Consider the following 72,089-nt stretch of genomic DNA (forward strand, 5'->3'; position numbering starts at 1 on the left):
GGAGGCTATGTGGCCTTGATTCAGTTTTGCAATATGTTTCACTGGAGGAGGTCATCATCACTCTGCGTGTTGTCTTTTTTTTTTTTTTTTAACAATATTTTATTGAGTTTTTGGTGAAAGTTTACATAGCAAGCTAAGTTCCCATTTGATAATTTCTGCACAATTTGTTCAGTGACATTAATTACATTTATCACAATGTGTCAACATTCTCTTTGAGTTCGATTTGTTCCCTTTCTAGTACTCTAATCTCCCTGCTCCCTTATTTTCTCATCTTTATTTTTGAGTAATTGTTGACCTTTTGCTTTTTAAGTAGAGCTCCTGATTTTAGGGGTCAATCCCATTGCCATCGAGTTGGTTCTGACTCATAGTGATCCCATAGTTTCCAAGGCTATAAATCTTTACAGAAGCAGATTGCCACATCTTTCTCCTATGGAGCCTCTGGTAGGTTTGAACTGGTGACCTTTTGGTTAGCAGAGAAATGATCTTACAGGTAGTTTCCTTTATTTTGTGTGCTACTTTGCCATTTCTCTAAAAGGTGATCTCAGGGGGTAGTATCAGTTCTAGGTTTAAAAGAGTATCTCAGGGTGATAGTTTCAAGGAGTCCTCTCTTCTCCATTGTTCTGGTTTTTTTTTTTAAGAATTTGAGTTCCGCTCCATATTTTTTTCCCATTCTATCAGGGACCATCTATTGTGACTCTGGTTCGAACAGTCAGTAGTGGTAGCTGTACAATAGAATAAAACACTGGTCCTGCACCATTCTCAAAATTCTTATGTTTGAACCCATTGCTGCAGCTACTGTGTCAATCCATATCCTTGAGGGTCTTCCTCTTTTTTTGCTGACCCTCTGCTTTACAAAGCATGATGTACTTCTCCAGGCACTGGTCCCTCCTGATAACATATCCAAAGTACGTGAGATGAAGTGTCGCCATCCTTGTTTCCAAGGAGCATTCTGGCCATACTTTTTCCAAGACAGGTTTCTTCGTTTTTCTGGCAGTCCACGGTGTATTCAATATTCTTGACCAAAGCCATAATTCAAAGGCATTGATTCTCCTTCTATATTCTTTATTCATTGTCCAGCTTTCGTATGCATATGAGGTAATTGAAAATACCATGGCTTGGGGACAGGCCCGCCTTAGTCCTCAAAGTAACATCTTTACTTTTTGACACTTCCCTTAGGCATGTGTTACTCAAAGTGTGGTCCACTGGCTGGCTTTATAGCCAGTCCTTGACAAGATAAATACAGAGATAGAGTAAGAATTTACAAGTTCCACTGGTAATCTGGCACAGAAATTTTCTGTCTGCTGAATTTCATAATAAATAATTTGGGATTTTATTTTGTCTTTTTTATATTTCATTTTTTAGTAATATAGTTTTATTTTACAAAATAACCAGTTCACAATGGATTAAAAAATTAAAAAACAACCCAAAAACCTAGTGCTTTAATACAGACAGTTTGAGAAGCATTGCACTAGACCAGAATGACCCTGGTAGGACTTTTGACAAGGGAGATATGCTATCAACACTGAAAACATTGTCATTTTATTTTAATGCTGTCTGTGTTGTGCTTTGTGGTTTCAATGTCTTTAACTCATTTGAAATTTCCAATAACAATATTGGCAAATAGTAAGAGCTCTGGAGCCTATTCAGTTTGGCTCAATACTATTTGTGCAATGTTGATCAAATGGCTTAACTCTTCAAGCTTCAGTTTCTTCATCTGTAAAACGGGAATAAAAATACTTACCTCATAAAGGTGTTTTTCTGGTTAAATGAAACAGTGTATGTTAAAGCATTAGGATAGTATCTGGAACATACATTGTAAATGCAGTAAATGATGGATGTTAACAAACTGCAGTAAGCACTATTATAAAATGTAGATTGTACTCATGAGAAAAGTGCAGATCACTATAAGATGGTTATAATTATTCATCACACATTTAAGCAACATCAAGTGCAAGGCCCTTTGATGAATACTAAGATATAATCTTTGTCCTCCAGTAGTTAAGAATCTAGCACAGAGTATTAATGCACAAAAGATATGTGTGGAGTAAGATGAGGGTCATAATAAAAGAGGAAAAAAAATATATCTGACTGAAGGAATCAAGAAAAATGTTAAGGACAGCAGTTTGAGATGAACCTTAAAGGGTGGATGAATTTGCAGAATTTTGGGTCAAATATGACGTTAAAACAACAACAACAAAATCCAAACTCGTTGCCGGCGATTCGATTCTGACTCACAGCAACCCTACAGGGCAGAGTAGAACTGTCTCATAGAGTTTCCATGGAGCAGTTGGTAGATTCGAACTGCTGAACTTTTGGTTAGCAGACGAGCTCTTAACCATTGTGCCATCAGGGCTCCAAATATGTCATAAGGACGTTTCAAATGGTCACGATATGTTGCTCTAATATTAATCAGATATTAAATAAAATGTTCAATTTGACCCCAATATATACAATGTGACTCCCCTAATTTTTAAGTTGAGCCTGTGTGGCGCAAATGATTTGGGATCCGCTGCTAACCTAAAGTTTGGCTCTTCGGACCCGCCCAGCAGCTTCTTGGAAGAATGGCCAGTGAACTGCTTCTGTAAAGATTACAGCCAAGAAAACCCTATGGAGCAGTTCTACACAGTAGCTTGTGGATGGGTCGCCATGAGTTGGGGGCCAACTTGATGGCAGCTAACAACAACCATCATTTTTATTAAAATGTGTATATAGATAAAAGCTTCTTAAAATTATATATATAGATAAAAGTCTAGACGGAGATGTTAAGAAATTATTTCTTGGTGGTGAGATTGTGGGAAACAATTATTTTATCTTCTTTTTTTATTTTTTGATATTTAAAATTATATATGTGTATACATTAAAAGATTAGTTTTATAATTAGACAAAACTTTTTTTTAAGGGACAAACTAAAAGTTGCTGATTTAAGTGTAGATTGGTACAACCTTTTAAATATCATTTTGGAAGTTTCTATCAGTAACTATAAAAGTGTTGATACTCTGTCATCTAGTAATTCCATTTTAAACCCTGGTGGCACAGTGGTTAAGAGCTACAGTTACTAACCAAAAGGTGGGAAGTTCAAATCCACCAAGCGCTCCCCGGAAACCCTATGGGGCAGTTCTACTCTGTCCTTTAGGGTCGCTATGAGTCGGAATTGACTTCACCGCAAGGGGTTTGTTTTTCTTTTGTGTCTGTAAAACCTACAGATGAAGATGTTCTATGATTTCTTTATAATGGCAAAAAGGAGATATGCCCAAGAATATGGAATTGATTCCGTAAATTCCGTATGTCCACTCAATATAATTTTATATTAAAATTATAAAATTAATTTTCAAATTAATTATAAATCATTAAAGTGGTCATGAAGCTTATGTAGAATTACGAAAAACGCTTCTAAAGTGAAAAAATGATATCCACAATTTTGTGCACATTGTGATTACAACGTTGTAAAATAAATATGTATGGGTGGAAAAGTTCTGAAAGAATACACAGCAAAATGCTAAGTGACTGTCTTGGGATGGGAAATTTTTCTTTAGTGTCCTCTTTTTCAATGTGGCTAAAATTTTACCATGAACACAATTAAAAAGGGATGTAAAGGTTCATCATTGGTGTCCTGTTTTGAAGATAAAGTATTAAAAACCTTTTCTATTTTCATGATTAACAATTCCTTAAATTCTACCGACTTTACAGATTGAGGCTGTCAACATTAAAGTTTGTCTACTACCTTCTGTTAGGTATTCCTATCATGATTTGCACAGAAGAGAATGACAAAGTTTTCTCCCAGCTCCTTCAATATACAAAAGGGGACTTTGAAGCCCAGCCTTTCAAGCAGAACCAAGCCTTCCAGGGTGCCTAATATCACTTAGAGTTACAGATCCACCCATGAATATTTATAAACTTGTCATGTTACTGACTGAACGTTGGAGTTGCTACCACTCGGCTAGCCTGAGTTTGGTTCCTTGCCCTACAGGTTTTGCACGAGCTTTCACTCTTCTCCACCACTTGGGGGCCCGCAGCCCCTAGGGCTGCAGATGCTCCACCCTGTTCTCCCTTTTCAAGTCCTCCCTTCTTTCCTCTCCCAGCTCCCAAAGTACCGCAGGATGCCCGGCAGGGGGCGCCGCGACACCCCTGGCTCTGAGGCCCCTCCCCCAGCCAACCGTCGATTGGGCCGGCGCGTGACGTCACGCAGTTTTAGCCAAACAAATGGGTTTCGGGGCGAGCGTTGGGCTCCGCCGCGCCGCGCTGGGCGCACGGTCCGCCTCAGCGGTGGGGAGCGATCCAGGCCTCCCGCCGCCGCCGCCGCCGCCGACGCATCGGGGTGGTGCAGACCCGGGCCAGGACCCGGTCGGGGCAGGAGCGCAGGTGGGTCGGGGCTGGGGTGAGGCGTGGCGCCAGGGAAGCGCGGTCGGGGTCCGGCGGCGGCCACCGTGGCCGCTCCCCGCCCCCTCCCGCCGCCCGCCTGCGCTCCCGGGGCGCGGGTCGGGTGGGGGCAGGGGCGCCGCCCGTCGGTTCCGAGCTCGCGGCGCGCCCGGCGCGTCTTGGCAGGGAGCCGGCGGGTGCGGGCGGCCGGCGTCTCCTCCCGGGTTGGCCCTCCGGCTTGTGCACGGGCGGGCGCTGAGCTGCCCCGCGGGCCACGGAGGGTCAGGCCGGCAGGCGGGAGGGAGCGAGGTCCCCGGTTGGAACTGAAGCTGAGGAGAGCTCGGATAGGCCGTGAGGAGGCACGGGACTGGCTCGCCCACCTCCGGGACCGGCGGCCGGTGAGGAGATCGGGCCCTGCCTGGGGGTCGCCTCGCTCCAGGCGCGTCCGCCCGGGTTCGAGCACCTTGTCCTTCCCTGTCCCGGCGCAGGTGAGCTGGCGCCTGTCCTTAACCTTCCTCGGGTCGGTGCATAGGCAAGGCTCGGATGCTCTCCTCGGCTCGGGGCGGGCGCAGGTCGACCGCAGGTCGGCCCCAGTCCGCGATGAAGTCATAGTGCTGTGGGTCCTCGTGTCTGTGACGTCAGGGGCTTCCAGGAGGTGGGCCGTGATGTCACTGCAGGGCCCGGGTGGGCACCTCGGGAACCTTGGCGTGCGGAAAGGCCAGGAGGATTTGGAGGGGAGAAAAAGGAAGTTTAGTCTTCCATCAGTGCCTGGAATCTCCGCGGATTTGAATCGAAATTTGTTCGAGATCGGCACTTCATAATTGAAATGTAATTAATAGTCAAATTCTTTAACTGAATTTCAAACAAGCATTAATACAGCTCAATATGACATTTGATTTAGAAAAATCTAAATCAGGGTGGGAGTGTTTTTTGGGGGTTTTGGATGTTTAATGTAAACCATTCAGGAAGCTAAACTCATAGTTTGATGATTTGTGATCAGACTTGCTGAAAGAATAGAACCAGTTTGAGTGCTCGTTATTCCGTTTACCTCATTCTTTTTTTCCTAGACTATTTTGAGAACATTTCTCTGCTTGTTAGCGTTTTTGTTAGCAAATGGATCTTAATGAACCTTAAGAGGGAGAGCCGATCTTAAATGAACTTCCTATTGTAAAGCCAAAAAAAAAAAAAAAACCAAAACAAAACAAAAGCCAAACAAACCCACCGGGCAGTCAGTTCCGACTCATAACAATCCTGTAAGACCGAGTAGAGAGTAGAACTGCCCGTAGGCTTTCCAAGGCAGTAAACCTTTCCAGAAGCAGACTGGCACATCTTTCTCCCACGGAGTTGCTGTTGGATGTGAACCGCCGACCTTTTGCTTAGCAGCCCAGTGCTTAACCACTGTGCCATCAGAGCTCCTTCTTATTTTAAAGGGAGGTTGAATTAATCCAACATTCCTCAGAAATAATAATTACCGGAGAATCTAATTTATCCAGGTTGACCCTGTCTCTTCCCATCCTATCATGAATAATTGAAGGTTTCCTTTGGTTATAGCTCAGCGGCAAGCCTTTTTCTTGCTTTCTTACTAAGACTGGGCTGTAACTTAATATAACAACATAGCTCAGGATTGCATGTCTAGACAGGTAACTAAAATTTTGTCTGTAATGCTTTCAAATATGAAACTACAGAATTAAAAAAAAAAGTGCTTTGTCTATATGAGTATTGTTTTTCTTCCAAAGTTTTCAAAAGAGATCAGACTGGAAGAGACACCAGGGGCTTACTGTACTGACCCTCTTCAGGTATTCCAGTATATCAATACTTTTGCTCTTCATTTCTTTTTCTCTATGGAAACATTTAAATGGAATCTAGTTCAAAAGATAGATGGCTTAAAATTGAAGCATAATTACAGTCTAGTGTCTTCAGCAGGAAGCTTGGGTAGAAGTCCTCAATACTTTCTCACTGACCTTGACTTCTAATGATAGGGCTTTTTTTTTAAAGTACACTTCTCCGTTTACTCATTAAAAGTGATCGATAAGATCCTGGACTTTGCATCAACATGCAGTTGGAAGTTAAGCTATGCCCATTAACGCAGAAAATGAAAGCATAATTTTACCTTTGGTAATTGCTGTTAGATTTGACTAGAAGTTCACAAAACAAGGCTTTCCTGTAAATCTCATTTTGAGCCTCACAGCAACCTTGGGAATTTGACAGCATTGTGTGTATTACCTGAAAGTTATTAATTTTTGTTTTTTAAAAAATTAGGATTTGTATGGTGACAGTGTTGAAAGAAAGCTCTAAAGGTAAAATTTGAGCCTTTGGATCCCTAAAGACTGATAGGTCCTGAAATAGCAAAAACTGTTGATGTTGTGGGTGTAGTAGGCAGCCTACTCATTAAGATGAAGGATACCCAGTAAGATGAAGGATAGTGGCAGTATATTAAGTTAAATTGAAATTGAAGGAGGTACAAAAAGGGCGTTTTCATTTACCAAGCAGCCTTTCTGGGGAAGGCTACATGGCCTTATGTGAATTTTCATATTAAATGTGGTAGTGCAAATGGAAAGGGGTAAAAGTCAAACTAAATGTGAGTTGCAAGATAAAAGATGATAATAAAATAGCTCTTTGTAGTGCATTTTTTCCCCTCTGTTTTGATTAGTGGAGCCCTGGTGGCATACTTGTTAAGAGCACAGTTGCTAACCAAATGGTTGGCAGTTCAAATCTACCAGCCGCTCCTTGGAAACCCTATGGGGCAGTTCTCCTCTGTCCTGTAGGGTCATTATGAGTTGGAATCAACTTGAGGACAATGGTTTTTTTTTTTTTTTTTTGTAAATTTTGATTAGCAGTTATAAAGAGTATTTCCCCCCACCCCTGCCCCGTGGAAGAGGAGATACCAGGTGGAGAAAAAATTCGTATTCTGATAATGTGACTGAGGAACAACAATTCAAGTATTAAAAAAAACAACTTTTGTGTATAGTTATATAACTATTTAGCAAGCCATAACTCTTTTGAAACATTTTTACAGTCTGTTTTCTACTTCTGGCAGGATGTTTTTCATCCATGCCTTGTAGTTTTGGGTTTAGGAAGCAGCTTTTACTTCTTAAAAATGGTTTTATGAAATTTGTTTAATTGAGATAGACTTTACTGTTTTTTAAACATTTTGTCATTTTATTCAGATATAAAATTTGAAGGGACTAAATCAACCAGTCATTAGTGGTATGGTACCTTTCTCAAAGACAAAAGCAAATGTCATGAAAAATGAGAATGCTATATTTTAGAAATTCTTTAGGATATGCTTATTGAATCAGTTATTCTATTGACATAGTATACCTAGAATTTAAATTATTGTAAGTTTTTTTTAGTTTAAATTTGTGCTCAGCTGGTTTAATTGGGACGGTTTTTGATATTCTGGTGAACATTAATCTTGTTTTAGTACTTGTTAGGGAAAGAGCATACTTATCTTTAAAGACATCTTTTAGTGTTATCTTCCAAAATTTGCAGCTGTTTAGAACCAGATACTTGGGGAAGCTACTATGGTTATAATGAATGCCTTCCTTGTTAGGTCATGTGTAACAAAGGCAAAATTCAGCAAGTCATAATCTGCAGTACTTTGGAAGCAACAACAACAAAAAAGAACAGATTAACTCCAAACGTATTTAGGTCATCTGGAAGTTGAATTCCTGTCAATTCCTATCTTTGCATAGTTTATCTCCTCCCCTCTAGTTCATGCTTATGATATTTTGAAGCTGATGGACATACTGCATAGGCATTTCTTGGTGTTAAAGGAACCTATCAACCTTTCGTTTCCAACTTCATCTTCTAGTTAGCTCTCTGCAGAACAGTCTTCAGAACTTCCGTTCTGAAACATTAAACTTCAGAACCCCTGTATGTACATTTCCTACCCTCAGCACACCAAACCAAAAAACCCGTTGCCGTCGAGTCGATTCCGACTCATAGCGGCCCTACAGGACAGAGTAGAACTGCCCCATAGGGTTTCCAGGGAGCACCTGGTGGATTTGAACTGCTGACCTTTTGGTTAGCAGCCATAGCACTTAATCACTACACCACCAGGGTTTCCCCCTCAGCACAAGATAGGTGTAAATATGAAACTCGTTAAGCCTTATGGTTGGTGGTGGTGGTTGCCTTTGAGTTGATTCTGACCCATGTATGGAGAGAAGAACTGTGCTCCATATGGTTTTCAAGGCTGGGACCTTTTGGAAGCAGATTGCTAGGCCTGTCCTCTGGGTGCCTTTGGGTGGGTTTGAACTGCCAACCTTTTGGCTAGTAGTCAAGTGCACAACCATTTGTACTATCCAGAGACCCAAGTGCTGTGTAAGTGTGGTTATTACATTATTATCTGGCATGAGTTCCTTGATATAAACTCTTCATTTATTCACCATTCATCCAACAAACATTTTTTGAGTATCTCTGCGCCAGATGGAAACCCTGGTGGTGTAGTGGTTAAGAGCTACGGCAGCTAACAAAAAGGTCGGCAGTTCGAATGCACCAGGTGCTGCTTGGAAACCGTATGGGGCGGTCCTGCTCTGTCCTATAGGGTCACTATGAGTTGGAATTGACTCGAAGGCAGTGGGTTTGGTTTTTTGGTCCCAGATACTCAGCTAGGGACTTTGACACGTGGATGAATTACCCTTCTTGCAAGGACCCTTAAGAGCTCTCGTAGCACAGTGATTAAGTGCTTAGCTGCTAACCGAAAGGTTAGTGGTTCAAACCCACCAGCTGCTCTGTGGGGAAAAAGATATGGCAGCCCACTTCCATAAAGATTACAGCCTTGGAAACCTTATGGGGCAGCTGTACTCTGTGCTAGAGGGTCGCTGTGAGTTAGAATTGATGGCAACCGTCAAGGATCCTTGACTTTTGTTTTAATATTCCCTTGCAATGAAGGGCCTTGGGTCTGAGGGGCCAGAATTGGGCCAAGAGGATGACCCATTTATATTATACCAGATTGGCCAGAGGTCTCATCTAAAGGTTAGCTCAAGGAGGTGTTAGAAACTCGGGTAAAAAGAATGGGGAGTAGATTGTCAGAGCTCCAGACAGATAAAGGGTCTAGAGTCCAGGGGCTTCGATTGTCCTAGAATGAATGGAGCTTAGTGAGCTAATGCTTTCTTTGAGGCAGGACCAAGTGCTCAAGGCCAGAGCTAGTCTGTGTAGGCAGTCTAAAATTAGAGGTAGAGACGAGTGACAGTCTAAACATCTGTCCTCTTCTTTCCACTCTTAGAGGCATGTATGTACCTTCTTTTTCTTCTCTGAAGTCAACCCCTTGTCCTCAGTTAACAATCTGAATCCACTCTCTCCAGGACTCCTCCTGCCTGTTGGCCTTCTCTCCTTCCTAGTCCTTCATCTGCTGCCTGCCTTTTCCTTTCAGGCAGATTTACGTATTTTATGTTTTGAAGGAAGTGTTCCTTTGAATCTTCTGAAATACATGAGCCTTTCACAGCCTTCATTTCTAATCATTGTTTCTTTCTTTCCCTAACATTTTCTTGTGAAAAATTTCAAACATACAGAAAAGTTGAAAGAATTGTACGTTGAATACCTATATATCCATCATCTAGATTCTGTTACTACTTTGCTGTATTTGCTTGGCCTGGGGATCTACTTTTGAAAATAAACCATTGGAAACCCCATGAATCACAATGGTCTGATCCACAACCGATCATGAGGATAGTGCAGGACTGGGCAGCTTTTTGTACTGTTGTGTCTGGGGTCGCCGTGAGTCGGGGGCCAACTCCATGGCAGCTAAGCAACAACATTTGCTTTACCACGTATCTGTGCATCCCTGTGGAAACCCTGGTGGCGTAGCGGTTAAGAGCTTTGCTGCTAACCAAAAAGTTGGTAGTTCGAATCCAGCAGGCACTCCTTGGAAACTGTATGGGGCAGTTCTCCTCTCTCCTGTAGGGTCGCTATGAATCGGAATTGACTCGATGGCAGTGGGCTTGGTTATTATCCATCCCTGTATCCACTCATCAGTTCATCTTATATTTTTGTCTTATTTCAAAGTAAGTTGGAGACATCATTGTACTTTACCCCTATACACTTTGAGCATGCCTGTCATTAACTAGATTTCAGTAATTGTTTACTTTTTTTTTTTAGGTAAAATTTACATGTATAGATCTTATGTATACTATTCCCTTAGCTTAGACAGGTTCATACATCTGTGTAACGTATACCCCCTGTTGAGTTACAGAACATTACTGTCACCACAGAAGGTTCCTTTGTGTACTTTTTAAGTTAGTTTTTTAGTCTCCTCCAATCTTAATTCCACCAGTTTCTTCTGAAACTCCCTGTTCAAAGGGCCTAATTTGTTGGAGCACATTTGTTTAACGTTATACTAGGTATTCAGATTATAAAGAAATGAAGAGCACAGCACCTACCTTCTTTAAGTTTTTAATTTATTTTGGATTATAGCTAGATGTCCAAAGAGAGATTAATAAGTGTTACATGAATTCAGAGGAAACAATTGGTACTGCCAGAGAAAGCCTCCTTGGTGTGGGTGTTGAATTGGGCCTTCAGTAGGATCCAGGTAATTTTTTTGTTGTTTTTAGTCTGTGAGATTAAAAGTTTTGGTGTAAAGGAACAGTGGCAGATACAGATGGTTGCGACCAGATTTTGGAGGGAGTTTGAGTGATATTTTGTTTTTTGAGGAAGGAAGTAATGTGAAAACCAGACCTGCTAGTTAAATCCTTATCCTGTTTGCCATCTTTGGTACTTAGTTATGTAAAATAACTGAGTTTTGTCCTCTTGTGATTCTTTGCCTATCTCTGATTTCTCCTTTTCTTGACTTTATTGGCAATTGTTTATTTTCCAGATCCAAACTATCTAAAGCTCTGTCTTGGCCCTGTTGTTGCTCTCCTCATAATCTGGTCCTCAGCTCTTAGGACTTCTCAGGTGTAATTCTGTCCAGGTCATGCTTAACATCTATCTCTGTAAGCTGTTAACTCCTATTAGGTTTCTAACGGTAGGATGCTAGTATTTGTGTATTCCAGTATACTTCGCACTTATTGGTCAAGAATTTGTAACAAGAGTATTTGCCCTAAGTAGTTGAAGGAAACAGGATTTATTGAAAGAGAAATGAACAGATTAGATTGAATTTCTAGGAAAAAACCCCAGAGCGATACTGCAGAATTTGCATGCTCTTAAGGGGGCTGCTGCCATCACAAGCCCTAGAACCATGTCAAATCAGGAAGCTGCTGCCACCGTGCTTGGCAGAAGTTTGAATCTGCTTGTGCAGAACTATCCTTTCATGTTACTTCTTTCTGCCCTCTACGTCTCAGTGCAGGTATGACTTCTTGGCCAGACTTAGCTCCTGTGAAGCCTTAGCTTTGAAGGAGTCTGGGTATGAGGTTTTTTGTTCTTTAACATCTGTAAAACAGGAAACCTATATATGATGGGATTGGAGTGGGTATTGAGTGAATTAGTCTACAGTATACTCAGTTTGTAAAAAGCTAAACTTTTTCCCAGATTTCCTAAACATGACAAAGTTAAACCTCTTCTAATTTTGATGTTTCTCTGTCGAAAGACATGGGTATTGTTCTAGTTTCCTAAGATGTACCGAAACTACTGAAATCATCTGTATCATTTAGATTATGTTTAACAGAAAACTTAATTCAGATTTCCTGGCTCACAATACTGAAAGCCCTAAAGGTAAGTCTGGGTCCAGTTGTTGTTCTTATGTGACCAGAGCTCATCTTTCTCTTCCTTCCTTTACTTCGTGAACCTGCTTCTGTGGTATTGACCCACTCTTGGGCAGGCCCTCCCTGTGTGGTCACAGCATGGCTGTCAGGCACTCAAACTCTGGGACCTCATGCCATCAAGTCCAGAGGAGGGGAAGGAGAGTGCTTCCACAGAAGCTTCAGGACGGGGCTCTTAACCTCTTGCACTCCATAGATTCCCTTTGGCAGTGTGAAGCCTATGGGACCCTTTTTCTGAGTAATATTTTAAAATAAAATACACAGAACTGCAAAGAAACTAGCTATGTTAAAATAGTTATGAAAATATTTTAGAAACTGTGATTATAAAGATATTAAAGTACCATTATCAAGATGTGAGATAAAAATGTGAGATAGTAGTGTATGCTTCTTTATTGTAATCAGATATAATGTGGGTCTGATAATTTCCAAGTAGTGATGAGCATTATCACTATTTGGAGGTATCGTAACAAAAGACTATGTAATATGTAAGTATCTGTGATTTCTGTTGGGGAAAAAGTGATAGATACTGCTAATGCTATCATAGTGTGTTGCCTAAATTCACAATAGAAGGAAACGCTAAATTTCAGTTGGAGTTTAGTGAAAGTAAAGATGTAAAAAAATTTTTTCCCCGTCCAAGTTTATAGACACCCCAGACTCTATCCATAAACCTCTTGGAGGTCTGTGAACCTCTGATTAGGAACTACTACTAGAGGAGAGTTCGTCTTCCCTGAAACCCAGCAAATGTCTGCTTGTATCTCACTGACTTTGGACTATATTGGTATTTCTGAACCAACTGCTAAACCAAAACCATTCTGGTTGAATGGATTCTGTAGCAACCCTATAGGATAGAGTAAAACTGCCCTACAGGGTTTCCAAGGCTGTAAATCTTTACAGAAGCAGACTGCCATATCTTTCTCCTATGGAGCATCTGGTAAGTTGGAACTGCGGACCTTTTGGTTAGCAGCCGAACTGCGCTTAACTATTGCACCACCAGGGCTCTTTGAGCCAACCACTAAGGCCAGAGAAATAGGATATGCTAATTGGTTCAGCCAGCCTAGGCCTCCAGCTGACCTCATTCCTACGTAAACAGCGTGATGGGAGAGGAATGGATTCCCAAAGGAATTTCAAGGGCTAGTGGATGCTGAGTAGCAAACAGTGTATGTCCGTTATGTCATCTTTAGTCCATCCCTTCTCTTTCACTTCATAGTCAACCAATCAGATTTTAGTGAATCATTGATTTGGATTTGTGTTTTCATGTCCAATCTCTGTGCTGACATCCTGGGCTGAACTAATGGTCTCCAGCGTGGGATAGTCCATTGGGTTACAAAAAATATATATAAGGACTTCTGTTTATTTTTCTCATTCTTTTAACATATGTATATCTTATACTGTATATATATGTATAGTAGTAATTGTTGTTAGGTGCTGTCGAGTTGGTTCCAACTCATAGCAACCCTGTGTACAACAGAAAGAAGCACTGCCCGGTCCTGGGCCATGCTCACAATTGTTGCTATGTTTGAGCCCCTTGTTGTAGCTACTGCATCAGTTCCTCTCATTCAGGGTCTTCCTTTTGCTGACCGTCTTCTTTACCAAGCATGATGTCCATCTCCAAGGACTGGTCCCTCCTGATAACGTGTCCAAAGTACGTGAGACGAAGCCTTACCATCCTCTCTTCTGAGGAGCATTCTGCCTGTACTTCTTCCAAGACAGATTTGTTTGTTCTTCTGGCGGTCCATGGTGTCAGTTCTCCTTCTGTCTTTCTTACTCATTGTCCAGCTTTTGCATGCATATGAGGCTATTGAGAATACTGTGGCTTGGGCCAGGTGCACCTTAGTCCTCAAAGTGATCTCTTTACTTTTTAACACTTTAATGAGGTCTTTTGCATCAGATTTACCCAATGCAATATGCCCTGGTGGTGCAGTGGTTAAAGCGCTTGGCTGCTAACCTAAAGGTCACTGGTTTGAACCCGCCGGCTTTTGTGGGAGAAAGATATGGCAGTCAGCTTCCGTAAAGATTTCATCCTTGGTGGAAACCCTGTGGGGCAGTTCTGCTGTTCTGTAGGGCTGCTATGAGTCCGAACTGACTCAGTGACAATGGGTTACTACAGTGGTACATATATGTAATTTATAAATGTATATGCACATATTAGTGGTTACATGTAAAAAATGCTTTAAATCGTGGGAAAGTCAGAAAATTTGGGATAACTATGTAGAGCAGTAGTGGCCAATAGGAAAATAATGTGAGCCACATATCTAATTTTTCCCACATAATTAATGTTCAGATAGTCCCCGACTTAGGACATACTCGAGTTATGACTGATTGTATTCACAACCATCCTTTATTTTTTTTAACATCTCATTGTTAGAAATATGTACTACATACAGTGTTGTAGCCTGTAAATTGCTGATGTTACCATTCTCAGATGTAATGTTTTCAACCCCCAAAGACAAATAAAGATCAGATTTATAAAGATACTGATAATAAAAGGCAAGGCGTAGTAGTTAAGTGCTACGGCTGCTAACCAAAGGGTCAGCAGTTCAAATCTGCCAGGTGCTCCTTGGAAACTCTATGGGGCAGTTCTACTGTGTCCTATAGGGTTGCTATAAGTCGGAATTGACTCGACGGCACTGGGTTTTTTTTGGTTTAATGATGAAAACTAAAAAAAAAAAAAAAAAGTATTTGACTTAGGTCAGAACTGACTTAACAATGAAATAGTCATCAGAATATACCTGTCATAAGTCGGGGACTGCGTGTAATTAAAACAATTCTAGTTTGTGACATTAAAAAGAAACAGGTGAAATTAATTTTAGTAATATGCTATTTAATATAAGATATCCAAAACATCATTTCCCCATATAATCAATATAAAATTGAGGTAGTATGTATATGTTGTTGTTAGGTAGTGTTGAGTTGGTTCTAATTCCTACTAACCCTATGTGCAACAGAAGGAAACACTGCTTGGTCCTGCGCCATCCTCACAATCATTGTTTTGCTGGAGCCCATTGTTGCAGTCACTGTGTCAATCCATCTCCTTGAGGGTCTTCCTCTTTCTTCCTTCTCCAGGAACTGATCCCTCCTGATAACATGTCCAAAGTATGTAAGAGGTAGTCTCACCATCTGTGCTTCTAAAAAGCATTCTGATTGTACTTCTTCCAAGACAGAAGGTTTATTTGTACTTTGGGAAGACCATGGTATGATCGATATTCTTCGCCAACACTGTAATTCAAAGGTGTCAATTCTTCCTTGTTCTTCCTTATTCATCTTCCAGCTTTCAAATGCATATGAGGTGATGGAAAACACCATGGCTTGGGTCAGATGCACCTTAGTCTTCAAGGTGGCACCTTTGCTTTTTAACACTTAAAGACGTCTTTTCTTGCAGATTTGTCCAATGCAATGTGTCTTGACTTCTTGACAGCTGCTTCCATGGGTATTGATTGTGGATCCAAGTAAAATGAAATCCTTGACAACCTCAGTCCTTTTTCTGTTTATTATGATGCTGCTTATTGCTCCAGTCCTGAGGATTTTGTTTTCTTTATGTTGAGGTGTAATCCATACTGAAGGCTGTAGTCTTTGACCTTCTTCAGTAAGTGCTTCACATCCTCTTCCCTTTCAGCAAGCAAGGTTGTGTCATGTGCATAACAAAGGCTGTTAATGAATCTTCCTTCAATCCTGATGCCCTGTTCTTCATATAGCCCAGGTTCTCGGTTTATTTGCTCAGCATACAGATTCAATAAGTATGGTGAAAGAATACAACTCTGACACACACCTTTCCTGACTTCTAACCACGTAGTATCCGCTTGTTCTGTTTGAATGACTGCTTCTTGGTCTGTGTACAGGTTCTGCATGAGCACAACGAAGTGTTCCGAAATTCCCATTCTTCACAGTGTTATCTGTAATTTGTTATGATTCACACAGTTGAATGCCTTTGCATAGCCAGTAAAACACAGGTAAACATCTTTTTGGTATTCTCTGCTTTCAGCCAGGATCCATCTGACATTAGCAATGGTATCCCTGGTTCCACGTCCTCTTCTGAATCTGGCTTGAATTTCTGACAGTTCCCTTTTGATATATTGCTGCAAGCGCTTTTGAATGATCTTCAGCAAAATTTTACTTCCATGTGATATTAATGATACTGTTCAATAATTTCTGCATGCGGTTGGATCACCTTTCTTGGGAATAGGCATAAACATGGATCTGTTCCAGTAGGTTGGCCAGGTAGCTGTCCTCCAGATTTCTTGGCATAGACGAGTGAGCACTTTCAGTGAGTGCTGCATCTGTTTGTTGAAACATTTGGATTGATATTCCGTCAATTCCTGAAGCCTTGTTTTTGCCAGTGCCTTCAGTACAGCTTGGACTTCTTCCTTCAGTACCATCGGTTCCTGATTGTACGTTGCCTCCTGATATGGTTGAACCTTCACCAGTTGTTTTTGGTACGGTGACTCTGTGTATTCCTTCCATCTTCTTCTTCTTTTTTTTTTTTTTTTGAATAATTTTTATTGTGCTTTAAGTGAAAGTTTGCAAATCAAGTCAGTCTCTCACACAAAAACCCATATACAGCTTGCTACACACTCCCAATTACTCTCCCCCTAATGAGACAGCTTGCTCTCTCCCTCCACTCTCTCTCTTCGTGTCCATTTCCCAGTGTCTAATCCCCTCTACCCTCTCATCTCCCCTCTAGGCGGGAGATGCCAACATAGTCTCAAGTGTCCACCTGATCCAGGAAGCTCACTCCTCACCAACATCCCTATGCAACCGATTGTCCAGTCCAATCCATGTCTGAAGAATAAGCTTCGGGAATGGTTCCTGTCCTGGGCCAACAGAAGGTCTGGGGGCCGTGACCACAGGGGTCCTTTCAGTCTCAGTCAAACGATTAAGTCTGGTCTTATGAGAATTTGAGGTCTGCATCCCATTGCTCTCCTGCTCCCTCAGGGGTTCTCTGTTGTGTTCCCTGTCAGGGCAGTCATCGGTTGTAGCCAGGCACCATCTAGTTCTTCTGGTCTCAGAATGATGTAGTCTCTGGTTCACGTGGCCCTTTCTGCCTCTTGGGCTCATAATCACCTTGTGTCCTTGGTGTTCTTCATTCTCCTTTGATCCAAGTGGGTCGAGACCAATTGATACATCTTAGATGGCTGCTTGCTAGCGTTTAAGACCCCAGACGCCACTCTTCAAAGTGGGATACAGAATGTTTTCTTAATAGATTTTATTATGCTAATTGACTTAGATGTCCCCTGAAACCATGATCCCTAGACCCCTGCCACTGCTACGCCGGCCTTCGAAGCTTTTAGTTTATTCAGGAAATTCTTTGCTTTTGGTTTATTCCAATTGTGCTGACCTCCCCTGCATTGTGTGCTGTCTTTCCCTTCACCTAAAGTAGTTCTTATCTACTATCTAATTAGTGAATACCCCTCTCCCACCCTCTCTCCCTCTCCCCTCTCGTAACCACGAAAGAATGTCTTCTTCTCCATTTAAACTATTTCTCAAGTTCTTATAATAGTGGTCTTATACAATATTTGTCCTTTTGCAACTGACTAATTTCACTCAGCATAATGCCTTCCAGGTTCCTCCATGTTATGAAATGTTTCACAGATTCCTCACTGTTCTTTATCGATGCATAGTATTCCATTGTGTGGATATGCCATAATTTATCCATTCATCCATTGATGGACACCTTGGATGCTTCCATGTTTTTGCTATTGTAAACAGTGGTGCAATAAACATGGGTATGCATATATCTGTTCATATAAAGGCTCTTAGTTCTCTAGGATATATTCCAAGGAGTGGGATTGCTGGATCGTATGGTAGTTCTATTTCTAACTTTTAAAGGAAGCTCCAAATCGATTTCCAAAGTGGTACCATTTGACATTCCCACCAGCAGTGTAGAAGTGTTCCAATCTCTCCACAGCCTCTCCAGCATTTATTATTTTGTGTGTTTTGGATTAATGCCAGCCTTGTTGGCGTGAGACGAAATCTCATTGTAGTTTTGATCTGCATTTCTCTAATGGCTCATGATCGTGAACATTTCCTCATATATCTGTTAGCTACCTGAATGTCTTCTTTAGTGAAGTGTCTATTCATATCTTTTGCCCATTTTTTAATTGGGTTATTTGTCTTTTTGCAGTTGAGTTTTTGCAGTATCATGTAGATTTTAGAGATTAGGCGCTGATCAGAAATGTCATAGCTAAAAACATGTTCCCAGTCTGTAGGTGGTCTTTTTACTCTTTTGGTGAAGTCTTTGGATGAGCATAAGTGTTTGATTTTTAGGAGCTCCCAGTTATCTAGTTTTTCTTCTATGTTCTTTATAATGTTTTCTATACTATTTATGCCGTGTATTAGGGCTCCTAACGTTATCCCTATTTTTTTCTTCCATGATCTTTATCGTTTTAGATTTTATATTTAGGTCTTTGATCCATTTTGAGTTAGTTTTTGTACATGGAATGAGGTATGGGCCTTGTTTCATTTTTTTGCAGATGGATATCCAGTTATGCCAGCACCATTTGTTAAAAGACTGTCTTTCCCCCATTTAACTGTTTTGGGGCCTTTGTCAAATATCAACTGGTCATATGTGGATGGATTTATGTCTGGATTCTCAGTCCTGTTCCATTGGTCCATGTATCTGTTGTTGTACCAGTACCAGGCTGTTTTGACTACTGTGGCAGTATAATAGGTTCTAAAATCAGGTAAAGTAAGGCCTCCCACTTTGTTCTCTTCCATCTTCTTTTGATGCTTCCTGTGTTGTAGAATCCTTCAGTATTGCAACTGGAGGCTTGATTTTTTTCTTCAGTTCTTTCATCTTGAGAAATGCCAAGCATGTGCTTTCCTTTTGGTTTTCTATCTCCAGGTATAATGACACATCATTATAATAGTTTACTTTGTCTTTTCAAACCGCCCTTTAAAATCTTCTTTCTGTTCAGTTCTTTTACTTCATCATTTTTTCCTTTTGCTTTAGCTACTGGACTGTCCAGAGCAAAGCTTCAGAGTCTCTTGTGATGTATGTATGTAAATATATATGTGTGTGTATATATATATATATATATATATGTTTTCTTTTGAAACCCAGTGTGTGTTCTACACTTAAATAACATCTCAGCTCAGACTAATGATGTATTAGGTACAGCTACATGTGGCTAAGTAGCTGCTGTTTTGAACAGCACAGATCTAGACCAATGATGAGTCTGCATTTAGATTCCTGTAATTGCCTCTGTGATGGTTTTTCTAATTCCAGTATTTGTTCCCTTTAGTCTTTTTGTACACAGTTGCTGGCTTAATTTGGCTAGAATTCCACTGGGACAATGTTACTTTCCTGCAGAGAACCCATTATAGGTTTCTGTGGCATCATGTTTAAAAGTAGCTGTAGCTTTTAAAGACTTTCCATAAGATGGTCCCATCCTTCCTCTCCTTTCTTTGAAATGACCTACAATAAACCTGTTGCTCAGTTAGGAAGTTTCCTCAGCCTTGTCTCCCCCTTTCCATTTCTCCAAATATAGTCATCCATTATAAGAAGCCTGTTCCCATAAAACTTCTTGGACTCTCCAATCTCTCTGTAATCTTCCCATTTTCCAGACTCCCACGATGTTTATATTGAGTACTTAGCCACTTGGCCCATTAGCACGTTATTATATACTGTTGGTATTGCTCACTAATTGTTTCCTGTGTATCACTTTTATCTCTCCTGCTAAATTCTAATCTTCATATCTTATGTCCTCAAATTGTAGACACATAATTGAAAGCTTAGCTTTTTCCATATCTTTAAGGACTTAGCTGGGCTATTTAAATAAATTTGTAGCTTTAAATTTTTTTGAAGTTCTGTTTTCTCGTCTGCAGGTTAACTTAGACAACTTTTAGGCAGATTCACTTGCAAGAGTTGTGTATCAAAGTGCTCATTTGCATCTTGAAAATTAAAAAATGTGTATTTAATCTTATTTATGAAGTAGTCCATTTGAAGCTGTAAATTCACTTCTGGAACTGCAGTAGGGAAATTTCATTAGCTGGAGTTTCTCAAGATGAAATTTGAGTTCGATAAGGAAGTCTTAAAGGATACATTTGCCCTATTGTCCAGGAACCAGGAGAGGCGAACTTGTTTCCAAAGTAGGGCAAGAGATTTTATTTCAGGCTCAGCCATCAGGTTTATTCTCTGGAGATTCTTAGTACCTTTTACACACCAGTCCCTTTAGCCTTAGGGGACAGATTTCTCTAGTTCAGGCCATCTTCATTCCTGGGTGATAACTCTGCCATCATCACAATGTTTTAGCTCATTTTCAGTCATAGAAAGAGGGCTGGAAATGGACCCTGAAAATAAGTTCAAAGAGAGTCGTATCGCCATGACTTATGCTTCAGGATTCTTTCTCTAGACCTTTTTTTGGCCTATGTTTTAATTAACCTGTTACATGATTAGCTTGATAAAATAGAGTTACACATCAACATTTTTAACTTGTGGAATTTCAAGGCCTGCGTATTCATTATTCATTTACAAAAAAAAAAAAAAGTAGAGTATATTTTATGTCAGGCTTTATGCTAAGTGTACTGGTTCACTTCTATCACTTTTTCTCCTAGAACTGTTTTACATATCTTACTTATATTCTTTGGCAAGTGAAACGATCTTTGAGAACTTTATTCTTTTATCTTTATTGTTATGGTTTATTTTTTATACTTGTGGGTATTTTCCTTCCTTCTTGGCAAATGTCATTAGTAAAATTGATTATTGTTGTTGTTTTTAGGTGCCGTTGAGTCAGTTCCCACTCACAGCGACACTGTGCACAACAGAATGAAACACTGCCTGGTCCTGCGCCATCCTCACAATTGTTGTTATGTTTGAGCCTATTGTTGCAGCCATTGTGTCAGTCCATCTTGTTGAGGGTCTTCCTCTTTTTCACTGACCCTCTCACTTTACCAAGCCATGATGTCCTTCTCCAGGAACTGATCCCTCCTGATAACATGGCCAAAGTATGTGAGATGTAGTCTTGTCATACTAAAGGCCAAATAAATAATAACTTTACTGGAAAGTTCACATTTTTGTTTTATTAGCTGGCAGGAGGTTGTAACTTATCAAATTAAATATAACTTTGCATTCTAGTTGCATATGTTTTTAAAGACTGTATGGCATAAAAATATTTCTACACTTAAAAACTACAGTATAAAACACCTTACAGCTATTTCTTTTTCTTTTTTTTTAACAATTTGATGGTCTTGAAATTTAAGTGAAAACTGAAACCATGTTAGTTACTATACTATTTGTGAATCTAGAAAGTGGATTATCTTTATATTCCCCCTTCTTTATTTGATTTAGGGGCTTAGCCTCTTTATTAGTGTTCTCAGTTACCTAAAATATTCTTGTATATGTTACAGAAAAATCACCTTCGTTCCTACTGTGTGTGTGGGTTTTTGTGTGTGTGTGTATCTTTGTGTATCTGCTTGAATTTTAACTCTCCTGTTTTAGTAGATAATGGGAATTGTAAACTTCTTTTAACAGTTGTTCTTTTAGTGAAATTTTCATGAGATATATTCTTTTCTTAAGGGACACAAAAAGAACAGGAGCATACCTCTTTAAGAGATATAGTTAATTTTGGATATTAAAATGAAGCCAACTTATTTGTTGGGCTAAAATACTAATTTTTATGTAATTAAAACCCTTTTCATGCATCCCCAGTGTTTCCAAGCATCCCTTTAACTAAATACTTGTTGAATCTTTTTTCATGTTTAACGGCTCTGATTTAAATACATGTTACCTCTTGACCGCGGTCTCATGATCCATCGGGAATTCCTGCTGAAAGTCTTAAGGCCTTGGGCTCTTGAGTGAGTCCCTTAAGGGCTGGTCTGACAGTTAATAATCTTTGTTTCCTGTAGAGTGAAGAATACACTCTACCTTTAGATGGTCAGCCAAAATTTGTTAGAATCGAATTTTTGAGTTACCCCCGGCCTTATGGTTTTTTTTTTTTATGTTTATACCTGTTATTTTAGTTGTCTTGGAGAGTACTATTTGAAATTAATTTGATTAATCCATTTTTTCCCCTCCAAGTTGGTTTCTTAGGAGAATTTATGAGAAAATTAGTCTCTACGTTTTCCTCTTCTCAGTATTGAAAAAAGGTAACTTCTTACCTTTCTACTTACAAAGCATGTTGGTCTTATGGCCTTATGACTTGGATAGCCACCTTCTGCCATTGATATGAGAAATGAGGCCTTCTTCCCGAGTTACCGTTTAAAAATGAAAATCCAAAATTTTACCAGCATTTCTAAAGTAAAGGAACATTTTTGTTTTGTGCAATTCAATTTTAATCACTACATAGAAACAAGTGAAAATGGAATATAAAATTATATGCACTAGTCGTAGCTATGCAAAAATATGTATGTAGATGCCGGAACTTGGGCTACTCACACAGAATTAGAGTGGTTTAGCTAAGGGTAGTTAGATTTCAAATAACTTTTTTTGTTACATTGTTTATGTCATGAAAGAGATAATAGGTTTATATATGCATATTCTAAAATAGTGTTGCAGAAAGGAAACCACCTAAGGTCAATTTGATACATTTCTTAGAAATCCTTATTTTAATTTCTAATCCGATTTATAGACTTGTAAGTATTCCTATTTGTAACTCTTTAGAGTCCGTATTCCTCTAGCAAGAAAGAACCTTTAGTATTATTCTTTCTGCTAATCAGAGAAAAGGTTTATTGACTTCTGATTTAGCTAGCTGCATTTGTTCATTTTGTCGCTAAGAGCCAAACCCACTGCCGTCAAGTTGATTCTGACTCATAGTGACCCTATAGGACAGTAGAACTGCCCCATAGAGTTTCCAAGGAGCGCCTGGCAGATTTGAACTGCCGACCTCTTGGTTAGCAGCCGTAGCACTTAACCACTATGCCACCAGGGTTTCCGTCACTAAGAGCAGATACTGTGAAATTAAAAGATTTCCAGCAGCATAATGACCCTCAGTGTTCCCCTCGTATTGGTTCAAACATTTTCTTGCCTTTTCCCTCAAAAGAAGAGTTCTGAACATTTCTTCTTCCCTCTCTCCCCTTCCAGCATTTTTTATTCTTTTGTCATTTTTGTGTCTAGTGGTTCTTATGGTGATTAGTTCATTGTGGGATAATCTTGAGACTAAATTTTGAAGTCATAAAAATCTGCATATTCCCAAATTAAAAAAAAAATACAACCTGAATATTTAATAGGATAAAGAACATTTATTTTTTGGCTCATTGAGTTCACATGGTTCAAAATCCAAAAGGCACAAAAAGTAAGTTTTCTCTGCAGCCCCTCGGACTCTTTCCCCCTCCCTGGAGGCATCCAGTGTTACTATGTTCTTATATATTTTTCCAGTATATATTCTATTCTCTCCACCTTTTTAAAAACATAAATGATAGCCTACTCCACATACTGTTATTTTGGTCCTTTTACTCAGTAGATTTTGTCATTTTTACCTACTGGTATATGAAAATGTATTAGTGAATGAAAACCTAAAATAACAAGACTTAAGCAAGAAAAAAGTTTATTTCTCTCTAAAACTCTCACCGTCTTAAAAGTTCAGGTAGATGGGTGAGGGCTGGTAAAGCATCCATAGTGTTACTTGTTCTGTCTCTTTTTAAATTGAGGCATAATTTGTTGTTGCTGTTAGGGTCCCTCAGGGTAGTTCAGATTCATAGCGACTCTGTGTACAACAGAATGAAACACTGCTGGGTCCTGTGCCATCCTTACAATCATTGCTTTGTTTAAGCCCATTGTTACAGCCACTGTGTCAGTCCATCTCGTGGAGGGTTTTCCTTTATGATGCTCACCCTCTGCTTTACCCAGCATGATATTCCCCAGAGACTGGTCCCTCCTGATAGCATGTCTGAAGTATGTGAGACAAAGTCTCACCATCTTTGCTTCTAAGGAGCATTCTGGCTATACTTCTTCCAAGACAGATTTGTTCTTTCTTCTGGCAGTCTGTGGTATATTCAATATTTTTCACCAACACCGTAATTCAAAGGCATCAGTTCTTCTTGGGTCTTCCTTATTCATTGCCCAGCTTTTCCGTGCATATGAGGTGATTGAAAATACTATGGCTTGGGTCAGGTGCACTGTAGTCCTCAAGGTGACTTCTTTACTTTTCAACACTTTAAAGAGATCTTTTACAGCAGATTTGCCCAATGCAGTACATCGTTTGATTTCTCAACTGCTGTTTCCGTGGGCGTTGATTGTGACTCTAAGTAAAATGAAGCCCTTGACAACTTCAGCATTTTCTCTGTTTGTCATGATGTTGCTTATTGGTCCAATTGTGAGAATTTTTTTTTTGTGTGTGTGTTAAGATGTAATCCATACTGAAGGCTGTAGTCTTTGATCTTCATCAGTAAATGCTTCAAGTCCTCCTTACTCTCAGCAAACAAGGTTGTGTCAGCTGCATAATTACGTGCAGTAAAGTACAGATGTTAGGCAGTCAGTTCAATGATTTTTGATAATTGCATATATTGTATAACAAGTGCCCCAGTCAGGATAGAAAGCCATCCAGTTTATTCTCATCTCCTATTCTCCTTCCCCTTCACTGTTCTGATTTACCTGGCCTCTTTTCTGGACTGTTATTGCTCTACTCTGTTTTGCCCATATCCTTATTTACCTAGATGGAGTGGCAACCCATTGCAACCCATTCTGAGTAATGGAATGAGGAAGGGGCAATGCCAGCTAACATGCCAGCTTTATATAAGGAAAGTTTCTAGAAGCTGCCGCCTTATATAAAACATACCAGCTTTATATAAGGAAAGTTTCTAGAAGCTGCCACTTCATAATACTTACACTTATATTTCATAGGCCACAATTTAGTGTCATGGTCACATGTGAATGCAAGGGAGGTTTGGCAGTGCAGTCTTTATTCTGGATGGCTATGATGCCTAGCTTAAACATTTATTTCTGTGGAGGAAGAGGAGATTGGACAAAGAGGAACATCCATCTCTGCTACGAAGAGGTTTTTTGTTTTGTTTGCTTTTGCAGTTTCATAATACTCCATGATATGTATGTACCATAATTTATTTAACCAGTCCCATTCCATTGTTTTTCTTTATTCCATTGTTGATAGATGCTGAGATTTTTCCTTTTTTTTCCTGTTAAAAACAATGTTGCAGTGAATTAAAAAAATTTTTTTATTATGCATTAGGTGAGAGTTTACAGAGCATATTAGTTTCCTATTCCATAGGTTGTACAGAAAGTGTTCCATAACATTGGTTTCATTCCTCACAATGTGTCAGCACTCTCTCTCCCTTTCTGCCCTGGGTTCCTTGTTGCCTTCCGTCTTGATTTTCTACCCCATCCTGTGTTCTCATCTTTGCTTTTGGGCAAGTGTTATCCTTTTGATCTCTTAAAATTGATTGTTCTAAGGAGCACATTCCTCTTGGGTGTTAGTGTTTATATCATGGGCCTGTCTATTTGACTGAAAAGTGGTCTCTGGGAATGGCTTCAGTTTTAGTTCAGAAGGGTGTCTTAGGGCCATAGCCTCGGGGGTTCCTCCAGTCTCTGTTAGATCAGTAAATCTGGTCTTTTTTGTGAATTTGATTTTTTTTTAATGTACTTTTTCTCCCACTCTGTCTGGGACCCTCTGTTGTGATCTCAGTCAGACCAGTCACCATCTAGTGCTTCTGGTCTTGGGGTCATGTAGGCTGTAGTTCATGTGGTCCATTAGATCTTTGGTCTAAAAATTGACTCCAGTTCTTTGGTCTAATTGGCTCCTTGAAGTCTTTGGTTTTTGTTACCCTCTTTTGTTCTGGACGGTAAGAGACCAATAGTTGTATCTTTGATGGCCACTCACAAGCTTTTAAGATCCCAGACACTACTTACCAAAGTAGGATGCAGAACTTCATCTTCATGAAATAGATTGTACCAGTTGACGTCGATGTCCCCTGAGTCTATGGTCCTTTGCTTTCGATCCTAGGAACTTTGTTCTACAAGATGTTTGGTTGTATCTGAGAAGTTGCTTCTGGCTGTGGCCCTTGTGTGCTCTATTGTCTTTATTAATATATAAGCAGCACCTATAGTTATTTTTTTATAGTTATTAAATATAGTTATTAATATATAAGCAGCACCTATAGTAGTGGTATAGTTATGTATGAAATATCCATCACCAAACTTAATATCTACAGATGGGTGTGTTCTCTTCCACCCTCCTACACCTCTTGGCATAGCTATGTATCCATTTGTAAATTATTGTTTGTTAATAGTATTGTCTGCTGTGTTGTTTCGTGGAATAAATTTAGAAGTGGAGTTGCTGGGTCAAAGAGTTTTGCAGTTCGAGAGCACATCTTTTTTTTTTTTTTAATGTTCTGCTGACACAGGTTTTATATTTGCTAATATATATATATATTTTTAATATGATAGGTAAAAAATGGTGACAGAGGGTAGCTCTCATTTGCCTGATAGTACATTTAGGTAGAGAAAAGTACATTACCATAATGTACTGACTATGCCTGGAAACATGGCCTAATCAAGCTAAGAGAATAAGTTGGGTGAAGCATATTATGGCATTTTTTCATTTTATTTAGATCAATCCTAAGAGGAGGCTTAAGGTTAAAAGAGAAACACTTCTACCCATACATACTTCCCAGTGAACTTGCTGACAGGAAGAAAAGCGAGTAATGTGTTTTTCAAGAGTTGTTATTTTAATTAAAAAGTAGATTAGGGCGTAAGGCTAAAACATACTATTTTTTTTTGTCCTCTTTTCTCTCACTTAAATTCTCTAACATTTAGAAACATTTTCAACTAATCTTGGGTACTCTTTAACCTAACGGGGAAAAATAAACTAATCAAGTATATTCCATTTAGTTCCTTTTATATAATATGCTTGTGGTTCTTTTAACTTTCTAACCTTTTTTCCCCCAAAATTTCATTTATTTTGTTGAGAATATACAAGCAAAACATGCCATTTCAGCAAATTTCTACATGTACAATTTAGTGATGTTGATTACATTCTTTGTGTTGTGCAATCATTCTCACTCTGCTTTTTGAGTTGTTCCTCCCTCATTAACATAACCTCACTGCCCCCTAAGGTTCCTGTCTAATCTTTTGAGTGGCTGTTGTCAGTTTAATCCCATATAGATATTTCTTAAAAGAACATAATGCTCAGGGCAGGTCTTTTTTTTTTTACTAGTTGAGCTAAACGGTTGTTTGGTTTTAAGATGACTTCAGGGAATATTTTTGGTTTAAGGTTTAAAGATTATTTCAGGGCTGTAGTTTCAGGGATTCATCCACCTTCCATGGCTCTAGAAAGTCTAGAGTCCATAAGAATATGAAATTCTGTTCTACATTTTACCCCTTTTGATCAGTATTCTTCTGTGGAATCTTTGATCAAAATGTTCAGTAATGGTAGCTGGATACTATCCAGCTCTCCTGGTCTCATGGCAAAGTGGGCAGTTGTTCGTGGAGGCAGTTAGCCACATATTCCATATCTCCCTCCTCTTCCTGACTCTCCTTCTTCCTCTGTTGCTCCAGGTGAATAGATATCAGTTGTGCCTTAGATGGCCACTTGCATGCTTTTAAGACCCCAGGCACCATGCAATGAAATAGGAGGCAGAACAGAAGCACTAAACACACTATTAGGCCAGTTACCTGGGATGTCCCATGAAACCATGACTCTAAACCTTCAAACCAAGGAACCAAATCCCATGAGGTGTTTGGTTATACATGAGCAGCTTCAGCAGCTGCTTTTTTTTTTTTGTCATTGTTGTAAATATATCAACCACACAGCTTTTTACCAATTCAGACTTTTAAAGGTGTACAACTTATTGACATCAATTACAGTAATCAGCTGTGCAACTCTATCCTTGATCAATGCGATTTTCCCGTCACCTTTAAGCTCCCCTTTCTCTGTCCTGCCCCTGGTAACCACTGGTAAACTTTGGTCTCTATACATTTAACCTTTTCTTGTCTTTTTATATAAGTGAGGTCATACAGTATTTGTCCTTCTGTGATTGGCTTACTTAGCTCAGCATAATGTCCTTTCTAATCTTTTTGCTGAGTGGGTTCAGATAAGTTATGTGTATTCTGTGAAAATAGTGATTTCTTTTATAGAATACTGTCTTAGTTATCTAGTGGTGCTGTAACAGAAATACCACACGTGGGTGGCTTTAACAAAGAGAGATTTATTCTCTCACAATCTAAAAGGCTAGAAGTCCATATTCAGGGTGCCAGCTCTTGGGGAAGGCTCTCTCTCTGTCGGCTCTTGGGGAAGAGCCTTGTCATCAGTCTTTCCTTGGTCTAGGAGCTGCTCAGTGCAGGAACCCTGTGGCCTAAAGGATGCGCTGTGCTCTTGGCACGGCTTTCTTGGTGGCATGAGGTCCCCATGTCTCTGCTCCCTTCTCTCTCTTATATCTCAAAAGAGATTGGCTTAAGACACAACCTAGTTTTGTAGATTGAGTACTGACTCATTATCATAACTGCTGCAATTTCCACCTCATCAACAACATAGAGGATTTACAACATACAGGAAAATCACCAGATGACAAAATGGTAGACAATAATATCATGCTGGGTATCATGGCCTAGCCAAGTTGACAAATGTTTTTTGGGGGACACAATTCAGTCCATGAACTAGGTATCTTAAAAGTGTTTTTAACTATAAACCTGAGCTTTTGGTTGGGACTTAAGGAAAAAATTCATGGTAATTTTTTGTGCTACTGGGTGGTATTATGAGCTGTACTTACTTTTGAAATAGGAAATAGGAGAATATAAATATTGAACGTATATGCGTATTTTTTCCTGTACCACATCTGGAGGTCATGGAGAGGTTAACTTGTTTTGCTAACTTAGCTAAAGGTACTGTACTTGGTGTAGAGATAAATCGTGTTTTTTTCTAACTGAACTGAATCTTGGGAGAGTGTGGAAAAATGATTCGACTCCCAATAGCAATGTTTTGACCTTTTTGGGGGGAAAATCTTAATACAGTGTAATTGTTAATTGTTAGTACCCCTTAAATGATCATCTCCTTAGTTAAAGAAAAAATTTTTTTCTTTATTGTGCTTTAGGTGAAAGTTTACAGAGCCAATTAGTTTCTTATCCAAAATGTATACACAAATTGTTCCATAACATTGGTTGCAGTCCCCTCATTGTGTCAGCAGCTTCCCCCTTTCCCTTTCCTCCCTGGTCCCATTTGTCCAGTTTTCCTGCCCTTTCTGCCTTCTCTTCTTTGTTTTTGAGCAGGTGTTGCCCATTTGGTCTCATATACTTGATTAACCTAAGAAGCATGTTCCTCGTGCTGTTATTGTTTGTTTTATATAGGCCTGGTTAATCTTTGGCTGAAAGGTGAACTTCAGGAGCAGCTTCAGTTCTGAGTTAGAAAGGTGTCTGGGGGCCAGAGTCTCCAGGGTTCCTCCAGTCCCTGTCAGACCAGTAAGTCTGGTCTTTTTTTGTGAGTTTGATCTGCATTTTTTCTCTCACTCTGACTGGGACCTTCCGTTGTAATCCCAGTCAGAGTGGTTGATAGTGGTAGCTGGAAACCATCTAGTTATTTTGGTCTCAAGTTCACATAGGCCGTGATTCATTAGTTCTTTGGACTAATTGCTCCCTTGTTTTTTTTTTTTTTTTGAGTCCTTAGTTTTTTCCCTTCTCTTTTGCTCCAAACTAGAAGAGGTCAATAGCTATATCTCAGGTGGTCCCTCGCAAGCTTTTAAGACCCCAGACAGTACTCACCAAAGTAGGATGTAGAAACTGTGTTGTGCCAATTGACGTTGATGTCCCCCCGTCCATGGTTCTTTGCCTTCAAGCCTCGCAATTTCATCTGGTGAGGTGTTTAATTATACGTAAGAGGTTTCCCTAACTTGAAATTTTGATTAGAAAATTCTGATTCTTTCATGTGAATTGTTTTTGCAGCTTAATTAGCTATTTGTCCATTTTTTTCCCTCTAAAATGGCATAAAATTCCTGCTCCAAAGGAGCCTCAGAATATTCCTAGTTATCTCCAGTATCATAAATTAATTTTAATTTCAGTTTAAAACAGTAGTAGTTTAAAAAAAAAAGTTTAGGGATGATAAATTAGGATTTACAATTGCAGGAAATTATGTTTAAGGATACATATTTATGTACTGAAGCCAGTAATGTCCTCTGTGTAGGAGAGGTTTTAGGACTGCTTATAGCTAGCAGAATCATTGTATTGTTGAAAAAAATTTATAAAGCAAGGCCTGAGGTTATTATGCCAGGGTACATGATCATGGTGGGGAATAAATGTGTTGGTAAAGAAGAGCTTATGATGAAAGCAGTAGTCCTCTTGCCCCACTCCTGCCCACCTTATTTCCCTCTCGTGGGGGAACCACTTTAGTTGTTTCTGTTTCTAGTTTTTCTGGTGATAATCCCCCATATTACTATGCCCATACTTCCATTTCTTGAATTATCAATTTTAAGCGTTACATGATGACTTTCTGCACAGATGGTGAAGATTTAGCTCCCATTTGCACTTGTTAAGAATTTTGAAGGATGTGAGATTTTACCCTATTTGCAAGCTAACAAGTTAGCCTGCCTCAGTTTCATGGATGCTGGTGAAAGACACGAAACTTCTGGGTCAGAGATGAAGGACAGTTTATTACTCACAGCAGTAGCAGTTGCCAGAGTATCAGCAAGTATGCACCAGTTTGAACCTCAGTTCCCACAGGGTGGTACAGAGAGGGCCAGAAAATACCTTATATATGTAGTCGGTTTTGTTACAGGAGAAAACCCTGAGCTTAGGGATTTCAGATATTTTGTAATGGGCAGTGAGCACACCTGACCTTTGCTCCAGAGGAAGCGAAAGGAAGTATGCCTGCCCTTGATTCTGGAGGAAGACACTATCTCTATTTTCCAAGGCTGTTCACTATATGAACATCCTTGAAAAGACAGTACAGAATAAAGAGCAATCAGTGCCTTGTTTGCAAGACATACAGAAACACATGAGACCCATGAACTGTGAAGAATTGTTTTCCAACACTACTACCCTACTCTATACCTTTTATCTAATGTCATATTATTTTTAGCTCTCTGACACCTTGATAATACTATATATATATATTTTTGTTTCACTAACAGCAGATGTTATCTTTTGAGTTCCTGCTTTGTAAAAGGAGTATTTTAAATTGAGATCCTTTCAAGTGTTGGAAAACCATCTCATTCTGGTTCTTGGAGCTGAAAGTCCAGGGATGTAGAGTGGGTTTAGATCCAGGTGCTCAGTGTTTTGAACTGCTGCTCAGCTGACATCCTGTAATTTGCCTTTATTATGCTCCTGTTTCCCATATAGTCCTCTTTCTTGGTGTAGTGTCTTGGTTTGCAGGGATACATGATAAGATATGTAAAAAACAAAATAAAACAAAAACAAAAACCACTGCTGTTGAGTTGATTCTGACTCATAATGACCCTATAGCATAGAGTAGAACTGCCCCCATAGAGTTTCCAAGGAGTGCGTGGTAGATTTGAACTGCTGACCTTCTGGTTAGTGGCCGTAGCTCTTAACCACTATGCCACTAGGGTTTCCAGATAATATATGTGGAAGGTAAATTTTGAGCAATTCCATGTTTGTGTATATTTTCATTCTAATACTGCAGTGGTAGTATGGGTGGGAATAGAATTCTAGATTGAAAAAAATTTTCTATCAGAATTTTAAGGGTATTGCTCCATTATTGGCTGATGCTTGTCACTGCTGATGAGAAGTCTTTACGCTGATTTGATTCTTGTTCCTTTGTAGGTGAGCTGCCTTTTCTCTAAAAGATTTTAGTATTTATTCTTTTTTTTTTTTTTATCGTTATTGTCTGAAATTTCAGAACTGTCCATTTTGGTATGGGTCTCTTCATTCATTTGAGTACTCAGTGGTACTCAAATTAATTATTAATCTGAGGACTTTATCTTTTAGCTTTGAAAAATCCATATTTCTTTGAAAACTCTCACCATTGAGTTTTTTTTGTTTATTTTGGGATTCCTTTTAGTCAGATACTGGCCTCTTGGACTGATGCTTTGTCTCCTTATGATAATTTTTTGGCTATGTTTTTGTCAACTTTCTAGATTTTACCTCCCAATTTTTATTAAACTTTGTACTTTTTTGTTTTCAAGAGCCCTTTCTCATTGTTGAGCTTTTTTGTAACATACTGTTCTTGAATGCTTCTGAAGATTCCAGTCAGAGAGCTTTTAACAAGTTCTATACTGTCATGAATTCTCTTTCTTCCTTTGTCACATCTTTGCCTTTTTGTTTTTTTGTCTCTTCCATGTTATAGATGTTTGATTCTGATTCGACCAATCAAATTAAATAGTGAGGCAGTATAAAACTGATTGGAATCTCTGTACCTACACAGAGTTTATCAACTGGTGAGCTTTACATTAGGGTGAACAGTTAAAAAAGCCAAATCTGTTGCTGTCGAGTCAATTCCAACTCACAGTGACCCTATAGGACAGAATAGAACTGCCCCATAGGGTTTCTAAGGATTGGTGGGTGGATTCGAACTGCTGACCTTTTGGTTAGCAGCCAGTCTTAACCACTGTGCCACCAGGACCCCAAACCTTTTTTCTCATCTGTAACATTTGGACAATAACTGTACCTACCTTTTAGGATTGTTATGAGGATTAAGTTAAAATATGTTTTAAATGCCTGGCATGTAGTAAGTTCTCAGAAAGTGTTAATTTCCTGTTTCTCCCTACCAATAATAGTGATTAAAAAAAAAAAAAACAACCTTGCCCTGGAGTCAATTCTGACTTACAGCAACCCTGTAGCACAGAATAGAACTGCTCCATAGGGTTTCCAAGGAGTGGCTGGTGGATTAGAACTGCTGACCTATTGGTTAGCAGCCGAGCTCTTAACCACTGCACCACCAGGTTTCCATGATAGTGATTATGTGATTTAAATATGGTGGTGATTGCCTATAGCAGAAATCTTGGTAGAATGAGGTAATTTTAGATAGTGTTTTTCTCTCTAGAGCCTCAAAGAACACTTAAGGTTGGGGTACATTTGTTTCTTGGTATCATTACTAAAATGCTGAAATCTGATATATGTGAATGCAAATTTTTTTCATAAAAGTTTTTGAAAGACCCTCCCCCTTTGGCCCCCAAAAAAGGATTTCACTAATTATAACTTGATAAGAAGTCTTGAAGCACAGCCAGAAAACTGAGGTAAAAAAATACTATTTTTACTCCCAGAATCTCCATGTACAATCAAAATCATATGTGCTCAGGATGTTCGTGAAGCTTTGTTTCCATACAAAACACATGCTAACAGTCTTAAGTCTTAGACTTCAGAGATGTTCAAAGTTTCTTTATAAATAGATGTCTAGGGCAGAACTAGGAAACAACCTTTGATTCCACAACATGCTATTTTCTTGTTTCAAGTATGCCCCCTTTATCGTAGAACACCATGGGACCTGCCTCACCACACCTACTATTTATAAACCCTCAGGTGAGTTAAATGAGTAAAACTCTCGTGTAGTGGTTCCTTAGCCCCTGCCCCCCACCTCAAACCTGACCCTTATTTGAACTGGGGGTTTGAGTTCATATTATTTATTTTGTGTTCTTTTCCCCCTCTCTGTGAGAGGAGCCCTGGTGGTGCAGTAGTTAAGAGCTTGGCCGCTAACCAAGATGTCAGCAGTTCAGATCCACCAGCCGCTCCTTGAAAACCCTATGGGGCAGTTCTGCTCTGTCCTATAGGGTCACTGTGAGTTGGAATCGACTCGATGGCATCTGTCAACAGCAGCCACGTGAATGGAGGAAGTTCTTAGAATCTATTATTGTTCCTTTTACTTCTTTTAATGAACCACACAAAAATGTAGAGCCAGTGAGCCTCTACATATGCACCAGTTTCAACAGCCACCAACATTTTGCCATACTTATTTATTCTTGTGGAAACCCTGGTGGAGTAGTGGTTAAGCGCTACGGCTACTAATCAAAGGGTTGGCAGTTCGAGTCCACCAGGTGCTCCTTGGAAACTCTATGGGGCAGTTCTGCTCTGTCCTATAGGGTCACTATAAGGTTGCTATGAGTCGGAATCGACTCGATGGCACTGGGTTTGGTTTTTGGTTTGGTATTCTTGTTCCCATTTTATTTAAAAATTTAAAGCAAATTCTAGACATCATGCCATTTTAGACCTAAATAAGTCAATTTTTTTTTTTTGCGTGACCACAATGCTGTTATCCTACCTAACAAAACTAATAGGTTGATATGATGTCTAGCTTCTGAATTTTACTCTTAATATCGTTTTTTCACTTAGCTAAAAAAATCCTGCATTTTGCAAATGTTTTTTTTCATACTTGTCATGGAAAATTTCAAACACATATGGAATCCATTCTCATGTACCTACTGCCCATCTTTGACAGTTATCAACTCATACTCACTTCCTCCTCCTGAATTATTTTGAAGCAAATAGCATTTTCTTGGTAGTGTAGTCTGTATTTTTTAAAAAATAAGATTCTTTAAAAAAACTATATATTTAAAAAAATTATCATCCTTTTCCCCATATTCCTTAACATCATCAAATATTAGTGTTCAAATTTCTAATTGTCTCAGATGTTGGGTTTTCTAGTTTGAATGAGTAGTTGAATCAAATAGTTTGAATAAGATTCTTACCTTGTACAGTTGGTTGCTAATGTCAGGTCCCTCTCAATCTGTAGATTTTCTCTTGCTATTGCTCTCGTTTTTCCTCTCTCTTGCAGTTCATTAAAGAAACCAAGTTATTTGTCTTCTAGAGTTTCTCAGCATGGATTTTAATAGTTATATCCCTGTAGTTTAGTTTGACGTGTTTTACATCCTTTGTATTTTTTGTAAATTGATGATTGAATCTTGAGACGTACTTAGTTTTAGAATGTGCAGTACACGCAAGTGGTAAAAATTTAAAACAGGACAAAAGGGGTTTCTTGGAAAGTCAGTTATTTTCCTGCTCTGTACGTTAGATACCTTCCCCAAAGGCAATTATTGTTTCTAGAGTGAGTGATCTATTTTTAAGTTGTTAGATTATCATTGAACATAATACAGACAGTCCCTGATGTACGACGTATTTGAGTTATGACCAACTGTACCTGTGACTATCTGTTTTGTGTGTGTGTGTGTGTGTGTGCGTGTGTTTTATCGTTTTACACACAGTGTTGCAGTGTGTGATTTGCTTATGTTATCATTCTCAGATATAATGTTTCCAATTCCCAAAGACAAAGATTGGATTCATAAAAATACTGATAATAAAAAGCAATAATAATGAAAACCAAAAAAATGAGGTATTCGACTTAATCGGAACCAATTTATGACAGAGTTGTTCAAACGGAACCCTGTCGTAAATCGGGAACTACCTGTAAATATTCTTGTAATTCTGAATTTAAATTAAATACCATGTATGACTTCTTTCTGGTGAAGCACAATTTGTAAGGTAAGATGATAACTAATTAGAAGCTGTAGTCCACTGCAGTGGACTACTCTTCACATAATGACCTATAAAGAAAAGCAGCCTTGTTAAGGGAAGCATTGAAAATAATCTTTAATAACATTATGCAATATCTAATATAGTTACCTTTATTTTCTTAAATATGAAGAAAGCGAAAGATAGTGAAGTTCACAGTTTCCTAACCTGTAAGATGAGGGTAATATTTATATCCATGGACCTTGGTGGATCGTGAGTGAGATAATACATGGAAGCACTTAGCACAGCACCAAGTATGGAACCAAACCAAATCAAACCTGTTGCTGTCAGGTCAATTCCGACTCATAGTGGCCCTATAGGACAGGGTAGCACTGCTCCACAGGGTTTCCAAGAAGCACCTGGTGGATTCAAACTGCCGACCTTTTGGTTAGCAGCCAAGCACTTAACCACTGTGCCACCAGGGCTCCACCAAGTATGGAAGAGACATTTAAATGTTTTATAAGTATGACCGTAATTAACCATAAAACTTGTCTGTCTTCAGTAGAAAGTTTTAGGTACAGTGCAGCTAGCCAGGAAAGCTTCACCCAGTCTGAAGGCTTAGGTTGGCGTTGAGAGCAGGTGTGTTAGAGTGAGCCAGAGTGTACAACCTGAGTTACGTGGTCAGAGGCTGTGAAACAGTTGGATAGAACAGGTCTGTTGTGTCACATGCCTCCGTAGTTGCTGTTCATTTCTCCTCCTCTGCCCTTGCCCATCTTGTCCTGTTTGTCAGATAGTGAAATTCAGAAGATAAGCATTAGATTAATTCCGGGAGCACAGGAAGAATAGTAATTGCGTTAATAGGAAGACAGAGCATCAGGGGGCTGTAGGGAACTAGGGACCAAGCAGAGAGATAGCTAGAAGATAGTAGATACGTGGCTTCAGCATCAGGAAAGAGGTGAGCTAGTTGCAACGTTACATGTTGTTTTATCCCAGGACTTCTGTGTGCCTTCTCCAAAAGCAAGAACTGATCCCCTAAGCTGTGAAGTAGTCTGAAACTTAAGGTTAGCGATAAATGGAAAGCCCTTGCTTTGGGTGGGAAGCACATGGTAGAAAGCAGTTAGTTAATTAAATTCACCATATTTAGCATACGTCCCATGCCAAACCCTTTTTTAAAATCTTTGTAGCAAGTTCCTAATTCCACGCTCAGTCTAGAGCAGTGCTGTGCAATAATAGAACTTAATGTGACGATGGAAGTGTTCTGTATCTGCGCTGTCCAGCTTAGTCATGCCTACTGAGCATATGACGTGACTGTTGCAGCTGAGGAATGGATTTTTAATTTTCTTTAATTTTAAATAAATAGCTGTATGTGGCACTAAAGTACTTGACTGTCAGTCAAAATGAATTGCCCCCTTGGGCTGTTTCCGCGTGCGTGAACGCCCTTAATCATGTTTGGTGCCTGACCAACTCCTGCTTGCTTTTCAAGACCCAAGTAGAGGTGGTCTTCATTGTCATCACTGTGTCCAAGATGATAGGTCTCACTTTTCTACTTAGCTGAGTTTCTCGAAAGCAGATTGACTCGTTAATCTTGTTCCCTGAGTACCAAGTACAGTGCCTGGCTCGTAGTTGGTGCTCAATAAATGTTCGCTGAGTTGAGTACTCAATAGAATACTATAATACAGGATACATGAAACATGAGAACAAAAATGAAGGAGTAATTCCTGGCTCCTTAAATGATAATTTATTTCATGAGGCCTCAAAGCAATTTTCTAGTCAGAGTATTCCAACTAAGCCTCCAGGTTTGAAGAGGAGGACATCAAATGAAGATTTTTGCAATTTATTTCTTTCTGTTAATCAGCTGGAATCAGACATTTGAACTTGAGATAATCCCCATCTACTAGGCTGCCTGTGCTGCTTGTATAGAAAGTTTACATGTTGTTAGGCTGGTTAGCAGGATACAAATTTAAATGCCCTTGCTTACATCAAGGAATTCTGTGATACCCTATTTGAGGGAAAGTACAGGGATAGAGGAGTCTTCTCAAGGAAATTCCCTTTAGTAGTTATTTTTCTCATAGCTAGTAGTGCTCTGTGGTTAGACTAGGTTTTAAAACTAGAAGGTGCTGCTAAGTGGTTAGTTATTAGATACGTGAAGTAGAATTTGTACTGTTTCCTGGCTTAGAGAAGAACTGATTAAAAGCTAAGACATCGTTTTTCTTTCTTTGGCAAAACTCTTTAAGAATGCAATCTGAATAGTCTCCGGACAAATACAGTAAAATCAAGGGACTTGCCTAGGATTTGAATTTGATCGGTTTCATTTTTTTTTGAATAATGAGAAAAGTGACAAGTCAAGAGTTGTCAGAGCTTGTAAAGAGGTCATGATATTGAATAGTAAGCATGTATCTGAGGCTAGTAAATCCAGTGGTTTTTCACCAGTGTTTGTCCCCTAAATAACCCAGTTGCTGTTGAGTCAATTCTGATTCATGGTGACCTCATGTGTGTCAGAGTAGAACTGCGCTTCACAGGGTTTTCAATGGCTGATTTTTCTGAAGTCGATTGTGAGGTCTTTCTTACCAGGTGCCTTTAGGTAGACTCAAGCATCCAGCCTACTGGTGAGCAGCTGAGTGTGTTGACCTTTTGCACCACCCAGGGACTCTGTCCTGAGGATTTCTCAATTCAAACAAAGGTAGGTTCGTGATCCCACCCTGTAATAATTTCTAAAAACAAAATAGAGTGTCTTAATATGTGTTAATTTCTAGTGCTCTTGACAGACTGTGCTTTCTTGAGTATAGGCTGTTCATTCTTTTGAGTAAAATTTTGAGTGCACTCTATACGTTAGGCACTGTTGCAGGGTCTGTCCCCCTTTGAATAAAATTATTGTGCAAAAGTGAACACCAACTTTGGTTTGCATTGAACAAAGTAGACAGGACTGATCTGCATAATCACAGTATTGGCTGGGTAATGGGCTAAGTGATCAAATTCTCACCACAACTCTGTGCAATATCAGATGCAGAAGTAGTGACTTGTCCAAGGCCATAGAGCTAAAAAGTGGCTAGTACTAGAGTGGAGCCTAGGCTTTACAGGGTTTGAGGTGGTATTTTACTCAAAAAAAAAAAGGGAAAAATTTTTTTTCATCTTTCATGTGTAAACTGAAATCCCTGGGTAGTGTAAACTAGTGCTCAGTTACTAGCCCTATCCTATCCTGTTGTGCTGAAGTTTTAAGAAACTGGCCATCTTGAGTGAAAATGGCAGGATTCTCCAGCCTTAAATGAACTTACTGAATCAGCGCTTGCCCTTCTCTGCACATCTTTTCAAGAAAAAGAAGTAGGCAGACTTGAGCAAGGGCACAAACAGCATTATACTTTGGAAGATAGCAGCTGTTTTAAATCTTTGCCACCCTCTTTGGAAAATACTTGAATACAAAGTAGCGCCAAAGAGGAGAGGTGCAAGGGTGCTTTGATATCACTACAGAGTTGAATGTCTCATTTGCCAACAGTTTTTAGTAATGTCATATAATGGGTTTCTCCTGTTAGCTTGTTTGAATATATTGGTGTCTCTTTTTTTCCATTTATGGCTCACCAGTAAAGAACAGTTCTGTGAATAGTAGACTTTACTCACTGGTCTGTGTTATCTCTGTCTGTGGACCAGATTTCACTTAGAAATCCATGAATTACATTGATCTATCTATTTAACAACGTTCACTATTCCCTTTACAAAGGATCTGATAAGGATTCACACCAAAAGATAATAGGAAAAAGAGGGAATAGGTATTTGAACACATGTTTTCAAAGTTTACTTTAGAGGGACTTAGAAACAGCTTTTTATTTTCGTTTGTTCTTTTATTAAAGAAATAATGAAATGTCCTTGATTCTGATAGTGAACTTCAGAAAAGACCTCAGAAGAGCTGAAATTTAAACAATGTTTCTAAAGAATAACGCCCACTTACTGAGTGCTCGTAGCCTTGTGCTAAGCAATTCATATGCATGTGTGTTAAGGACGTAGAACAGGATTTATTGTTATTATATTATTATTAAGGTGGTATTCTTTTTTTTTAAAGCTCCTCAGCAGATTCTAATATTTACTTGAGGGACGATTCGCATGTTTCTGGCTTGGGCCTTTAAGTGCATGGTTGTGCTGTTTGAGCGAGAAACCATGGAAAGAGGTCTAGTGTATAAACATCTGGTTTCTTTTATAATACTTTAATACCCTCCTTCGAAGTGCTCTTTACGTGTAATGATTTTTTTCTTAATAACAGCCTTATTGAGATATGTCACGTACCACACAATTCACCTAAAGTGTACAATTCAGTGATTTTTCATGCTCACAGAGTTGTGCAACAATCACCACAATCAATTTTAAAACATTTCATCATCCCCAAAAAGAAACCACCAAGCCATTCCCCATTTTCCCCATACAGCCCACCCCCCAGTTCTAGACAGCCGCTAACACATGTACTGTTTCTATAAATATAACTGTTCTGGACATTTTATATTAATGGAGTCACACAGCCATGTGGTCTTCTGTGTCTGGCCTCTTTTCCTTAGCATAGTGTTTTCCAGGTTCATCCATGTCGTAGGTGTATCGGTAGTACTTCCTTCCTTTTTATTGCTGAATAATATTCCATTGTATAGATATACCACATTTAATTTATCCATTAGTTGATGGACATTGGGTTGTTTCCACCTTTTGGCTGTTATGACTAATGTTGCTGTGAGCATCTGTGTGTAAGTTCCTGTGTGGTCATATGTTTTTATTTCTTGTGGTCATCATTTGCACCACTCGGGCTCCTCCTTGGGTATATACTAAGGAGTGGAATTGCTGGGTGTTGTGGTAACTGTAGGTTTGACCTTTTGAGAAACTACCAAACTTTGCAACGCTGCTCCACCATTTTACATACTTACTAGTAATGTATGAGGATTCCGGTTTCTCCATTTCCTTGCCAACACTATCTTTTTGACCATACCTGTCCCTGGGTGACAGAAATGGTTAAATCCTCAACTACTGCCTATAAAGCTTGGTCATTGGAGCACAACCAGAGGCACCTCAAAAGACAGGCCTGGCGATCTGCTTCCAAAAGGTCACAGCCTTGAAAACCCTATGGAGCAGTTCTCCTTTGCACATGTGGGGTCCCACAAGCTGGAATCAACTCAGTGGCAACTACCAACAACAATTAAGTGGTTATGAAGTGGAATCTCATTGTGTTTTGATATGCATTTCCCTGGTAGCTAATGCTGTTGAACATCTTTTCATGTGCTTCTTGAACATTCGTATGTCTTCTTTGGAGAAATGCCTGTTTAAGTCCTTTGCCTATTTTTTTAAAAAATTGTGATAAAATATATATAACAAAACATTTGCCAATTCATCAGTTTTTACATGTACAATTTGGTGACATTAATTACATTCTTCATGTTGTGCAGCTATTACCACTATCCCTTTTCCACATTTTCCTACCACCATTGACAGAAACTCAATGCCCTCTAAGCAATGACTCCCCTTCCCCCATCCCACCCATTTTTGGTAACCACTAATAAGCTTTTGTCTCTATACATTTGCCTATTTTGTGTAAGTAGAATCATACAATATTTGTCCTTTCTGACGGACCTATTTCACTCAGCATAATGTTTTTAAGGTTCATTCCTGTTATAGCATGTGTCGGGACTTCATTTCTCTTTATGTCTGAGTAATATTCCACTGTATGTATATATCACATTTTATTCATTCATCTGTAGATGGACATTTAGGTTGTTTCCTCCTTTTGGCTATGGCGAGTAGTGCTGCAGGGAACATGGGTGTACAGATTCCTGTTTGTGTTTCTGCTTTCATTTTTGGGGGTATATACCTAAGATTGGGATTGCTTGGTCATATAGTAGTTCTGTGTTTAACTTTTTGAGGAACTGTCAAGCTGTTTTCCACAGGGCCAATACCATTTTAAATTGATTGGGTTATTTTATTTTATTTTTTTTATTGCTGAGTTCTATGAGGTCTTTATATATTCTAAATACAAATCTCTTTCTAGATACTTGATTTGCAAATATTTTCTACTACTCTATAGGACGTCTTTTCTTTCTTGATGTTTCAAAGTTTTTAATTTTGATGAAATCAGATTTATTATTTTTTTCTTTTATTGCTCTGCTTTTTTTAAAAAAAAAAAGAATTTTAATTATTATTTGGTATTATAGGTAAGAAACTGTTGCGTAATCCAGGGTCATGAAGATTCACGCCTATGTTTCTTCCAGTAGTTTTATACTGTTAGCTCTTATGTGTAATACATGTAACTATTTTTTTTTTTGTCTTCCTTGTTAGACTGCCAGCATCATATGAGGGCTGGGATGGTGTCTGTCTTAGTCATTTGTCGTTCGGGTCTAGTTTAAGGCTTGGAAAATATTAAGAAGTTCAGTAATGATTATTAGTAGTTTTGGAAAGATGAAAACTTTGAGAGATTATCAAAAGGCATTTTAAATCTATGGAAGATTTAGAGAGACTTTCTGCACAAATGAGTATCTTTAATACCTAATGAGCAGTTTTTTTCTGATTTTTTTTTAAAGTTAGGAACGGAAATATTTTGTTTGCGTTGCAAGGAGTTGAGTCAGAACTGAAGATTAGGCTTTAATTCAATGATTGCCTTCTGCTTAGTTCTGATAACTTGCCTATTAGTGTTACAAAATTGAGCTTTGTCGCGGAGTGTTTAATGCAGTTGCTTTTAGACTTGGAGGTTTTTTTTTTTTTTTTTTTTTGATTACTCTGTTCTCCACTGATTCTTAAAGAATGAACCAGTGAGCAAACATTTCTAAATTTCTGTGTTCCCTTTGGAGCCCTGGTGGCGCATTGGTTAAGAACTTGACTGCTAACCAAAAGGTTGGCAGTTCGAATCCACCAGCAGCTCTTTGGAAACTCTATAGGGCAGTTCTGCTCTGTATTATAGGGTCACTGTGAGTCAGAATCGACTCGGTGGCAACAGGTTTGGTTTTGGTTTGGATGTTTCCTTTTGAAACAAAAATTACATGCTACTTTCTGGGAGTCTGATACCACCATCCAGTGAGTATTGAAAGATAGAGTCTACTTTCTGATTATTTCCAACAGTAAAGAGAATTTTGTGGGATTTTCCTTTCATAGATTTGTTTCCCCCTCCTGTAGTATGAGATTTGGGGTTAGGGCGATGTCATGGATTGAATTGTATCCCCACAAAAGATATGTTGTAAAACCTAACGTCTGCCTGTGGTTATACAGGTATGTGTCACTTGATACCCATTTGGCAACTGTATATATGTCCATGGTTCCATAAGGTTTTTTTTTTAAAGGGGAAAGCAGCACTCCTTTTGTTTATTATTCCCCCTAACGGTTTTAAAGACACCAAACCCAGATTCTTGCAGCACTGGACCATGGGTGGGATACAGGCAGGTGAAGCAGAGAACATGGCTCTGGGCATGGGCTCTCAGGCTTTGTCTGATGGCCAGGTGGGCTGTGAAAGCAGCGGCGAGGCCTGCAGTGCCTGGGCTGTTCCTGCTGCTCAGGTGGGCCGGACAGCGGGCTGGACTGGGCACCCTCTGCTCCCTCCTTTCTCCTTTCCTTTCGCTCCTCTCAGCTGTTGCCACTGCTGCTGCTGCTTTCCTTGAGCCTCTGTCAGCAGCTTCAGCAGCAACAGGAGCAGTGGCAGCAGTGGCAGCGGCAGCAGTGGTGACAAGAATGACCGGAAGTGAACTCCCATAGGTTTTAATATGGGGTTCGAATAACGTCCAAATCACATAATGACCTATTTCACAGAATGCATTGTGAGCGCATACCTGTAATCCCATTTGTGGAGATGGGTTGTGTTTGTTAATGAGGCAAGGTTAGGTTATATTAATTAGGATTAGATTATGTTTGTTATGTTAATGAGGCAGGATTAGGGTATATCTTGAGTCAGTCTTTTTTGAAATATAAAAGAGATAAACAGGCAAGCAAGAGGGGGGAAGAGAGATGCTAAGCCACATGAAGATCACCCAGGAGCAGAAGCTTAAAGAAACAAGGACCTTTGTCTAAGTGAACAGAGAGAAAAAAACCTTTCCTTAGAGCCAGCACCCTGAATTCAGATGTCTAACCTCCTAAACTGTGAGAAAATAAAATTCTGTTTGTTAAAGCCACTCACTTCTGATATTTCTGTTATAGCAGCACTAGATAACTAAGACAGGTAGCATCTGAAACGAGGGCTTTGACAAATGTTAAATTTGACTGCCATGACTTTCTTTCAAGAATACTGTATTTTTACACAAAAAAAGTTCAATACTACATTTTTTTTTTTGCCAACCTTGCCCTCCTCCCTGTGTTTTTTACAGCAACATGTAAAAAAAAAAAAAAAAATCAGCATAGCAACTTAAAAAAATACCTTGCCCGGGGAGTGTGTGGTTGGCAAAAAAAAAAAGTAGAACTTGTGCATTACTTGCATAAAAATATGGTAATGCAGACTTTGTCACTGTATGTAATGTGGTAGTGGCAGACATCTTTTAACTTGAGGGGGGATGATGAGAGTCAGCGTCAGCCCAAAGCTTATTCCTGTGAGGTGGAGGTCAGACATACCTCCACTCTCCAACATTTTTTTTAACCAATTCTGATACCACCCATCCCTCCCACAGCACACTCTACTTCTCTGCTGGTTTCCTTAATTTGTTGTAATGGCCATACAGAATTCAAAAGCCATACTTACGATTATGGGGTTTATAGGGAAGTAAGAGGTTATAATTCAGGATCAGGTTCAGCTTGGAAGTACAGGAACAGCTCAGGAGAAGAGAATACAGTTTGTCAATCAGGACAGCTTCCAGCCTCTCAACTTTTCTGCTCTGCCCATGGGCAGGTAGGCCTCACTCTTGGGCATGCCTACTGCTGACCCTCACTCTTGGCCTCTGCCCTGCTGGGGCAAATTTCACAGCTCTTTAGCTCCACCAGTAAGTGCCTGGAGGCACCCCACTCCACCAGGAAGCTTCCTTTCCGAAGGTGCTCAGCTCCCTTGCTCTGTGGGTTGCTGAGCCCACTGCAGCCACCTCACTCTGTGGGCTTGGAAGCCCACCTCAGTTGTCTTGTGCCAGTCTCCTGGTTTTTACTACATGCTGCATTTTGTGCTGTCTCATGCTGTCTCCAGTGTTGGAGCTCTCTGTCTCTTCGGTCTAGGAGGTTCTCAGCACAGGGTCCCTGGATCCAAAGGATGTGCCTCGCTCCCGGCTCTTCTTCTTGATGATAGTGAGGTCCCCCTCGACCTCGTGGGATTGGCTTTTTTAAGCCTATGGGATGGCAAAACTGACCAATCCCTGTGGTAGGCCACGGCACCTTATTTGCATAGTTGTTGTTCATTCCCTGTAGCAGTTTTGCGTAGTCCAGGCAGTCATTTTGTGGGAGTTAAGAGACCATGGTGAGAAAAGCTATATACTGGTAAAAGCAATTTACTGCACCACACCATATAACTGCATATTAATTTTTTTGAAGAGAGAAAATTGGCACTTTGAAAATGAATGATTTTGTTGATAAAATACCTGACTGGGAGTCAGGTTTTTTTTTTTTTTTTTACAGTATTCATGTTTTAAAGAAATTTTAATATGGGAAGTATCATACATAACTAGTGTTTTAAGTAATTGTAGGTACATTGCTAGACTTCAGACATAGAATCATGGAGGAAAATTCTTAGGATTAAGCTAAAGTATGGAGAGATATAACCAACTCGTTTAACATTTTTTTTAAATGGCCAATTAAAAAGGCCTCAGTTAAAAAAAAATTGATATGTATGTATTACCATATTTTATGCATATAATGCATGCTTTTTATGTTTGCCAACTTTCCTTCCCCACTCCATGAAGTATTTTCATAAGCACTGCTATGCCAATTTTTTAAAATATGTTGCTGTAAAAAATTAGTGTAGCATGCTTATGAAAATACTTTGATGTAGGGGAGCGGTTGGCAAACAAACATAGAAGGTGCGCGTTATTTGTATAAAAAGACAGTAAACAAACAGGCTTTTACAGCAAAATAAATCAAGCAGTCTGATACTTTGTAAGAGTGCCCAAAGGAGAAGCTGGTATTTGGATTTATTGCTTATAGTGTCCTGTCTGCTGCTAAAGTGATGAAACTGTTTAATATCATTTAGCGTATGTCTCAGTTCTAATGAAACTGTATCTAGGTCTATGTTTATGCTTGTGATTTTAGCTTTTGCTATGGTAACTTAATTCTATCATTAAAAACTTTTAACAATCTGTCAGGCATTGAGTGCTGTACTTTTTATGTTGAGAATGGCAGATTATCTTCAGTACTTGATTAACACCATCACTGTCATTCTTGTCCATGAACATTTCTTTCAGAATATATGAATTGGTGTGTTAATTAGATACACTCTTATGTGTCTATTTTTGGGGGGTGGGGTAGAATCTTTCAATGAGTTCTTCTATATTCTCCTCACCACTTTATTGTGAACTTGAATAATTTTATTTTTTAAAATCATTTTTCCCAGATTCATAGTAGTCCGTAATTACAAAACAAGAGAAACAAAACACCCCAAACTGCAGCTTCCACAGAATGTCAAGAGAAAGTAGAGTTTCTGCAGTTCAGAGTTGTGAGGGTGAGACGGGAGTTTGATTGAAACGGAAGGATTAGTCTTCTGTGCTCTGTTCAATTACCTGTTTTTTTTCTTTTGTCCTTTATGTTCCAAGCACATAAAACAGGATGATTTTGTTCATTTATATGTTATTAATTCATTTTAAAAATAAGTGCTTCCCTCTAAATATATAATTTAGAAAAGGTTTTCTACATTGTATATGTTTTTCTTTATTATATATGAACATATTCTTCCCCACAAAAGATTGTATAGCCATTTGGAGATGAAGAAGAAAATTGAAGCCAATGTACAAGATTTTGCTTTCAGATATACTGTTTTGGCAAGCGCTAAATATCTTGCTTCATTCTCACCTAATCTGCCAGATAGGTTTAAGAGTATGGTGGCCTTTAGTCTTACAAATAATGATTTTGCCTAAAGTCACTAAAAATAGTGAATAATTTAAGGGTCAACCCATTTTTATTATAATCCTTTTTCTAGGTTTAGAACACTATATGAGACTGGTTGCTTTTTAAAAGTATTTTGAATAAAGATTTATTTAAAATGTGGTTTTTACTTAGTTTTAATGCTTTTTTGGCTAAAATAACCATGAATGGTTTCTAGTCTCAGAGTAGGATTCCCTGGGTGGTGCAGACTGTTGAAGCACTGGACTATTAGCTGAAAGGTGTTGGTGATGCAAACCCACCCAAAGGTTGGAAGACAGTCCTGGTGATCTGTTTCTGAAAGGCCATAGCCTTAAAAACCCCGTGGAGTGGTTCTACTCTGCACACGTGGGGCTGCCTGCCATGTGTTGGAATTGACTGTCCAGCAGCTAACAACAACAACAGGCTTAGAGTAAACTAGAGAAGGGGATGCTGAGCCTAGAACAGGGATGGCCCAAGAAGAACTTTAACTCTTTGTGGTTCAGTTAAAAAGAGCCTATCTGAGAAGACATCCCCCTTTCGATTTGGTTTGAGCAATGGATTTCTCTCATTAGCAACTAACTAACCTAAAATATAAGTTCTAACTAGTGCATTAGAATTGGATCTGAAAAAAATTAATATTTCAAAAATATGAGTCTTAAAAGCAGCTATAAGTCTTTAAATTACTATAACATATAAATTTTCACTGAATCAGCTCATTAGTGAGATTTCTCCTGAGACTTGAATTTTATATCCTCCACTTTCTTTCCCCTCCCCAAAAAAGCCAAACTAATTGCCATTGAGTCGATTCTGGCTCATGGCCACCCCATGTATGTCTAGTAGAACTATACTCCACAGAATTTTTAAGTCTGTGACCTTTGGAAACAGATCACCAGGTCTTTCTTCCCAGGTGCCTCTGGTTGGGCTTGAGCTGCCAACCTTTTGGCGAGTAGGTGAGCTCTTAGCAGTTGCGCCACCCAGGGACTCATCTTCCACCTTACTACTATCTGTGGAAGGGTTAGGTTGGTTTGATTATTATCTTTTCATTGTTAAGACTGTTTATCATCCCTTTTCTGATTTTTGCCTTGAAGCCAGTGAACAAAGCATTAATTAGTGTAATTAACCTAGATTGAATGCATTGAATGAAATATTGACAAGCCATAATGACAGCTGTAGCACCACATTTTAAACCTGTGTCATCTAGTAGAGGAGCCCTGGTGGCACAGTAGTTAAAGTGCTCAACTGCTAACTGAAAGATCAGCAATTAGAACCCGCCAGCCGCTCCATGGGAGAAAGATGTGGCAGTCTGCTTCCATAAAGATTTACAGTCTTGGAAACTCTATGGGGCAGTTCTACTGTGTCCTGTAGGGTCACTGTGAGTTGGAATCGATTCGGTGGCAATGGGTTTTTGGGGAATGGATGGTCTAGTAGTAGAGTACTTTGGTGTTTTATCAAATATGCTTTCCATTCTAGCTTAAAGGGCTACGTGTGTGTGTGTGTGTGTGAGAGAGAGAGAGACAGAGATGTGTACATAACAGTCATTGTCTTTTCCTAGTCGTTTACAAAACAGTGAGTTTATATTCTGCTTGAAAAAACAAACCAAACCAAACCAAAACAAAAACACATTGCCATAGAGTTGTTTCTGATTCATAGTGACCCTATAGGACAGAGTAGAACTGCCCCATAGAGTTTCCAAAGAGTTGCCTGGTGGATTTGAATTGCTGACCTTTTGGTTAGCAGCCTTAACTCTTAACCACTATGCCACCAGGGTTTCATCCTGCTTGAAAGTAAACCATGAAGTTTTGTGATCACTAAATTTCCAAAAATAATTGTTTAATGTTTTGGACTTTGTTATTATTAGGAAAATGGAGTCAGGAGAACCATATGGGAGAATAATTTATTTTCTCAGGAATAAGAGCAGTAGAATACCCACAGCAAAGTAAACTTTGTGTTGTTACCTGTTGCCTTCATTCAATTTCCACTTTTATTAAATGTTTTTGAAACACGTGTTTTCTTCTAGAGTTGCAGTGCGTTTATTTTAAAGATTTCCATTATAGTTCTTTCTATACAGCATTTTTTGAAAATTACGTGATGTCAAGTCTAGCATGCAGTATATATATTTAAGCTTACAGATTATACAAGAAAACAGTAGGTGGTTTTTCAAATCTTTGTGTTTGAAAAATGGGCCATATTTAGATCTTAGTAATGGAAACGTTCCTTGACTAGTGCTTTCCAAATAGTAAAAATTTTTATTGTGTAAAGGAGGAAGGGAACTTAGCATCTGCATCAGGTCATTTTTTCCTATATCCCATTAGTTAATTCCAAGATTGTTTAATATGGTATCCACCCATTTCATTTGGCTGCAGCCTTTGCCCTCATGGAAAGTAAGACTGATTGTTCTGAATTGCTATGTGTATGTGCTTTGGCATGGCATGAAGGTACCCTTAGTAACATTGCCATTGTTTTTAAAACAGCTCACAGTTACAACTACAAATAAAAGGGTGTGATAGGTAATGGTTCTTTATCTACCCCTTTAAAAAAAAAAAACAAAACAAAACTCTATAGTGTTTAGCAAATCTGCTTTGTACTACTAACCTTTTGTGTTGATCCCCAGACTAAACCTGTCTGACTCATAGCAACCCTATTGGACTGAACAGAACTGCCCCATAGAGTTTTCAAAGATGTAATCTTTACAGAAGCAGACTGCCACATCTTTTCTCGCACAGAGAAATATGTAAGAATTTGATGATACTTAAACTACCTTGAGGAAAAAGGATAACTTGTTTTTAATTTTTCATGGCATTAATTGATAATAGCTTTCCTTTTAAAGGATATTATAGCTGTTGTAAATCTGTTACCATGGATTTTTAAATTTGAACCTCAAGGTTCTTCTGTAATTGGGTTATCACCTTCGTTTTACAGATGATAAACTGAGGTACAAGCTGGAACTATAATAGGTTTTCTTAGCTTGGAGATTTTGCTACACTGTAGCACTAGAGTTATACTGTTTCCTAAGTGCTAAGTATTGCTAGATGTGAGGTCCACGTTTTAAAAAGAAAACAGTGATTTAATGTAAGCAGTACCCAGTGATTTGGAATTAAGAGACTTCAGGCAAAGCAGTATCATCAATTCCTCAATGCTCTTATCAGTAAAATGAAGAGGTTGAACTAAGTGATCTCTAACTGCCTCTTTTAGCTCCAAGATAATTATGATTTAAAAACTTCAGGGGCCCATGAACTTGAATAGGAAACAAAATTACATCCTTATTTTCACTAATCTCTAAGTTTAGCATTTCCTTCAGGCCAGGGCAGTAGTACCTGTAACTTTTTTGTCATCAATAGAAATCAGATGTTTTCATACCATGTTGCAGTGGTTGCAGACATCTTGCAGACAATTTGGTACAATTGGTCACAGTTTGGTAATTATGGTAGTTAATAGACTTTGTCATTAGAGCTTGTTACTTAATGTATCAAAAAAGAAATGTATTTAATACCATATTGGAGGGTTTGTGTTTCAATATTTCTGTAACAATTTTAATGTAATTGTTTTTGTGTGTGTGTGTATCAATCATAAAAAAATTATCAGACTCTGTTGTCCTTGCCATACTGCCAAAGGAGTTTATGTAGGCATTTATGGCACAAAATGTCGAACCCCCCTGAGCTGCATGTTTTTTATAGTGACTACAAAATGGCCCAGAGTGATTCTGGTTGGTATGAAAGAACTTTCTGAGCACTGCTTTTTGGGGGTTGGGGGTGGGGTAGGGGAGTTATCTGTAGTAATAGCATAGGTTTCCAAAATGATAGACTATGATTTTGTGACATTCCTCTTGATAATGAACAAGTTAGATAGAAACAAAATGGTGATAATAAAAATAAATTTACGATCATCCCTACTTTGGACATACTTAACAATTAAGTTTCTAAGCGGTTGTTCCATTTGAGAGATGTGGGAAAAGACCTCTTATTTGAGGTTATCTGCTGTTGATTTTCCAAGCAGGAGGACTAGCTTTCCAAGTACAAGTTACCCACACGACACATGCGCTGCATACAAATATTTCTGAAACAGATCTGTTGGAAGGCAGCATTACCTTAGAAATACTGGAGCATTTACTGCTGCATTTTTGTATGTGTGTCTGTGGGGGTTTCCCCCCCTTTCTTTTTTTTTTTTTTTAGCTCTCTTCCCTTTGCTTGCTTGGCTTTTTAGTAATGTATGTATTAACTGATTATGAGGAAGGAAATAGTAACAATTTTTTATGTTTGTAAAGTTTAGAAATACAGAATTTGGTAGCCTAAATGGAATACCAAGACTGCTGTAGATCTGTCCTGTGGCAAGTTTGTTATTCCATTTGTAATGCATCTATCTTTAGATTGGGTAGGGTGGGATTTGCATTCCCTAAATTACAATGAGTTCCAGATCCTTATCAGTCAGTTTTAGGAGTGACTGTTTTTAATAGTGATAATGAGGGAGCTGTTCCCTGGAGGAGACTGAGTCACTGGCAGAATTGTCAGAACCCCGAATAGTGGCGGGGGGGCGGGGGGGACTCAGGATAGAAAAACCTAGCTGTTTTAAAAACAAAACAAAACTCCTTGTTTGGGAAGGGTGGGTTAGAGATTGACTCAGGGCAACTAGTGAGGATGGGATAGAGGTGGTGAGAAAACTAGCGGAACGTCTGTGAAGTCTGTGAGCTATCTAGAAGCCAGAAGAGATTAGTATTCTTAAAGCACTCTAGTGTGAACATGAAGTTTTGAGTATAGTAAGATTAAATTGCCAACAGCCACTAATCTGGAAGTATGTTCTCTGTGTAAAATTAGCAAAATATAATTTGACTTTCAGGAAAAAAAAAAAAAAACCCTTCTGGTAGCTGCTTGTTTTTGTTGCCAGTTTGAGATAAAAATATAAGTAGGATTTCATGCCAAGAGGTATTACTGGTGTTAAGAGTAGGGTGGGGGTGTTGAAGAACCTACAGGCCCCATTACCATACCAGAGTTTACTAATAATAGAGACGAAGTGATCTTTGGCATGATTAGAATGAAGATGAGAAATGTAGACCATGAGTTCAGGTATGTCTAAACACCTCAACTTTAAGTGCAAAAGGAGTATCTTTTTTGATGAGGACTTCTCCAGCCTGCCCTGCCTGCCTGCCAACAAAATAGCCCTATGGAATTTGTTTAGTTTTTCTTAAGTCCAGAAATGATTCTATACCAAATCCAAACAAATCAAATCACTCTTAAGGGAATAAGTGAAAACATGTGTAGCCGCCTTGGCTGGGCTGCTGTATCTGCCTGTAAATTGGCTCAGTTCTCCCTGCGAAGCAAATTCCTTCTTAAACATCTGATGGTGACCAACACCGTCATCATCATTCAGCCTGGAGGGGAACAGGGAATGTGACAACATTACTTATCTGAAATGTTTTGTAAATTCTGACCATAATAGTTTTTCTAGCTAGATAAGAATCAGCCTAACAGCTATATAAAAACATAAAATCCTGTTAAAATAATATATTGGGTATTGCAGTTTACATATATTGAAAACTTTTAGTGTTGGGAATAATGAGGGTGTGAAAGAATGTACCTTTTAAGAGACATTCTAGAGTTTATTGTGTTTATCATTTCAGTTTCTTACAGCATAAGTGGAAATAGTCTCTTTATAGTGCTTTGAAAAAGTAAGGTTGCGGAGGGAAACCTGGTATGTGATATGAGGTCATTTGGTATAAACTACTGAAGTAATTCCTGGAAGGTGACTCCTGCCTTCTTTTTAGATTGGGTGTCATATGACATAGAAACATCTGAAAATACTACTTGGGGCTACATATGATTTTGAATACGAGGCAGTAGTAAAATGATTATTTAAGTTTTTATTATAAAAGGTATACATATCTGTTGTAGAAATAATAATACAACAAATAGAAGGGGAAAATTTTTCTTGGGAAAACTTTAATCTTAAAAAAGAAAGAATAATGAATTAAAAACTTTCTGAACTTCTATCACTAGTTTTTCTCATGTTTTTTACTTTGTATTTTTTTTATCAAAGTGTTGAATATCCATAGTTTAAAGAGTCAAATAGCTCTTTAAGACTTGTTTTGCAAAGCGAAAGTCCTTCTCCCACTCCATCTTCTGCCTCCCCCTTCCTAGAAGCAAAACTTTCAGTTGATTTTTTAAAATTTATTTACCTCCATACTCTTTAACGTATTACTGTTTCTTGATCTCTCAGCTTTAGGCGTTATCTTTTGATCTCTCGTTATGACAGATGAGAATTTAGCGATTTCCTCATCCCCAGGTACCCTCTCAGCTCCCTGACCTCATGGTGTAGGTAGATGTTCGTAACTTGCCTTAGCTCATATTCAGTGTTTACACAGTTAAGACAGTACCAATCCACCACCACTTTTACTTTTCCTATACAACTTTTGGCTTTTCCTGAAATTAATATATATTTTTTTGTTGTTGTTTACTTCTCTGTGAACGTCACGCTAATTTAGTCCAAATGTGAACTTGTCTAAATTTCATTTCAGGAAGGTTAGACACTTCAGATATCCTATTAACTTCATTTTCCTAAAAATGTGCTCCCATCTGGACTGGTTGTCTGCTATTTTTATGCGCAGCTGTTATCCTGGAATTTCTTTTCACCAGCATCCAGTTGGCCCTGGCCTCTCTTCCAACTTGCTTTTTTACCCCCTACTTCCATCCCTCTCTTTTATGCTAGAGATGTGTAGCAGTTCTTGACTGTTGGCTAATATTTAAGAGTGGGGTTCTAAAAAGCTAATTGGAAGCTGTGAGTATGCGAGTGGGGCTTACCAACTGTAGGAAGATCTGCCTTGGCAAATTTAATTTGGGAATTTGTCAGCATCTTTACATCTCTTCTCTGGATTAGTGACTGGTCAGATCCCCAGAGAAGACTCTTCTAATCTCCCCTACCTGTGAGTGAAGACCTGACTGTCAGCATTTTTGGTGACGTAAATGTTTTTTTTTTTAAATGGTTAAGTGCTCAGCTACTAGCAGAAAGGTCGGTAGTTCAAACCCATCTACAGGAGCTTCAGAAGATAGGCCTGGTGATCTGCTTCTGCAAGGTCACAGCCTTGAAAACCCTGTGGAACAGTTCTGCTTTGCGTACACAGGGCCACCATGAGTCAGAACTGAGTTAACGGCAACTGACAACAGCAACTGGTAGCATCAGTGATGTGTGCTGGAGCTGGGTCATAGCAGCTCATGAGAGCCAATTGTTAAATTTTAGAATTTTGCAAGCCAGTTGTTAAATATAGTGATTATTAAAAATTATGCAAACTTATAATGAAATGTCAAAAACCAAGATAATAAATACTAAAAACCCATCACTTCCTAATTATTTTACTGCATTTTGCTCTTGTCAGTGCTCTTGAGGTTGTTTATGTCTGAAGTATCTGTGTGGTGGAAATTCTATACAGCCGTGTGTTACTGTGCGTCTCTTCCGAATTTTGCACTTAGTGACATCATTTTGATAGCTTGAAGTGGCCGTGGAAAGAGTATTTACACCACAGGAGTCAGCCATTCCCTTATGCTTACCTTTGGATTCTGTTTTCTTGAATTTGAGTCCTTTACTTCTTTCCATCAATTTTCCAGCTCTTAAAGTTTGTGATTGTATTTTCTAATTCTCTTTGTCCTTGTGGGCTTATGCCTTCTTAAAATCTTTTGGGATTTGAAAAGGGAACAAATGTTCAGTCTACCATCTTTACCCAAAAGTCCAGGATATCATTTTTGATAAAAATAGGTAAATAACCTCAGCAACTTAAGGGAATTCTAAATAGGCCTGACAGTTCTGATGGTTCAGTGGTAGAATTCTTACCTCCCAGGCAGGAGACCCTGGATCAATTCCCAGCCAGTGCCCCTCATGTGCAGCCACTGTCTGTTTGTCTGTGGAGGCTTGCCTGTTGCTTTGATGCCGGACAGGTTTCAGTGGAGCTTCCAGACTAAGACAGACTAGGAAGAAAGGCCTGGTGATCTACTTCCAAGAAATCAACCAGTTAAAACCCTGTGAATCCCAATGGTTTGATCTGCACCTGATCATGGGGTTGGTGCAGGACCAGGTAGCGTGTCATTTCGTTGTGCACAGGGTCACCATGAGTCAGGGGCCAGCTCTACGAAAGGCAACAAATAGGCCTAGCCAGTCCCCTGTTGGTTTGCAAGTCATACATAAATGCAGTCAGGAAAAAATTTTCTCATTCTGGAATATTTTTCTTTTCCATAAAGGAAGAAGTAACATTCTATAAATAGTTGTGGAATCAGATGCCCTGGGCTAGTTTTTTCTTTGGATGTGTGAGGAGGTAAGGAAACTCATAAAACAAATAGTTTTAAGTCACATAGTTTGGTTTGAAGAACTGGAACAATGGTGCCTCACTGTCCCAGATTCTATAGCAATTCCAGTTACCCATCAGTGACTGGTGCTGGTGACCTGGTCACCTCGTCCACTCTGAAGCAGCATCTGTTGCTTCATAATCTAGTGAGTCTTCCAGTCCTGTGATTTTGCCTTCATTCTCTTAAATTGACCTCTTCTGCTCAAATTGAATACTGCCCCCTTCCCTGTGGGATTTGATGTGATTGGGTTGGTTGAATGCTCATTACCCTTAATTTCACACCAGGCCACTTCATAGTCCCCTAAGTTCTCCTTTTTCTGTTTATTGATTGTTAATATCAGAGTAGAAAGGCCGTAGGATACAAAGGTGGCAACTTAAGTAGAAGAAATTGCCTTTGATCCCTCAGAAGGGAGAGGTCAACCTGCCAGGCACTTAATCTCTTAGATTCCTCTATTAAGGAGAACATATATTTAAAAAGAAAAACAAGATTTTTGTGGTTTAAGATAGTGACAGCCAGAGGTTGATGTGGCTAAAAGGACTAAAATGTGATCAAGTTTTTTTTTGACAGTGTACATGTGAAGTAGACCTTCGTTGCATAGGCAAACATCTCTTGTTCAAAGTTGTAAAGATGGTGATTATTTCTAAAGGGCCCAGTGTACAGGAATATCCAATTGATGAATTAAACATTTATGCAAAAAGGTCTTCTGGCAACTATTGCTTGTTGCTCCTCTCTCCCCCCAGTCTCTCCTTCCCTCCCTATCTTTTATGTTCAAGGGATTTTTCAGTTTGTGCTAATGGAATTTTTTTTTAAAGCCATTGTAATTTCTGATGATCTCCTGCCTGGGAAGAAATGCTTTTCATTCTCAGGATGGACAGTGGGGTTAGGCAGGTTTTTTCCATATGAATAGGACCAGTATTGTATGTGGAGTCTGAAAGGATTTTTTTCCTGGCTTTTGAATTTTATTCATATGAGAAATGTTTTAAGAGTATAACCATTAAATCACCTTGAATTACATATTTACCAAAAAAAAAAAAAAAAAAAATCACCCTAAAAAAACCCCAAACCCGTTGCCGTGGAGTCTATTCCAACTCGTAGTGATCCTGTAGGACAGAGTAGAACTGCCTCATAGGGTTTCCAAGGAGTGGCTGGCTGGTGGACCTGTTGGTTAGTAGCCGTAGCTCTTAACCACTGTGCAAGTGGGGAAAAAACAAACAAAAAACAAAAAAAAACACTGTATGACTGGGACTGTCTCAGGATATCTAAATCCTGTGGCTGCCATATTTGTGTAATGCCTACCTCAAAAACTGACCTGAATTTGCCTTGGCATTTGAAATCGGAAATCTGTAAATAAGGAAGTGCCTTGTTGATATGGTTTGGAGAGAATTATGGTAGCATTGTAAGTTTTAAGGTGAGAAAGTTGAAAAATTTTTACGTACATTCATAGTCTGTTAAAACTTTTCTTGAAACAGGGTTACTATTGAGATAGCAGATGGCTGTGATAAAATGGGAACATGTCAGCTGTAAAAAGAAACCAGTGTGGATTAAATCATAATTAAAAATATCTCTAATATGACTCACCAAACAATATTTTTGCTTTGTGTTAGCTGTTGTTGTGATAGTTCTTTTTATTTATCTTTCAATCAAACCAAAGAATAAAAAACAGACACAGAGTATGAGGTATGAAACTCCCTTACAGTAAACAATTTCACTTTTGGTCCTGGTTCCTGAGATCAGAACCACACCTGAGGCCAATGAGTAGGGGCTCACCAAGCCAAAAAGGATCACCTGGGGGCCTGATGCTGACTGAGTCTCAGGAGGCATGGTGTGATTGTGGCCACGTGGTGAGGCCAGTAATGGTTTTGCAAGACAGGCTCAGTACAGCTTTTAGAGCTTTCTGGGTGGTGAAAGTGAACATTGGCTCTTGGGAGGGTAAGTGTATTCTCTGGGGAGATTCCTCCCAGACCTAACGGTATTGTATAGGTAGTCCCCAACTTAATAAGAAGGATTTGAGTTACATGAATCACACTTATGACCATTGTTTTTTGTACACCTTATCGTTGGTAATATTTACTACGTACAATGTTGTAGCTTTAAGACTGGATTTATAGAGATACTGATAATAAAAGGCAATAATAGTGAAAACTAACAAAACCAACATGATGGAGCCATTGGAACAGAACCCTGTCATACACTGGGGACTACCTTTATCCTTTTTTCTACTAGATTAAAGATAGCCCCTTTCCTTGAGTTTGTGAATCTTTTCAAAGGATTATCAGACCTAAGAAACAAAGAAGGTGTCCACTGCCCTTGCCCTGGGTGAATGAGGATGAGAGAGAAGGAGCTGCATGAAGCACCAGGAGTCAGAACTAACCAGGGAAGGGAGGCTGAGATTTCTACAGGACACAGTTGGTGTGTGGAGTGGGATTTATCTTGCACCACACATTGGCGTCAGAGGGGGATGATCTCAGCCTCTCTGGACTGGCTTGACACTGAGAAAACCACCAAGGGTCACTGAGGAATCTCTTCATTCAAAAATTTTTAGGACATGAGCTTCCCAAAGTAAAAGAATATTGAAAATAAGATGGTTAGTTGTAAGAGCAAAGTCAGTATAGGCATTTAGCTTTCTATTCAGTGAGATGTCAAAAAATGGATTATACTCTATCAGGGATACCTGGTCATTTTGTAATGGTGCTAGTGGGAAGTATCAGAAAGTTGTATTATCTACCAAACCGAAAACCAAACCCAGTGCCATCGAGTCGATTCGGACTCATGGTGACCCTATAGGACAGGGTAGAACTGCCCCACAGTTTCCAAGGAGCATCTGGCTGATTCGAACTGCCGACCCTTTGGTTAGCAGCTGTAGCACTTAACCACTATGCCACCAGAGTTTCTGTATTATCTACAAACAAAACAAAACAGGTACCTTAAAATGGCAGGTGCTTTCCACATCACTTCCCCCCCTCCATAAAATAAACAGGTGCCTTTTTCTCCCTTGCACCATTGCCTAAAGTAGGCATACATCACATTTTGCCTAGATAACTTGCAACATTTATAACTAGTCCCAGTGTTTAGCTCAGTGCCAAGCCCCAGTAGGCATTCAGCATTTGTTGTTTGGAGCAAGGAATCAATACCTGTTTCCAGACTGGTACTTCTAATATCCATTTTCTGTAATGCTGCTCTGGAGATCTGTCAATAAAGATGCTAATCTGACTACTGTGTCTTTTAAAAACCCTTTAGTGGCACTCAGATGCCTACAGTTTTGCCTCTCAGAGTTTTTTTTTTCCTTCTAAAGGTGTTTGTAAAATTATAAAATTAACATATGTACTTGTGTTCAGAAATTTCTACATACTTGCAAACTGCGTATTCAGTTTTGTTTTGCTAAAAAAAAAAAAAAAAATTTTTTTTTTAATAGTATTATGCTCATATATTGTCCCCTCCCTGCCCCCGGCCCTGCTTTGGTTTGGGTGAGCTATATATCATGGAAAATAATCCTTTGTATATATTGCAAATTTTGGGGGGGAAACAGTTTAATCCATAACAGACATGTAGTTTAATTGTATGTCAAGACTAACTTCAGTCTTTTTTTTTTTTTTAATATTGTGTTTGAGGTGAAAGTTTTCACAGCAAATTAGGTTCCCATTTAACAATATTCTTTACAATTTATTCAGTGATACTGGTTACATTTTTCACAATGTGTTCTCATTCTGTTCTGGTTCTGTTTACGTTTTTAATTGTTATTGTAAAATATATGTAACGATGCCATTTAACACACTTTTTAGACTTACTCTGGAGTCTGCTTTTTGACTTTTGTTAAAATTATTTTTAGATTTTGATTGGTTTTGTATTGAATTTATAGATTAATATCGAGGCTTTTCATCCAGGAGCATACTGTATTTTTTTTTTTTTTAAGGTCTTCTCTGTCCTAAAGAAAGAATTTTTTGGGGGGGGGAGGGGGAGGATGTTTCCTCATACAGGTTTTGAATGTATCTTGTTAGGTTTATTGCTAGGTATCTTTTCATTTTTATTGCTATTAAGAATGAAATGTTTATGTTCATTGTTGTTAGTTGCTGTCGACTCTGCTCTAGCTCATAGTGACCTTATGTATAACAGAACAAAACATTGCCAGGTCTTGTGTCATCCTCACAATCATTGGTATCTTCGAGCCCATTGTTGCAGCTTTTATGTCCATCCATCTCATTGAGGGTTTTCCTCATTTTCACTGATCTCTACCAAACATGATGTCCTTTTCTAGCAATTGGTCTTTCCTGATGACATGTCCAAAATAAGCAAGACGAAGTTTTGCTAGGCGTTTTCTAATTATTATTGCTCTTGCATTGGGCAGCTTTTTTTTTTTTTTATGTTGCTATTTTATCTGGTTACTTTATTGAACTTATTGTTAGGCTGAGTAATTTTTAATTTGATTGTTTAACTTGAATGAGTCAGATAATGTGTAGTTGTCTAATAAGGACAGATTTTTGTCTCTTCAGTATTTTAATCTTTATTTTTATAATATGATGGCTGGCATCTTCATGTTATTCCTGGCTTTAAATGGGAATTAAAAAAAAAATATTTTGCCATTATATATGCTATTTTCTATAAGTTTCTAGTAGATTCTTTTATCAAAGTAAAGTTTTCCTGTGTCTCTAGTTTATCAGAAATAAGTGCTGACTTTTATTGTTTCCCTTTAAGGATTTATTGAGATATGGCTTCTTTAAACTGTTATATTTTAGTAGCCTCAGGCTTGTATTACTATTTGTCCTGCTTGCTTCCTTGTTACTTGAGTGGATTTGCTTCCCAACCAAACTGGTGCACAGGAACCTTTGGGCACATGGACTTTCTGATGTATTTGTGTTGTATGTGTGACCAACCTGAAAGCCCGTTGGTTCTGGAAAATCTGGAAAAACTTCAGACAGTGCGAAGCTGTCCATGTTAGAATGCAGTCCGACATGTTTATTTTCTTCAGCCTTCTTATTCCCTTTATTTTTTTCTGTAAGCTAACAATTTAAATCTTGTTATTCAGAGTCAAGGAACATACTCCTTTACATGTTTATAAATATACTCCATAATTGGCTCTGCTGCTTCTCCTACCTCCTCCCTGATAAAAAGCTAAAGGATGCCTTGAATCCTCAGAGAAGTGGCAAATTATCTCTGTTCACAGGGTACTCATCACCATAATAACAAGCAACCAACTAACTCATTCTTGGAGTGGGGCAGGATGCTTTTCAGAAGGACCTAAAACAACCCAAATAACTTTGTAGACTTGACAGCATGGTCTGCTTAAGGTGTGTCTAAAAAATCCCCCACATACACAAGAAACTGCTGAGATAGTTTGTGGAAGAAGTCTCATTCCATGAGTTGAGGTTCCATCTCATTACAAAGACTTGAAAACAAATCCAGGTGTGCTTTACTTTTTGCCCGAGGATGATAAAGTAGCTTCCTATTACAGTTCATTAACTCCTCCTGCCCTACTGAAGACAACTGGTAGAAAAGGTTTGGGAGATTAGAAAATTAAATGAGGCAAAAGTAAAAAGTGATTTTTAGACATCGGCCCAAATTGCCTAGTTGGGGGCCACAGATAATCTTTGGTCTAAACACCTTGTGGTTAGAGTTTGTGCTTTTTCTTAGGTCTTGCTGTGGGGCAAATTTGTTTGAGACCTAAATCTTAGAGATTTTGCCTAACAGTCTTGTTTGAAGCTGAGATCTGGGGAGAGAAAGAGAATCAGGATTTGAGATTTGTCGCCTGAAACATCTACTCTGATTTTTCAGAGAATTTCAAAAACAAAACCAAATTTGCAAGTAGCTAGTAAACATTTTTTTAGTAAAATATAGAGGGCAATCTTAATCTTTTAGTTTGTGAATGGAATTAAAGAGTTGAGGGAATTGAATTAAAGAGTAGAGGGAATCGAATTAAAGAGCTTAGGGAAAAACTATAATTCGTTTTGAACTAACCAAATAAATTCTCTATGGGTAATGATGTTCAAAAAAAGTATTAACTTCAATTATTATCAGGAAAATAGGAGAATTTGAGGTACAGGAGAGAAAAACACCCAATTATACAAAAAGTTTTTGTTTTAGAGCATTTGGATGTTAACTAGAACATCAAAGGCCTCAATAGATCTTTGTTGTAACAGTGTGTTACAGTGTCTGTAACATCCTGTTTTGGGCTGAGTGTATACAAAAATGAACACAACTAAGTCTGCCCTCTTAGAGCCCATGTTCTTAGGAGGGAGAGAGACCAACATGAACACATGTAAGGAGGAGGGAAAAAGTGCTGTGGGGAACGTAAAGCAGGGTAGGGGAGCGTGGGGAACAGTTCTACTTTACATAGGATAGTCTAGGAGGGCCTCTCAGAGAAGATGACTTTTGAGCAGAGACCTGAAAGAAGTCAAAGGGCAACATAGGTAAATATCTTGGGGTGGGGTGGGATAGTAGCAAAGGGAACAACAGCAAGTATAAAGACTCTGAGGTGGGATTGTGTTTTGTGTGTTCAAGCCAGTCTCATCAGAGCAGAGGAGAGACAGACAAATAGGAAATGAGAAGTAAAAGGGGGCTAGCCCTAGGGGAAACCATTGGAGGGTGTGGCACAGAAAATGTGGTGGAACTTGGACTGCTAAGTTTGGGAGTACACTGTATGGAGAGCAAAAGTAGAATCTGAGACTAGTAGGAGGCAATCGCAGTAATCCAGGTGAGAGATGGTGGTCGCTTTGAACAGGGTAGTAGTGGAGGTGGTAAGAAGTAGTTGGACTTCAAATGTATTTTGAAGGTAGAGCCAAGAAGATTTGCTGGTAATGGTTTGTAAGAGAAAAAAGGGGGGTCAAGGATAACTCTTAAGTTTTTGACTTTAGCATTTGGAAAAATAGTGTTGCCATTTACTAAAATGGGGACAGTTTGGGGAGGGGGGCAGTGGAATGTGCACAGGGGATCAGGATTTTGAATTTGGACATGTTGAGTTTGGGATGCTTATTAGACATCCAAGCAGAGATTGTTGAATAGTCAGTATGCAAACATGGAATCCTGGAGAGGGGTTTGGACTTTCATTTGGCTTTTATTAAATCAAGGTTTCAAGCACATTGGAGCGACTTGTAGGTGCTGAATATTTTCTTAGTGAATTTAGGAACTAAAGAACATCCTATTTAATTATCTTTGAGTGTTTAATAACTGTTTCACCTATAGGGTCACTGTGAGTTGGAATCAACTTGGTGGCAAAGGGTTGTGTGTATTCCATTCATAGTAGAAATAAGATTATAGTAAATATTAATCTCCTTAAAGGCATTAATGAAACTGAATGAACTGATTTAAAGGGTCAACTTGAGTGTGAACCTAGGTTTAGCACTATCACCTTTCCATAAGACCCCAGGGTAACACAAGTTAGCTTTTGTGTTGCCTTTGGGTTATATTTAAAAAAAAAAAACGCAAACCCACTGCCGTTGAGTCCATTCCGACTCTTAGGGACCCTATAGGACAGAGTAGAACTGCCCCATTGAGCTTCCAAGGAGCATCTGCCGGATTCTAACTGCTGACCTCTTGGTTAGCAGCTGTAGTACTTAACTACTACGCTACCATGGTTTCCGGATTATATTTAGTCATTTGTTAATCACTGTAGCAGGCTTTTGGATAAAATACCCTTTTCCAGATGGTCTTTTACTTTGCCTTCTAAAATAGAAAGTGTTCTTCAGTACAAGATGAGACCGAGTGTCACTTCTTGAAGTAAGACTTATTGTAGGGCAAGGGGATGGCTGCGGTTATAAGCCCATCTACAATTTGTATGGAAAGCCTCGTTCTTGTTTTTGGCCACCCTTAGCAAGTTTGACAGAATGTTTTCATAGGGATAATTGGTGTGCTATTTTATTTACTTAAATCTTATAATTTAAAATGTGGTATGTTTTGAGTTTTTAAATGCATCAGGAAATATTGATCTTGGAAGTAATGGCTATATCACTTACTGTGATCTTGAGCAAGTTTCCATTTCTGAGCCTTTATCTCCTTTTCAGCACAGTAACTGCAGACTGTGAGGTACAGAAACACTGAGTGGTATGACACTGTTTTTGGTGACATTCGAGCCCAGACTTGGAGTACCACAAGGGAATAGGCATGCAGAGATCACGGAGAAAGATGCAAATGAGTTTGGGAACAGAAAGAAGGCCAGATGAGATGTTTGTAAAAGTACTTTGAGATTTAAAACATTCCTTTTAGGGCAGGTGCTATTTTGTTTAGGGGATGATAGTTGTCTCCTCCCCCCGCCCTGCCCCCGCCGGCTTTGGTTTGTTAGCTACGAGGCTACTCGGCATACGGAGCAGGATCCTACTTTGAGGATTGAAAGGAAAAGGTTGGACCCACCAGTCACAAATTCCAGCACTTTGTGAACTATGATTATTGTTACTTTATCTCTACTAATAGTCCTTTTCTATAAGATTGGCAGTAGGAAAGAGGAGAATAGGCTTATTACTAGAATTTTGGGTGAGGGTGAGAGAGTTTTGTATCATTTCTGACTCTTCCCACATTCATTTTTACTTTGACCTTCTTTGCTTTGCTGTTTGGTGTGTTACAGTTTTGCCATCTGTTAACCCAGCACTGAAATCTGACGTTGGGTGTTAGGTTGTCTTTGTGGCTTGTTTTGTTAATAATTGAACTACCTCAGGGTGCTGGGTGTGAAATCTGCATATTTTATTATTAGTTTAGAACAAGGAAGTTAGGGTTTTCTATTGAAGTAGTTACTAAAACATTTGTGGCCTTTTTTAAGGAAGTATAAACCCTTTATCCAGAAATAGCCAAAACATGAGAATAGCACAAGTTTAATGATGTGTTTATATCCCATAAAGATGGACGTATTTTTAAACTTCTCTCTTCCCTTTCTAGTTTGGGTGTGTAGGAGTCTGTTTATCAGAAACTTTGTTAGTACCAGTGCTGGTTTGACGTTTTCTTTTAATCTATGTAAACATGACCCTAGACAGCTGTGTTTAATATAGTAAAGAATCATGGGCAGACTTTACAGTGTTTCTTGTTGGGACTTGGTGTCTGTGTATTTTAGTATTTAAAGGATGTGGTTTGGGGCTTTGAAAATGAGAGGGAGGTTGCCTAACTCATAGCTGAATGCCTGCATGTCTGGATTGTTCTATCCTGGAGGTTATTAGCAACATGAAAGTTGTTTTTACTCTTGTTAAACTGACAGTATCAAGTTAAATAACTTTATTGTGGAACTGTTTGTTTACACATGGCTGATGAATAGGGTTTTCTTTAAAATCTGATATTGCATGGGAATGTTTTACATAACTAGGGTGCTGGGGGGTGCGGAACTGTTACTCAAGCCAAAATGCTTTTTGCTTTGCAGAGTAGTAACCAAGATTGAGAGTGACGATTGGCCTGGAGAGTGTCTTCCGTGTCTCCACCCCTTCTTCCCCCACCTCTGAGAGAGCAGAGCGCTTGATCAAGAAATGATGGGTGGAGTTGCTTAATTGCATCAACTTCCTGGGCTGGCCAAGTATCGATTAGTCATACTCTCATAATGTCCCAGTTGGGACTCTTGAGGATTGACTAGTTTAAGTCCTTAGGTTTGACATCGATTCACTCTAATGAATGTTTGCCTCGGACAAGGCACTACGCTGTATGCTCTGTTAAGGGTACAGAGAGGAATAAGACTACCCCTATGTTTCAGGAATTTACAGTGTAGAATGGGAGATGTAGACAAGATCAAACATGGTAAGTGTCCCAGAGCAGGCACAGTTCTGGAGTTCAAGGAGGAATATAGTAGCCAATCGGTAATATTGATAGGGTGGGGTGGAGGAACAATGGGTAAGACCTGGACTGGGAAGTGGCCAGGAGGGTAAGGGGTTTCAGTTGTTCCAGTTAGTGTAAAGGGTGATACAGATGTTAACAAGGTAGAGAAGAAAGGTGAAATGGGCAGGATTGGGCCACTGTGAAGGTAAAGGGTAAAATAGGGGGAGGAATTTAGCCAGGAGCTCTTAATCCCAAGCCCTGAGACTGCTCCTGAAATTCTGTGCAAATCTGTGTATGTGTACACTTGGGCATTTTTCTAGGGCAGAGAGCTTAGACCTTTCCTCAGGTTTTCTTTTTTAAAAAATATTTTATTGTGTTTTTGGTGGAAATTTACATAGGAAATTAGGTTCTGATTTAACAATTTCTATAGATACTGTTCAGTGACATTGGTTACATTCTTCACAATATATCAACATTCTTGTCATTTCCATTTTGGTTTTTCTGTTTCCATTAATCATGGAGCCCTGGTGGTGCAAGTAGTTGAGCATTTGGCTGCTAACCACAAGGTCCACAGCTCAAATCCACCAGCTGCTCCTTGGAAATCCTATGGGGCAGTTCTACTGTGTCCTATAGGGTCACTATGATTCAGAATTGGTTTTTTTATTTTTATTTCCATTAATCTAGTTTCCCTGACCCCTTTGCCTTCTAATCTTTGGTCTAGGGTAAATATTTACCATTTTGTAAATATTTCATCTAGACAAATACTTGAGAAGCATAGTACTCATAGGTAATGTTTACTTTATGGGCCAATCTGTCATTTGATTGAAAGGCAGTCCGACCTCTGGGGTGGTTTGAGACCCAAGTTTAAAGAGTATCTCAGGGCAGTAGTCACCAGGGTTCGTCTAGTCTCTACTTGACCAGTAAGTCTGGCATTTGTTTTTTTAAGGAATTTGAGTTGTGTTCTACATTTTTCTCCCATCCATTCTGTTGAGTCTCTGGTCGAAACGGTAGTAGTTGGTAGCTGGGCAGCATCTGGTTCTTCTGGTCTCAAGGTAGGTAATGTCGTTGTTTGTGTAGACAATTGGTTCTGTAGATTAGTATCTTCTTTGAGTCTGTTTTCCTTCTTTCTCTTTAGCTTCGGACAGGTAGAGACCAATAGTTATATCTTAGTGGCTGCTTGCAAGCTTTTAAGACCCGAGATGCTACTCACTGAACTTTTCCTCAGATTGAGATCCTCATCCCAGAAAAGAATCCAGAATCCAAAAGAGATTGAGACCTGCTGTGCTGAGTTGTCAACTTTTGGTAACTGAGAGGATGGTGAGGCTTTGTAGAGAAATAAAGAAGCATGAAGTAGAGCAAATCTTTCCTTGTGGGAAGTGGGGTGGAATTTAGAGAACAGGGCTTACGAAAAGCTCCCTGGAGCAGAGCAGGGGGCTTCCCTTGTCAAACTGGGTTTCCCACCCAGCACATTAGGTTGATCTATCGCAGTGGATTGAGTGAGAGTGAAGAGCAGGTGTTTTCAGTCAAAGAATGAGCTCCTTAGCATTTTTTCTCCCTTTATTTAGGAGGCCAGATTGTGAAGGGGGTGGGAGACTAGAATGCTTTTGTGGAATAGGTAGCTGCTGGTGTGTGCTTTTCATGCAGTGCCTCTTGTTGTGTTGTTCAGTGCCAACGAGTCACTTCTGACTCACAGCGACCCATGTGACAGAGTAGAACTTCCTCATAGGGTTCTTGGTTATAAGGAGTGCCTCTTACATGTAAGGTATTCTGTGCTTGATCCTGTGGGGGAGATCCACAGAAGTATCAGACAAGACTGTCCTTGAGGAGTTGATGGTATGTAATGCATTCGTTTTGGCTTTTCGTTCACCTTGGACCTGTGTATGTTCAGGAATCTATTTGTCTTTGACCATTTCCTGGGCAAGGAGAAACATTCTCTTAAAGTAAACTTGAAGTGACTTCAGTCTGTGGCTTTTTACTTTTAGAGAATAGAAAGCCACTGGAATTGGAGAGTTTAGAAGATACAATCATAAGTATAATGGGCTTATAATCAGGAACCTTTTAGTGTGGCTGATATGACTTTCAGGCAAGTCATTTGCCTTTTCTTTTGATTGATAAATACACATAATGTGTGTTTATATTTGTACAAACACACACATATAGCTTTGTTTAAAATACTATAAAGCCCATTTTTAAAAACCAGCACTTAGTAGTATTCTAAGATGAACTGCCTCTCACTTAGGTAGAACATCGTGTACCTTAAGCCTTATTTGATGTGAAATTTTAAAAAGTATACTAGGTCACTTTCCTCATTCGTGAAATGGGGATAATAATTGTATCTTACAGAGTTGTTGTAAAGATGAAATTTGTTACATGTGCACACATAATGAACCTCTTTAGAACTATGTACTGGTACATGGCAAGTGTTAAATGGTAATGGCTGTTATTGTGACTGCGGAGCCCTGGTGGTTCAGTGGTTAACAGCTCGGCTGGTAACCAAAAGGTCTGCAGTTTGGATCTAACAGCCACCCCGTGGAAACCTGTAGGACAGTTCTGCTCTGTCCTGTAAGGTTGCTGTGAGTTGGAATCAGCTCAACAGCAATGGGTTCGGTTTTTAGGATTATATATAATACATACATCTAAAATAACAATATTAATATATTAATGTTAGTAATATTTCTCCTTGCTCATGGGTGAATGTGGGAGGTGCCTATTCATATTATAAAAGGATTTACAATGAGATGCCTTTAAATAGCAAAATTTCCTGTGTATTTATTTAAATGTTTAGTGTATATCTTTCTTTAGAGTTGTGAAACTTAGATTGCTTACTTAGTTTACAGAATAGGGATTGAAAGCTAGATGTGTTTAAGTATGTGGATTTTGGTTTTGACCACTGTTGTCCTTCAGTTCTTTTTTATTCTTTGACTGCCTTATGGTTTGTCTCCCTTTCTTTTCTTTTTTGTTGCTTTCTAATTTATTTCCTGTTAAGTTTTCAGAAACAGGAGTGGAGCAGTGCAAGAACAACTTATGTTGGTGCCCAGTGTTTGAACCAGGAAGGAGTGACCGCATCAGATAGCCTGGGCCTTAGGTAGGGAGGGATTTAGGATTATGGTGAGTTCCTGCAGAGCTGACTTACCCAGGGAACTGCCAAATTCTACAGTTTACTTACCCCGAATTGGCTGGTATGCAGCTCTGTACTGTGTGTGCATAATGAACATTTCTAGGCTCGTTCGTCCAGTGTTTTCCAAATGCTTCCATTCATTTATTTTTTTAAGCTGTTAATTATGGAAAAATTTAGCTATGCACAAAAATACAAGATGAGTAAAATGATAAACCTCCACTTTATGGTCACTAAGAGTCCAAATCGACTAGACGGCGCTGGGTTTGGTTGGTTTTTTTGCCATCACCCAGCTTCATTTATCGTCTCATAGCCAATCTTGTTTGATCTATAACCAGTTGCCATTGAGCTGATTTCGACTCATGGCGACCCCATGTGTGTCAGAGTAGAACTGTGCTCCATAGGGTTTTCAGTGGCTGATTTTTTGGAAGTAGATCACCAAGCTTTTCCTTCAAGGTGCCTCAGATGGCTTGAACCTCCAGCCTTTTGGTTAGCAACCAAGCACATTAACCATTTTCACCATCTATTTCTTCTCTCTCATATATTTTGAAGGAAATCCTAGACATCTTACTATTTAATCTAAAAACATGTCAGATGTATCTCTAAGAGATGAGGACTTAAAATAATATATGCATGTATGTATTTTAGTTTTTTATGGTGTGTCTGTTCGATTCAAGATCCATATACAGTATATTTGGTTTATTGGTCTCTCAAGTCTCTTTTAATGTATAGGTTCTGCCCATCTCTTTTTTTTTAACTTAGAATTTGTGTGGAGAAACTAGGCTTTTTTTCTTTTATTTAATAGTACTTTTGTTAAAGTTTTACAGAACAAACTGGTTTCTCATTAAACAGTATACATATTGTTTTATGACATTGGATAACAACCCCACAACATGTCAATACTCTCCCTTCTCAACCTTAGGTTCCCTATTACCAGCTTTCCTGTCCCCTCCTGCCTTCTAGTCCTTGCCCCTGGGCTGGTGCTTCTCTTTAGTCTTGTCTTGTTTCATGGGGAAACTAGGTTTATTTATTATTTAAAAAAATTTTTATTGAACTTTAGGTGAAGGTTTACAGAACAAACTAGTTTCTCATCAGTTAGTATACATACATTTTTGTATAACATTGGTTAACAACCCCACGACATGTCAACACTCTCCCTTCTCAACCTGGGTTCCCCATTACCAGCTTTCCTGTTCCCTCCTACTTTTCAGTCCCTGCCCCAGGGCTGGTGTGCCCCTTTAGTCTTGTTTTGTTCCATGGGCCTGTTCAATCTTTGGCTGAAGGGTGAACCTCAGGAGTGACCTCATCACTGAGCTTGAAAAGATGTCCGGGGCCATACTTTTGGGGTTTCTCCAGTCTACGTCAGGCCAGCAAGTCTGGTCTTTCTTTTTGAGTTAGAATTTTGTTCTACGTATTTCTCCAGCTCTGGAAGCTAGGCTTTCGTTGCTGTTGTATAGTTTCTCACAGCCTAGATTTTGCTGTTTTGTATCCCTCAGGTATTGTTTAACATACTTCTTTTGTCTCCTGTATTTCCTGAAAATTCTTAACTGGCTCTAAAGGTCTGACCAGATTTGTTGTTGTTAGGTGCTGTCGAGTTGGTTCCGACTCATAGCGACCCTATGCACAACAGAATGAAACACTGCCCGGTCCTGCGCCATCCTTACAATCGTTGTTATGCTTGAGCTCATTGTTGCAGCCACTGTGTCAGTCCACCTTGTTGAGGGTCTTCCTCTTTTCCGCTGACCCTGTACTCTGCCAAGCATGATGTCCTTCTCCAGGGACTGATGATCCCTCCTGACAACATATCCAAAGTATGTAAGACGCAGTCTCGCCATCCTTGCCTCAAAGGAGCATTCTGGCCGCACTTCTTCCAAAACAGATTTGTCTGTTCTTTTGGCAGTCCATGGTATATTCAATATTCTTCGTCAACACCACAATTCAAAGGTGTCAACTCTTCTTCAGTCTTCCTTATTCATTGTCCAGCTTTCACATGCATATGATGCAGTTGAAAATACCATGGCTTGGGTCAGGCGCACCTTAGTCTTCAGGGTGACATCTTTGCTCTTCAACACTTTGAAGAGGTCCTTTGCGGCAGATTTACCCAACGCAATGAGTCTTTTGATTTCCTGACTGCTGCTTCCATGGGTGTTGATTGTGGATCCAAGTAAAATGAAATCCTTGACAACTTCAGTCTTTTCTCCGTTTATCATGGTGTTGCTCATTGGTCCAGTTGTGAGGATTTTTGTTTTCTTTATGTTGAGGTGTAATCCATACTGAAGGCTGTGGTCTTTGATCTTCATTAGTAGGTGCTTCAGGTCCTCTTCACTTTCAGCAAGCAAGGCTGTGTCATCTGCATAACACAGGTTGTTAATGAGTCTTCCTCCAATCCTGATGCCCCGTTCTTCTTCATATAGTCCAGTTTCTCGGATTATTTGTTCAGCATACAGATTAAATAGGTATGGTGAAAGAACACAACCCTGACGCACACCTTTCCTGACTTTAAACCAATCAGTATCTCCTTGTTCTGTCTGAACAACTGCCTCTTGATCTATGTAAAGGTTCCTCATGAGCACAATTAAGTGTTCTGGAATTCCCATTCTTCACAGTGTTATCCATAGTTTGTTATGATCCACAGAGTCAAATGCCTTTGCATAGTCAATAAAACACAGGTAAACATCCTTCTGGTATTACCTGCTTTCAGCCAGGATCCATCTGACATCAGCAGTGATATCCCTGGTTCCACGTCCTCTTCTGAAACCAGCCTGAATTTCTGGCAGTTCCCTGTCGATACACTGCTGCAGCCGTTTTTGAATGATCTTCAGTAAAATTTTGCTTGCATGTGATATTAATGATATTGTTCCATAATTTCCACATTCGATTGGATCATCTTTCTTGGGAAAGGTTTTTTTTTTCTTCCTCCCACCAGGAAGCATGTAATGTTGGCTGTGTTTCATTTTTGTGATCTTAGCAGTCGCTGATGATCAATGCCTAACTCTGTTAATTCAGTAAAAGTTGCAAAATGGTGACAACTAGTTCTGTGATTCCTTCTCTTTATTTTGAAACAAAACCTATCAGGAGATAAAATTTTATTTAAGGCGTATTTAAGGGGTTTAAGTGTATTTTCTTTTGAATTAGTATCGTCTCTATGACTTTGTAGCAGTGACTAAAATGTCATACAGGTTTTCCCTGCTATCCAAAAGTAGAGTGTTCCTATGAAACTTTTTGTAGGTCAAAATGGCGTTAAAGTGAAAAAGCAATTACCATTAATTTATGTGGGAAAAAAATTTTCAACATTCCCAGATTAAAAAAATAACCTACCAAATCATACCAAATAACACAGAAGACCTAAAATAACATTAACATATAGTAAAAGCTGAGGTGCAGAGTGTAGTTCTCCGGGAAGGAGCTTGGCTGCACCACTCTTGCTGCTCAGGGTATGCACTGCTTCTTTAATGCCTCGCTGCAAAACAAACGCTGACTGATACTGCCAGTTTGTGCCTTTTTTTGTAAAAGTGAAAACCTCGTTGGATTTCTTTCGGCCAGCAAAAACAGGTACAGGCAGTCCCCGGGTTCCAAATGAGATCTGTTCCTATCTCTGAGAATTTGTAGAGAAGTTGGTGTAACAGGTGCATACAATTCTTATTGAGTCTTTGGCTGCTAACCACAAGGCCTGCAGTTCGAATCCACCAGCTGCTCCCTGGAAGTCCTGTGGTGCAGGTCTACTGTGTTATAGGGTAGCTTTATGAATTGGAATCGACAGCAACGGGTTTGTTTTTTTTTTTTTAAGTGCAGGAAAAGGCTGGAAGCCTTTTCAGTGATTTAAAAGCCCTGAGTATGCAGCAAGGGTAGGTGATTGTGATGAAGAATTTGTTGTGAGTAGGGGTTGGTTCAGGCCTTTCAAAGTGAGGGCAAATTTACATAATATTAAAGGTCAAGGACGAATTGCCCCCCAAGCCGGGTGTTGGTAACCAGGGGACTGTCTGTATTAATGTAGGTCATTTGTAAAAGCGAAATGGAGTAAAATGAACTTTCAGAAAGCGGGGGATACCTGTACATGATTTGCCATAATACACTATATTGGGTAGCTTATTGCTGCATAATGACTTCACACACTTACACTTATCTAGTTAGGAGGTTGTCTTAGAGTGCTAACGTAGTTATTTCCCAGCTAGAAATAATAATTAGGGATTAGTGTATGTTGAAATTAGTGTATACTTTCCTACTTCTGTATTATAAATTGCTGTTTTAAAGTATTACTGCTTACGTAAATTATTAAAAAAAATTTTTTTTGACAAGAAAAAAGACTACTTAATGATTCAAAATAATACATGTTAGTCCTACTTTTTAAAATTTTATTTTGTGGTGAAAAATATATGAAACATGCACCATCGCAACAATTTCTGTATGTGCAGCTGAGTGACACTGATTACATTCTTCAAGCCCTACAACACTATCCCTTTTCCAAATCTTTCCACCGCCATTAACATAAGCTTAATGCCCCTCAGGAAACCCTGGTGGCTTAGTGGTTAAGTGCTATGGCTACTAACCAAGAGGTTAGCTACTAACCAGTTCGAATCTGTCAGGTGTGCTCCTTGGAAACTCTGTGGTGCAGTTCTACTCTGTCTAACAGGGTCTCTATGAGTCGGAAT

The sequence above is a fragment of the Loxodonta africana genome, chromosome 10 (assembly GCF_030014295.1).
Source record: "Loxodonta africana isolate mLoxAfr1 chromosome 10, mLoxAfr1.hap2, whole genome shotgun sequence".
Classification (NCBI taxonomy): Eukaryota; Metazoa; Chordata; class Mammalia; order Proboscidea; family Elephantidae; genus Loxodonta; species Loxodonta africana.